We start from the raw sequence: 72,089 nt of genomic DNA on the forward strand, positions 1-72,089 counted from the left end.
GGGCTTCTACTTTAATCGCGAGTTGCGTTGATTGAGCCACTTTGAAAATGCTACCAAAGTTAGGCCATGTTTGGCATGACTTAAAATAAGTATTCTTAGCGCTTATTATGTTTTAGAAGTTAAAAGCACCTCAAAAAAATTGCTTGGTGAAAAAGCAGTAAATGGGCTTTTTTTTCACCAACAAAAGCCCATTTAAAAAAGCAGTTGATGGGCGGCTTAATGCTTCTTGGGCTCTCAAGAAGCACTTCTTTATTTTTCATGTCCTGGTTTGGACCATTTAAACTTTTCCAAATACCCAGGTTGTCCTTTCAAATCTAAAACCCTCGCCGGCTTGCCCCCATCTTCTCTTCCTCACTTTTCGTCTTCATTCCCACTTCTCATCACTTGCAACGGTGGTGGGCTACAACCAAGTCCCATTTCAAGCCTTTTTATTTTTTATTTTTTTTTTCATAAAAAGATTGATTCTAACCACTCCTCATCCATTCTTCATTTCTTTTCTTTTATTCTTGTTTGTTTTGAATCAAACACCTTCATGGACTTGCAATTTATTTGTAACAAAGAAAATGGTGTTTAATGGGCATAGAATGCTGTTTATACATTTTTTTTTATACTAGTAAAAGTGTATCCGCATGACAATATCAAATGATGATAAAGATAATAGTCAACAATCAAATGATCTTACTAGTTGAACCATTAACCTATTTAACCAGGAAAATGGACTATGATTAAGACATTAATTCATTTTTTTCTTTGTATTTTATCAATTTCTATCTTTATTAACAATAATTCTTATTTTTCAAACATATTTTTGTTTAATATGAAGAATATATAATATTAATGTATGTTCAAATCCTTCTATAAAATTTATAAAAAATTCTATATTTTTATTTTTTATTATTTAATTTATGAGATAATAAAAATTACTTATTTACCAAGAGGAAGTGCAATTCCAATATATTGTTTGAACATTGGTTTTTAATATTGTGGTCAAATCAATTATTGATATTATAGTATATATATTATTTATATATAATATATGTTATTTATTATTTATTTATAAATATATTATTTATATTGCATTTTTGTAAACTTTTATATGATGAAAATATTTGAAAAAATACTTATATTTTTTGTTATTTATTTCAACTATTATATTTTTCTTTTTCTTTTAATAATTTATTACTTTTTTAAAAAATTAAATAGGATCGTATCATATTCGAATATCTGACATCTTGATCGGATTCAGATTCGAATAAATATTTATGAGATCTGGTCGAATCTTTGGATCATATCAGATTTCAATATACCCCAATTCAAACCTGATCGAATCTGTTTGCATCCTTAACAAACCACTTGCCTACGATGACCTATTTAATTAAATTATTGAACCATTTGACATGGTTAGTCGGGTCATGTGTTAGACATTAATGCCCTTTATTTTTTATCCTAATTTTTATCCCATTTCTATCATTAATGAAAATAATTCTCATTAATTACACTTTTTTATATGATGAATATATAATATTATAGAATGTACCCAAAATTATCGACAAATTTCTACATTTTCTAAAATTTTATTTATTTTATTATTTAATAATAACATCCATTTGATATGGATAGTTTAACCACTAACCCATCACTTGGATGGAAAAACCATTTTGCTTTTTCGGTTGATTTTAAATCATGTTTTCTATTTTCATCATCGATAAAAATAATTCTTATTTTCACATTTATTTTTGTTTAATATTGTGAATATATAAAAATAGAATTGTATCAAAATACTTTATACAAAGCTTATAACTTTTTTTTGAGTTTATATGTATGTATGTATGTATGTATGTATGTATGTATGTATGTATGTATGTATGTATGTATGTATGTATGTATTTAATTTCGTTACTTAATTATGACATCATAGATTGACCCATTTGACCTAGAATGTTAAATCATTGACCTACCTACCATCTAGATATGAAAATTGTTTTATTTTCAAACTGGTTTTAAATGTTGCATTTCATTTATATCATTGATAAAATAATTATTATTTATCATACTTATTTTTGTTTATATTATTAGCATATAACATTATCGTTTCATATTTTTTGTACTATTCTATTTTAAAAATTTATTTTTAATTATACATCGTGGGTTAACCTATTTGACCTGAAAGGTTGAACCACTAACCCACCCCCTAGACAGGAAGATGGTTTAATTTCCCATTGGTTTTAAGTTGTATATTTGATATCCATCATTAATAAAATTATGTCTCTTTTATCATTGTTACTTTTTAATATGAAAAATATATAATAATAGAAATGTGTCCAATTTTCTTTTCAAAATTTCTTTTTTTTTTCTATATTTTTTTGTATTTCTTATATTTCTAAATTTGTGTTATTTATTTATGACATCATGAAATTATCCATTTTGACCCAAATGGTTGAAGTTAGGGCTGTTCATAAGAATGCCCAACCCGACCAAACCGACCAACCTGGACTGACCCAACCCGAGTCGGCCGGGTTTTCATCAGTATCGGTCGGTTTCGGGTTGGGCAAATATATAAACCGATATATTGGGTCAGTTTCAGTTTTCTTGTGTGAAAACCTAAACCAACCCAACCCGACCCGAACTAGTCTTCTACTAGTTCGGTAGTTCCTAGTTTGAGTAGTTTCCTACTTAACTATAAACCAATATATTGGGTCGGTTTTGGTTTCCACCTCAGGTAACCCGACCAGGTCGGGTCGGTTGGGAAAACCCCAATAAACCGACCCAACCCGACCCGTGAACACCGCTAGTTGAAGTACTTACCCACGACCTAGATGGAAAATATGATTTCATTTCTAGGTTTATTTAAAAAATAAAATTTCATTTTATTAATAATTATTGTGTATGAATTTATTAGTAGAATTTAATGATGATAAATAAAAGTATAAATGTTGGATTGAATGAGAGAAAATGTGATTTATTTAATGACTTAAATGTTAGACTTAATGAGAGGTAATTGAAAGTACTTAATGGTATTCTTTTAATTACATTTTCTACTCTTTCAATGGAAATGAACTAAATTCAAGAAGAGGGGTATTTAAATAAAGAAAAATTCCAGAAGCGAATACCTCCTCATTTACACTTTTATAAGTAGTATAGATTTGTAAATGATGGAGGGTAATGCTGTCTTTACCAAATAGGCATAAAATGCCTGTTTAGAGGCAAAAGGTCCAGCCAAACTAGCCTTAGTTTCAATGGAAAGTTGATTTTAGGACTTAACAAAAACATAGTGGGGCTTAAAAAAGAGAATGTTGGGGCTTTTTGGGTTTTCACCAAACATAACCTTTTTGTGTGGGGCCTACCTTGCAAAACCAAAAATTGCTGCATGAAAGGTCTCCCAAATAGTCACTTACTATAAATGTTTTAAAAACTGCCCCAGAGGCCAAACCGCTTTTGTCTCTGAGTCATGGGCCATCGGTTCAATCGACTGGGTCAACGGTTTAGACTGTGCCATGTCAATGTATATATATATATATATGTGTGTGTGTGTGTGTGTGTGTGCGTGTGTGTGTATGTAAATATATATTTTAGCAATAAATAATGTATAAATATGTTTTAGATGTCTTATATGTATTATTTTATATTTAATTTATGTTTTTTAATTCAGTTTTGAACTTTTTATTTATAAAAATATTAAAAATTACAATTTGAGGCCAAAAAGGGGTTTTTCCCGAAAATAGCGGGGCAAGGTGTCTATGACCCCTTGGGACACATAAATCTTGAAAAGTTGCCTAAAATAAAAAAAAATCACCCCAACCGGACATCAGAGTGCAAAGTTATGGCCTCTGAAAGTTTGCATGCATTAAGTGTGCAACCCGTGATTTAGTCACAGGGTCGAATGGTTGTTGACCAAGTCAATGGTTTTTTACCATCTGATGGGTCTTGACTGAACCGGACCCAGAATCTTGGCCATGAGTGACGGTCAGAACAGTTTGACCCCGGGTCAATGGTAGGTTGAAAACATTGCTTACTACTATAAGCATATGGTTTTCATATTTTTATCAAGAAAGTATAGTGAATTTAAAAACATTTAGGGATGACAACAAGGCGGGCTCAAGGTTCTATAAATTCTAGATCCTCCTTGCCTCCCCAAACCTCCCAACTGTACCCTCCCAAAACTGGCACTGAGTTGTACCCAACCCTACCCACATTTGAGGGTGGATGGGTCGGATTGGCGGGTTGGGTCCATAATCCACATCTAATTTCCTGTTGTTTGTTGTTATATATAAGTGATAAACAAGCAAAACAACATAAACATACATCAAAATTACAATTATTTGATTGAGACATATAGGAAACACAAACTATCAATTACACTTCTCATAAGCTTCAGAGCATTATTGAATTCAACACATAATGCGTAAGTTCATATGCCTTACGATAACAAAGTATGGGTAGGTGAGGGTCGGGTTTAACCTAATATTATTCCTTACACGTACCCATATGGGTTATAAAATCCCAAAACCCATCCTTGCCCCAAAGTTTGCTTTTCAAACAAAATAATCTCACAACGTTTGAAAGGGTACCGGCCGATTAAGGTGAAAACTGTTCTTCCTAAAAATCTAGATCCAGCCAAGCCCCTTGCTAGGCCAGGTTAGTCAGAATGAGCTACCTATTGCAACCTCTAGTGACAAATCCAGTTTAACTCACATGCCTGACAACAAAACAATGCTTTAAAAACGATTTGGAAATCTAACCACTTTTTCCTTATAAAATAATAAAATATAAATAAATTACAGCTCAAAATCCATAAAAAAATACTAAAAATGTCTCTAATATCATATTATTAATAAGCATGATAAATGAAGAAATGACTAAAATACAAACAAGAAAGAATTAATCTCTAACATGTGACTGTTTAACTAGGTCAAATGATTGATCTTTGACCTAAGGAATCATTTGATTTCAATGATTTCTTCAAAAAAGCTTAAACTATTAGGTGAGGTCATTGAATAGGTTTTTATTCTTTAATACACATCTTAAAGTGAAAGTAGAAGCCCATTGCCCTTGAAGCATGGATAAGCATAGGCCCATCCATACCTTTGTACTGAAATTTATATCTATCTATCCATGTGTGTGTATTAAAAAAAGGGAGTCTAGAATTTTTTTCATTTTTTAAAATTTTTTATTTTATAATCCACGTTTTTTTGTATATGACGAATGGAATTCTTGTATCTGATCAATTCTTGGCCACATCGGATGACTTTCCAAGAATTATGCTTTAATCAATCACGTATCTCCCATTTCCACTCCCAGGTTTAAAGTGGACTTAGAATCTCTCACAATTCTAAGTTGTGATATAATAGTCGGAAATTACTAACAAATAGGACTCTTGCTTTACTCTATATTCCCTAACCCAATTTAATGAGAAAACTTCTTTCACTAGCCCATTTGATAGAGGTAAAAATCAGCATTGCTTGAGGTCTCACTTTTGTTTCATGTGTTTTCTACCTAAGGGGGTTGTCAACTTTGGAACCGACCGATATTGGTTTTGTTTTGTTTTTTTTTTCCAACAACCATGAGCAATTCGATTGTTTGCCTATTGTGAAGGTTATTGAGATTGGAGCAAGAGTGGAAGATGGACAGTGGTATTCTAATGGTGTTCGGTGCGGCGATGAGATCTGGTGAACATGGTGCAAATTTCTTTTCCGCCAATCATCAGTTTCATGACAATTTTTCACTCAACCCGTTGAACTCACCCAACCCATCCAGTATCTAACCTGCCCAATCCGCCCATTTACTTGGTGGGTTGTGTGATTAACCCATCACCCAATTTGCCCATTTAAATGGGTTGGGTTGGGTTGTGGATAACTGTTGGGTTAACCATTACAGACATTAGTATTAATTCCTTAGTTTTTTTTTGTTTTCTTCATTTGAATTAAATAATTTATAATTAATGCATTAATTTTCTATTAATTATTGACTAAATTTAGTTTTGTCTTCGTCAACACACTTCATCCAACATAAATCCAAATCAATTTGACCCAAGTCCGGACCAGTTCAATGCGGTTTGACCCGATCCAACATATACCGATCCGGGTCAATCCAAATCCAAAATAGACCTCGGATGGGATGGCTCGGTACTGCTTGCTTTGCCCGGTTTGGGTTGTCCGGTCCAACCATTATTCACACAGCCCGGCTTGATCTGACACAAGCTGATCTGGGCCGACCCGAATCTGAAACGGGTCACATCGGGTGGGGCCCGTACCCTAAACCGCCCCGCTTGCTTTGCTTGGTTTGGATCGTCCACTTTGGTTTACATCCATACAGCATGACCCGAATTCAGCTCGGTCTGATTTACTTCTTTTGACCCACTTCGGGCCAATCGGTTCAGCCCCAAACCCGTGCACAAACCTGATATGAGCCGACCCAAGTTAATCCACCATTTGATTGAACTGATCCAGTCCGGCCTGACCGAGGTCTAGTTTGACCGGACTGAACCGGTTTGGGCGGGGTCTAGTCTAATCGGACTGATCCGGATCTAAACGGTCCAACAACTCTTGAACTTGATGTGATTACCTCGAAGACAATCCAATTAGATAGTTTAAGTTGGTCTGACCGGTTTGAACCTATGTGGTTCGTCAAATCCAAAACCTGAACATAGTTAAATGGCTTTGCTGCTGTAAATAACAACTACTATTACCATTAAGCTATGACTAACTTATTTGTTTAAAAGTAGTTTTTTTTTTTTTTTTAAGTACATAAAAATAAGATTAATGGGTTTAGGACCCAACCCTTATAATTTTATATAACTGGGTCATTAACAGGTTGGCGGGTTAAATGGACTGGGTTGAAACTCAACCCAAACCAAACCAAACCCAACCCAACCCGCTCAATTGCCACCACTAGTTAAAATTAATAATGTGATTAAGAATGCATTTAAGAGAGTGATTTTTTTGGAATATTGCCAATTTGCTTCAAAATTTTTGGCTTTGGATTGAATTGGCTTTTCAGTTTTTAATGTGATGGATTGATTGGGTTGGCAACGCAGCATCCAAATTGTGGAATTTGATTTTTTGGCTGATCAGTTGTTGTCATTGCCAAACTACGTGGGTTGCCTAGCAGTACTTGGAGTTGGAATGTGGGCGGTTTCATTCACCTTCGTATAATGGAATCAGTAAATTTAAAGTGGGCACCTCCCAAGGAAGGTTATTTATCCTGGATACCCTTCAAGGGTCCTCATCCACCCAATTGATTAACTTGAAATGTTTTTTTAGTGTGTTTTGCTTTTTAGGAGTTCTCATTGACTTTGCCATCTTTGTTGGAGGTTCTTTAACCTTCGTTTCTTGGAGTTTGCTTGATTCTTTATCAATGCTTGCAGAGGTCTTGCTCGATGACACTCCTGGTGCTTAGCTTATTTAGTCTCTTTTGTTGCGTCTAATTGATTATTATCGGTTTCCTTTTTACTCGAGTGTTGTTGTTAAGTCTACTAATTGTTTCTAAGTGGTGTGACTTTTGAATGATTTAGTGTTTTTTTTTCTTGTAATCTGAGCATTATCAATGAAGTTTAGCCTTTGGCTTTCAAAAAAGAAAAAGTGAGAACAAATGGATCAATTTAGAGATTCAAAGCTCGAGAGCTTGATGTTTCTGAGTTTAACGTGAAAACAAAGGGATCATTTGAATTTAACATGAAAACAGAGGGGTCATGATCGTGAACAAAGCTTGACATCATAACAAAGGTGGACCAAACTTCTTCACACCGAACATATTGGACTTCAGTCCCTCTCAATGCTTTTGCTGTGTTTCTAGGATCGAGTTTGTTTTTGGACGTCAGTTTCAAGGATCAACTACATTGTGTCACAGGCACCAGTTTCAGAGATCAACGAAGCCATGTATTTGGCTTTACATTTGACAGAATGTTGTTGATCCCAGGACTTGATCCTTCGATGGCAATGCGAAGCGGAAGAGACGTACGTCGTGAGAGATTGAAGTCTTGCAGATGAATTTGCATGGAATTTGTTCACGCGGTATAGAGAGCGATAAAATCTGGTGAAACCAACAACTTCTCCAAAGCCGTGTTCTCTATGCCGGAAGCCACAGAAACAAGGCTGAGTGAGCTGAGCCCGTTACCAGTTTGTTCTCTGCCCGTTAATGGCTGACTTCCTTTTCTGCCCATGAATCTGAGGCAAGAACTGCTGCATTTCTCGACAAACCCCACTTATCCATCTTCCACCAAATCTGCCATTGCTTTGACCTTGAGCGAGAGGTAGGATGAACAACCACTCCAGAACAAAGAGTCACGTATTTTTTTTTCAAGAAAAGCTTTGAAAAAATTAGAAACGACGGGTTTTTCATCAGTTAGATTTTATTTTGAAAATTTAATAAATAATGAAGAGAAAATTGACAAGACAATATCTAAACAGCAAGGGTTCGTGAATAGTAAGGATAATTTAAGAGATTTATCCTAAATTTTAAAACAACTAAAAAACAAGGGTTAAGGTTTCTTCTTCCTCTTTGTCAAATAAAAAAAGGGTTTGCTCTCTGAGGAGCTGAATATTAGTAAGCAGAAAAACAACGAATAAGATTTCCGACTTCTAGAATTCCTTGAATAACTAACTGCAGAACCACTGGTTATTCCTTGATCTATCATACAACAATTTCTTTGATCCAATTCTAGCTTCCATAGCAAATCTGCCCAAACTACAACTTTTGGGCCTAGGAGGCAATAAATTGACAAGAAAGTATTCCCGACTCACTTTGAATATTACAAAATCGCTTCCTTCATTTTGGCCTTTCACAGAACCCCTTTACAGGAGATGAGTCGGCATTGTTCAAAACAAACAGAACATTGTTGCCACTAGACTTTGTCATGGAATGAGTTCCACTTTAATCTTTCCAGGAGGGCCTAGAATATTTGGACTTATCCCATAACAGGAGCAGGTCATGGGATTGAATTTTGTATTGGCTAAACGTGAGCTATAATCGAGCATATAGAGATATTCCATTCGGTGGGAAGGTGCAAGAGTTCAGTGCCGACTCTTTTCTTCCATTACCATTGTCTGTATGGTCAGCCACTCCCCAAGTGCTAGTAGATTAGTTGGTTCATCGTGGATAATGAACGTAATGGACTCTGTTTGTTGAGAGCAAACCCTTTTTTTATTTGACAAAGAGGAAGAAGAAACCCTTAACCCTTATTTTTTATCTGTGTATAAATTTTAATATATTAAAAATGGGATAGGAGTGGAGGACATTTGAAACATATGTTAATCCCACTTGCACATGTGAGATTCACGCATGAGAGGGTGCTGATTGTTTTGATGTATAGGAAGATATGCAAGGACAAAAAATGTACAGGAGATCCAGACTCCACTAGTTGGATATTGATTCTCTCTCTTGTATTTTAGTCATTTTCATAATTTCTAAAAATAATTATTATTTGTTACACTTATTTTATTTAATATGATGAATATATGACATCAAAGATATGTACAAGTTTTTCCCACATGTTTTCTTTTCTTCAAATTTTGTAGATTTTTATTTTTTAATTACAATCCATTTGACCCTGATGATTAAACCACTAATCATGTGTGTGTGTGTGTGTGCGTGCACATGTGCATGTGTGTGTTCTCGATTTTTTTTAAACACCCTTATCACTAAACCCCACCGAGACTAAAAAAATAGTTCCATTTCTAAATCAGTTTTTAAAACATTGCTTCTTATTAAAAGAAAAAAAAAAAATTCAATCTAGAGTCAAACTATAATGTATTAATTAATGTTTATTTGATGCATATTAATTGAAGATTTCAACCAATAACATTAGAGTCACATTATCTATTTACTTTTCATTAGTCAATTTCACAACGTAGGTTGTTGCATGATGCAATGATACATGATATATTTTTTGCCTTCAATCTGTCCAACTAAACTTGTATTAGTCAACAATCACGATAGCTGGCATTGTCCCTAACCTATACCCCCGGCCCACCCCTCTCTCTCCCCGTTTGGTGACAAATCTAAATCAAGTTTATCATGCGTATGCATGCCATGTGCCTTCGTTCTAAATAGTTTAGCTAATGGGAACTTAGGGTGTTCAATTTTCTTATGCAGAAGTGGCTTTCAATAGGAGAAGCAATGTTGTTGACTTTAAAAGGATCAACCAATAGAAATTCGGGTGCATTTTCTAATCCAAACCCATTTATGTTCAGATTCGGACTAGAGTCAAACATTTTATAATATGTAATGGAACCCAACTTTAAAATATGATTATGGGCTATATACACCTACAATTGGGGCCAAACAACTTCTCACCAATCCACCAATCCTCTTCCCAACACAACCCAAACCCAATAGGTTTCCTTTTGAAGAAACAATATAGAATTGGTCATGGAATTGGCTGAGTTCAGATTGATTAATTAAATTACATGATCCCATTCTGACACAAACATAGGCCTTTCTTAGGTCCACCAAACCCTAAAAATAAAGGGCTCAGCAGGCAAGTTAAATTGCCCTACCCAATAATAGCCTAGTTCATTTGACCATACAGGTGTGGTCCTTACATGCTTCCTAAGCAAATGAAAAAGAATTCAAACACATTTTTCTTGTGTTGCTTACAAATGGTGAAAATCAAGGCTTTCAATCCATTGTTGACTGGTCGGACCATACAATCCATCACCCACACAAGAATCTGGATCCATTTCGCCCTTGTCCCGCTTGCTAAAAATCATCAGTGATCCATCCGGTTTGGCCCTTGATGCATCCAGTTTGTTCTTTTAGGCTCAATTTGTAAAAAAATACAAATACAAATATATAAAGTACTCTAAATGCATACAATTTTTTCATAGAATGCACTATTTCATGTCACGAATGAAATATTTTAATAAAAATAACTTCTATGAGGCTGGAACCGTTGACCTTATGGTAAAAATATAACATCTAACAAATATATCTTTGGTGTGATTCTAATAAATATATGTTCAGTTAAATTGAATTGGACTTGATTGGAGTGGTTCCATTATTCCATATTACATGCAAAAATAAACAAATCAAACTGGGATTACCTCATATTTGATTGGGTTTCAATTCCAATCAAGACAGAGAGACAAACAGGTATCTAGCTTCCAGCCTTATTTTGGGTCACCTAATGACGTTTCTGTTGGAGTTCTGTTATTTATTACTTACAGTTTTTGTTGTTTATTATTTTGGGTCACCTAATGTTATTTATTACTTACAGTTTTTGTTACTGCAATGGTAATGTTGTAGACTAGTTGGGGACAGTACACGAATTTGGCCCGAATCTCCCGCAAACAAAAACTCTGTGCACAAAGCATCCAATTGCATATCAGGAATATCTCCCATCCATGTATGTTAAATTCTCGGAGAGATATTCCTAATGTGTGGCTAGATGACTATGTTTTCTAGAGTGTGTGCAAAGTTTTTGCTTGTAGGAGATCCTATCATGATCTGAAGGGCCTATCAAAAGAGAAAACTTTCTAACAACATGTTCTTGTAGAAGTATTTTACAAAAAGAAAACCATTCTTGAATAGATACATTAAGCATTTTCACTTCTCCAGTTTGAATAGATACAAACGAAAGTTCAAGAATCAAGAAAATCAAGAAAGAAACGTGTGGTAAATATGCTACATGGTGACCACAAGTACAGGTGTCCCACTGACCCTAGTAATTGAATAACAGACTTAAATAGACTGTTATACATGGTGACCACAAGTACAGTTGTCCCACTGACCCTAGTAATCGAATAACAGACTTAAATACACTGTTACACTACAAATTGTAATATGTCTCCTCAAGTTGGAGCATGTCTACAAATAATGCCCAACTTGGATAGTGCTACAATGAATTGATCCTTGACAAGGGCCTTAGTGAAGATGTCAGCTGGTTGACACTTTGTAGGAAAGTGGGAAGCGACAATAAGTCCCAATTGAAGATGATGCATGATGAAGTGACAATCAACTTCAATGTGCTTGGTACGCTCATAGAATACTAGTTTCGCTGCTATGTGGAGTGTTGCCTTAATATCGCAATAGAGTTCCATGGGTTGAGAATGTTGTAGGCTTAAATCTCTAAATAGCCGACATAGCCACAAAGGTCCACTGATAGCAACCACCATGGAATGTCATTTTGCTTCAGCTGAGGAGCGGGATACTATAGATTGCTTCTTGGATTTCCATGACAAGGGAGAATGGCCAAGAGTGATGAAATAACCTGTGGTAGATCACCGGGTAAATGGACACCTGGCCCAATTAGAATCACAATAGACCTACAAAACCAAACCATTGTTGGTAGAAAGCCGAATTCCTTGATTTGGACATGACTTCAAATAACGAAGAGCCTAAGAGTTGCATCTATATGTTGTTGACATGGTTTGCTCATGAACTAGCTTAAAATGTGTAGTGTATGTTATTTTTGGCTAAGTATTAGTCAAATAGATTAGCCTACCAATCAATCGACTATAACATTCTGGATTATCAATAGGTGAGCCTACATCTGGCTTAAGATGATGCTGCTGCTCCATCAGAAAGGGACATAGCTTGCAGGCTAATATACCAACATCTTGGAGTATGTCAAGTGTATATTTCTTCTGGCACAAGAAAAAGCCACCATCTGTTCTTGAAACTTTAATGCCCAAAAAATATTTCATTGGGCCAAGATCTTTAATTGGAAAACAATTTTGGAGATATTGCTTAAAGGCTATAATTTGAATAGGATCACTATCTACGATAAGTAAGTCATCAACATAAGCCAAAATAGCAAGAGCTGAGTTGTGACTAAAGGATGTAAAGAGAGTAGTATCAGTTGTAGACTGGGGGAATGCTTGCTATTTGAGGGCCCGTGTTAATGTATGGAACCAATTTCGAGAGGCTTGTTTGAGACCATAGATGGACTTATTAAGGCAATGCACACACGGATCAGTGGGGTTGAGAAAGCCTAGAGGTTTTGACATGTAAATCTCTTCATGAAGTTCACCATGCAAAAACACATTATTCATGTCCATTTGATGGGCTTCCCATTTTCAAGTTGCAACCAATGCAAGTAAACAATGGACTGTTACTAGCTTTGCAACTGGAGCATAAGTTTTGTTGTAGTCAAATCCTTCAGCTTGAATGTCCCCTTTGGCCACTAGACAGGCTTTCAATCACTCAATTGAACCATCGGGTTTTAATTTGGTTTTGCAAACCCATTTGCACCCAATAGCCCTCTTATCATGGGGTGATATTGTAAGGGTCCAAGTGTTGGTAGCTTTAGGAGCATTAAGTTAAGCTTGCATGGCCTCTCTCCAACAAGAATGTTTTTGGGCTTCAGAGTCATTAGTGGGATCAAAAGGGATGTTTGGACTTTTGGAGGAATAATTTGATATGGGATATCAAATGGAAGGACACACAAAATTGGATAGATGAGATAGTGTTCACCTTGTCCTAGCTAGTTGTGTGTTAATGGTAGTGGTGGTAGTATGAGTAATGTTGTGATCTGGTTTAGATTTAGTAGGAATTGTGACTGAGGTGGGCTGCAATGCATTATCAGTTTCAGATATGGTTGAAGTGGATTGTGGGGTGCAGTTGTGCTCTAGTGGTTCAAGGTGTACATCTATAATAGGCAGCGGTATGATTGGGTCCAAATCTGGTCCATTTTCATCTTTCATTGTAAGGAAACTGATCTTCAAAAAAGACATCACGTGACACAAAGAATTTGTGTGTCTCAAGATTGTAGAGTCTGTAACCCTTTTGGCCATGTGGATATCCAACAAACATGCATTTAATGGATCTTGAATCAAATTTGTCACATCCTCAGCAAAGAGTCTGGGAATAACACAAGCACCAAAAAACCTTTAAATGATCATAGTTGGGTGGCCTTTGGAAGAGTATTTCATAGGGAGTCTTGCTCGAGAGCATAGGTGTGGGAAAATTCTTAATAATGTGTGCCACAATGAGTATACATTCTCCCCAAAAATGTAATTGGTAGATGAGCTTGAAATCTGAGAGCCCTTGTTGTCTCCAATAAGTGCTTATGTTTTCTTTCAACGACCTCATTCTGTTGTGGGGTTTCAACACAAGATCATTGATTCTCTATTCCATGTTCATGCAGGTAAGGAAGAATCGATGCAGATAAGAATTCTAAACCATTATCTTAATGTACGCACTTAATGATAGTGCAAAACTGGTTTTGCACAAGAGTTGAAAACATGACAAAGTAAGAATAGGCTTTAGACTTGTGCTTAAGTAAGTACATCCAGGTGCAAGTAATGAGTGCCACTATGAGAGGGGATATGATAACCACCCCAAATATCACAATGGATTATTTCAAACAAAGAAGATGTGTTACTGCTGCTAATAGGAAAACTTAGCCCCGTTTATAGTGTAACAACATTTATTAAATGGTGGTACAATCCTCAAACTAGGTATCTTTGGCAGCCATGAATAGGATGTGTGTGTCAATCTTGAATGCCATATTTGAGAATTCACAGTGGTGAAAGAATGGAAGGTCACAGTTGTTGTAGTTAAGGGTGTAGTATAGAAGTGATAGAGGCCATCATGCATAATACCCACCCCAATCAGTTTTTTGGTTGCCTGGTCCTACAAAATGTAGGTGGGAAAGAAGTCTATGACATAGTTTAATTTTGATGTAATCTTACTAACTGGGATTAAATTACACTTGAAATCTGGTATGTGTAACACATCTCTTAAGGTTAGATCAGAATTCAAGGCTGCTAGTAGTTTAGAAACAACAGGTAAAAGAGTACCATTAGGCAATAGAATTGGATTGTGATGATTATCTGGTCCAACGATGTTTTCAACATGTTAAGTCATGTGATTCGAGACTCCACTATCAATGAGTTGGGATCTTGAATCAACATGATTAACTGTACTAGAAATCTTACCCGCAAAGTTTGCAGATGTCATAGTGGTGGTCTAATTTTCACCATCAAGGAAGTTAATCAGTTGGCAATATTGCTCAATGGTTAAACCAGGGATTGGGGATTCTGATGGAGTATTTGTGGTTACTTGATTGGAGGCAGACAATTGTTTCTTGGAAGTGCTTTGTTGTTGGTTTTATTCCTAGTTTCCTAGTTTGGTGGATAGCCAAAAAGCTCATAGCATTTTGCCTTGACGTACTTATCTTTTTATAATGATCACATTGAGGGAAAGATCGATCTTTTTGTTGTTGTTGATTCTTGCATCCAGATCCACTCGAATGGAAGGCTGCACTTTCTATAGTTAGTGATCTGCTACCACTTAAAGAGAGGTGTTTTTCTTCTTGTGATACAAGAGCATATACCTTGTTGACATCCAATAGTGTTTCCATGGTGAGAATACTGGATCTAATGGTGTTAAATCGTTCACCAAGTCGTAAGAGGAATTAGTAGACTCATTTATTTTCTCTCTCATCCAAGATATCTTTGGTGGCACCACCACAAGAATAGTTCAGAGTGGAGGATGAGTATACAGAGATAGCATCCTATAGGATTTTGAATTTTGTGTAATACATAACAACTGATAGATTTTCTTGATGAAGCATAGAAAAGTATCACTTTAGTTCAAAGACTTGTAGAGAATTTCCCTATGAATATTGATCCTCCAAATTGTTCAAAATATCTCTGGTTGTCTCTGCATAGGCAATGCTTCCGTGCAGATCTCTAGCCACTACATTGAAGAGCCTAGAAATTACCATGGAGTTGGATTTAAACCACGCAAGAAACTCAACATGATTTGCTGGTTTAGGTTTTGGAATTGAGCCATGCATCAACAAATCCAACCTTGTGTTTGGCGTGGAGAGCATTCAATATTTCTTGTCTTCATGTTGCATAGTTGTATCTGGTTAGTGGATAGAAAAATAGAACAGTTTCAGGATTGTTTGAAGGATGAAGGTAATATGCAGACACCAGATCTAAAAAAGTGCCGATCATTTATCTAGTGGCGATATTGGTTGCCACTGAAGAATTGAACCAAAGGTGAAGGACACAAACGAGTTGAATGGAAATCACAAAAAAAAACAACTTGGATCTGATACCATCTAAAATGTGGAGTATATTGAGCATTTTCATTTCTCTAGTTTAAATAGATACAACTGAAGGTTCGAGAATCAAGAAAATCAAGAAACACGTGGTAATTATGCCGCGTGAAGACTACAAGTACAAGTGTCCCATTGACCCTGATAACCAAATAACAAACTCAAATAGACCGTTACAGTACAAGTTGTAATAGTAAAACCTCTAAATGATGAAGCACGGTAACGATGATGTTTTGAAGATCACCCACTGGCATTTTCATAATCAAATCAGTCCACTCCCTCTTCCCCATATCATAAGCTATCAAGTGGTAACCTTGCGAAGTATTGAGTGGAGTCGCGAGGCAATAAAAGAAACCATTGTGCCAAATGGAATGAACTTCATACCAAAACTACATGAATTCCAGTTGGGACCAACTAGTTAATCTTTCAAATGGCTTTGAAAATCACTATACTAAGCTTATCTGCGTCTATCAATGTCATTTCCTATCTCGCTTATGAATTCCTTCTGAACATGGATGTTCTCATTGCTACATACTCCATGATCTCCACATATGCTTCTACATAGTTGTAGTCACACCTAAGGGATCAGTCAAGTTATGCTACATCTTTTTCGCCACTACGATACCTTATTCTTTATGATTTTTAAAACAATAGTTGTTCTTCAAGGGAGACTCCATCAAGGACTCAAAGAATGGCCCCAAGAAGTGCTCAGATCATTAGCCAGAGCCAAACAAGTGTGAAAATTGTAGGATAGTTAACAGATTTTCAAACAACAACAACAACAATAATTTAGAAAGGGTTTAACTTCAAAGTTTTTAGATAGTTCAGTTGTTTCTAGGTTTTGTTCTAATGTGCTTTGATTTCAATCTGAAGTTTGATTTTCTTTTGTAAATTTTGATCATTCTTTTAGTAGAATAAGTGCACTTCAAACCGATCTGACAGACAGGGTTTGCAAAGAATGCACTCCTATAATGTTGGTAATGGCATCTAGTGAATAAGAAATAGGGCATTGGTCGAAGATTGGGCTTACTCAAAATTGTTCAATCGGTTTCTCCAAAGAGCATATGTTCATCGAATGACCAGGAAACCATCCATGCTGGTCTAAGAGAAAATGATGGAACAATTGATATGGGTTATATGAATGATATTGGAATAACTCTTCCCTCTTCAAGCTCTTTCCTTGTCGTTTAAAGTTTGACACCATAACCATAGAAGGTTTATCAGAATTTTAAAAAATATATCAGTCACGTGGTCACATGTGAACAAAATGTAGCATACAATTAATGGCATGGAGGTTTTAGACAATTGTCAAAAAACATAAGGGTACTTTAAGACAGTATGTAAACAGTAAGGGCAAAGTTAGTCAATTTCCTAAACCATAGGGGTACTTTAAGAAAATTTCCCTTGCTTTTATTGATGTTGGAAATAAAATATAAAATTTAAAACCAACCCAAAAATGAATTTGTTTTCTTGTAGCGGGTCAATAGTTCAACCTTTTGGATTATATGTGTTAACTCTTGCTCTCCTCATTAAATAATAAAAATTAAAAAATAAAATATACAAATACAAGAAATGAAAATATATAGAAACTCTATAGAAGACATTTGGACACATCTCTAATATTTTATATTAAATATATTAAAAATGAAACATCATAAACAATAATTATTTTTTAACTTTTTTATTACTGATGACAATAAAATACAAAATTTAAAACAAACCCTAATAAAAGTGAAATTGTTTTACTATTTGATGGTAGAACAATTCAACTTTTAAGGTCAAATTTGTGAACTCTTGATGTCATAATTAAATAATAGTAAAAATTAAAAATAGATGAAAACACACAAAGTACAAAAATACAAAAAAAAAATGTAGAAAACATTTGGACACATCTCTAATGTTATCTATTCATCATATTAAACAAAAATAAGTGTGACAAATAAGAATTATTTTTATATAAATAGCAATATAAAAAAATGCTAGATCGGTAGCCTTACCCAAGAGGGGGTGGATTGGGTTAGCTTCAAAAACTGATGTTGATAAAAGCAAATCAACCTTAGAATCACTCCCCAAAAAACTGAACCATTACCTTCTTTTAGTTTAACAAGATGTAACGAAATGAGGCTTAGCCAATATATTCAATAGTTAATCAAGATAATGATCTCACTAATTAACTTCTTTGCTAAATCAAGAGCTACATCTACAAGAAACAAAATAATGGTATGTGCTACAGGGGTTAGAAATTAATGTTACACAATAAGAACAAATAACTACTAACAAGAAGATGGTAGCTAAAATGAATATAACAATCAAATGTTGCAACTAGTTATCAAGTTAGTGGTACTATAATTAAACAAGTAAAACACTAAAAGTAAATATTTACAGAAAGTAAATGGACGACTGAAAATAAATAGGCAAAAATGTAAATGGACCAACTACAATATAACTTGAGGAGTAAATTTTATAACTACAACTTTTTTAGATATCACAACATTATTATTGAACAACTCCACTATGCTCAGATGTTTGCGAAAGCAAGAAAGTAAATTTTCCAATGAGTGCTTTTAGAGCTTTTTTGGATTTTTTTTTTTTTGCTTTTCAAACTTTAGACTTCAGATTTACCGAACACCACCTTAGTGTAGTTAGCAATGTTAGTGAGGTTAGTAACTCAATAACATCACTAAAAGATCTTATATCTTATTGATCTAAAGGAAGAAAAACAAAATAAGTGTAATGTCTACAAGATCTCAAGAACTTCAAATTATTGTAGTTGTCTGAGAATTTTAATAAAATTAGTAAACAAATAAACTACAAAACTTAGAAGAAAATAAACATACACACAAGGGTGTAAAAGAGTTTTATAGAGGTTCGACCAACCCTGCATATGTCCTCCATTTTAGACAACTACTGAGGATTTCCATTAACCAACTAGACTTCTTAGGCACCAACAAAGCCTTTATAAACCACAAGACCTCATAGGTGCCTACAATACTTGAACCAGTTGGACTTCACATGTGCTACATAAAACCTAAACCAATAGGCCTTTGAGGTGCCTTCAAAACATTGTAGTTGGGCTTAATAGAGGTGCCAAGAAGACCCTAATGGTGTTCAAAACTTAAACACCCATATTCTCATAAGTATTTTTTTAGCACAATAGTAGGTATACACCAAGAGATCTCTTATCATGTAGATATAGTAATACGCAACTCAAACTAACTCAATTGCTAGAGTTTCTGTACAGATGCTTGGCTCAATGAAGAGATTTGTAATTGATGGGTAAGACTATACAAGCTCAAAGGCTTCTCAGCTTTTTCAACTCTAAAATTATTAAAGCTTAAGGATCTCTTCAACAAAATGCCTCTAGCTAACTTTCTCTCTCTAAAAACAAATGTACACTATGTACAAGGAAAACATAGGTTGTTTTTCTCTTGATTCCTCTTGTTGCTTTTTGAACTAAGAAAAACTCCTTTATTTATAGAGGATTTGAGAGCAAGTGATTGTTTTATATCCATTGGGAGGCTTTTGCAATTCTTGGTAATGGTTCAAAATTGTTCCAACTTGATAAAAAGCTTTCCTAAGATGGCAATAGTTGTTAGACTTCAAAGAATTAATTTTTCTTTGAAGTAATCAACAATCAAAATTGTTAGTCGGCCACTTGACGAAGGGAGAGTTTTTTTCACTTCTAGTTGACTAATTCTTCCTATCAGTCAACTGAAACCAATTGTAAACTTTGTATGTTTGGAATAGTCAACTATGTAATTTTGGCTAGTCATCCATGTCTCACAGATAGGGCATTTTATGCATCGATTGTCATAGGTAGTCGACTATGCCTTTTGGGATAGTCAACAATGTCTCATAGTCCTAACAATTCATGCCTTGCTAAGCATAGTTAGTCGACTATGCTTTTGTTGGTAGTCAACTATACTATAGAGCTTGGACAATCTTGCATGTTAAATATTCCAACACTTAAAGAGTCTTTAAAAATTTCAACCCAAAGGCTTGGGATCACTTACATTGGCTTTCAAAATGATATTTTTAATATTGTAAAATGCCTTTTTAAGTAAAAAAAGGCCTAGGAATCAAACGTATTTTAGCCATTTGTTCTCTAATGTTGCATAACCCGATTTCAATCTTATTAAGCATTAGGAGAGTGCATCTAAACAAGCGATTACATTAAATTCCTAAAGAGATTGACACATTTTTGCACAACTTGATGTAGTCCTGTCCTTGATGAGTAATAGATAATCAATTAGAGCCAATACTTTGATTTGTTCATTAGCCTTAACATGGTTGATTTGCTGGAACTTCCTCAATGGGAGAGATTTGATGATGGTGATGAAATCATTATGCTCAAGCAATGGATTCAACAAAGCATCCACTTCATCATCTTTGCTAGCTTTCTAGATTTAATTTAGTTTAGGCTCAGAGAAGCTTTTCCTAAGATAGTTGCATACTTAGTCACACCATTAGTATTCTTAATGAGGTTGTTATTACTAAACACATATGGTCAATAAAAAATTGTAAGAAAATATATAAACATATTATTTACTATCATCATCATCAAAAAATTTTCACATACATCCACTATTATTAGTATTGTATAATGTTTTGATCATTCTTAGTTTAATCTATTTATACTATTCTATATGTGACTACAGTCCACATTCTATTCAAATTCAACATTTATCCGATGGATAAGAGCTAATTTGAATTAGAATTAAATAAATCAAATCCGATTCGATCCATTTGTAGCAAAGAAAACCAATTTCTAATCATGATTCATGAAACATAAATAGTAAGTACTTGTAAGAAAAAAAAAACATTTTTGACTTTTATCTAAACAAATAAATGTATACTTTGGGTTTTTTCACTAGGGATATGTAGGGTGCAAGTTGGGTAGGTAGGGTTGTCAATGGGTCGGGTCTGGACCGAAGGATCTGAACCAATTGGATCAGTTCTTGTTTCAAGAATTGGAACCAATGGATCAGTCTTGGTTCCTGATATATTGTTTCAATTATTATCGGTTTGGAACTAGTTCTTCCTAGTCCTGAACAGGCTCAGACACAACTCAAACTAATTAGAGAACAAATGGCCTGAACTTTTGAGACAAACCCGATTGTCCCAAAAACCAATCAATTCGGTGTTGGGTTTAAAATTACAAACCTTATCAGGTCTGGTTTGGTTCCAAGTCCATAGTATTTCTTGTTGGGTCGTTCTGGTTCTTGTTGAAAGCCTTATATGCAGGTTGCACTGAGTTTTAACTTAACGCAGCTCCAACCCTAAAAAGTAGGCCCAAAGCCCAAGGTTGTCCCAAAATTGATGTCAATCTCGAACTATCAAACCCAAGCCCAACTTGTACTAAAATTTGATGCATTTGGGTTGGGCTTGGGCCTAAAAATTGACATAATCAGGCTGGGCACATACTACCTAAGGACTATGTCTGATCCAGACAAGACAAATTAAAGGGCCTAAACTTTTGAGCTAAGCCCCAGCCTAAGGACAGAAAGTTCAAGCCCAACTTTATCAAATTATAGGTTGGGTCGATCCGAGCTAAATCTGTTTATGGGTCATGCTTGGGCTTGGCTTTTGCCAAAGTTTGAATTGATCCAGTTCAAAGACTGAACCCGAAATAGTGCAAAACTAAGACCGAAGCCCAAAATTGGTCTACTCCATGCTTGGGAAAATCTATGATGCGGAAAAGACATGGTATGGGAAGAGTTTTGACCAATCAAAACCCACCCATGAATTTTGATAATAACACTTGATTGGCTACCACATTTATGATACCGGTTAATTGGTAAAAAAAATTTAAGATATTGGAAATTGTATAAACAACAAGGGTATTGTGGGCCTGTAAGGTGCCCAAAGTCTTTGTGACTAGACTTGTTCATGGGTTGGGTCAGGCCGGGCTTTGCCTCTTTATAAACAGAAAATTACTAGGCCTAAGCCCAAGCCTGGCCCGACCATCGAGCCTAGATCTTAAGCACGAGCCCGGTCCTATATAAAGCCCGAAGCCCGACTTTGATAGGTATTTTATAACATATTAATTAATAATATGTTATCTATTATATAATATTTTTTACATTTAATATATGTAATACTTTTTTGCTATTAATTTTATTATTATATAATATATTATGTATTATTAATATATATATATTTAATATTTTTGGGTCGGGCTCGGGCTTGAGCTAGGCTTATTTGGGAAAGCACGAGCATAGCCTGAAAAATAATCGGGCCTGATTTTTGGAGCCCGCGCCCATAAGCTTAAAATTCTGTCCAAGCCCAATTTAAGACGGGCCAGCCCATCGGGCTACCCGACCCATGAATAGATTTATTTGCGACATGGTAGATACCCCCCACCCACCTAGAAAAAAAAAACGTTTGATATAAATAAAATTGCACTCCAAACAATGGAATGCTTTGAATAAGCATTAGATGGTACTAGACTTGTTCATGGGCCAGGCCGGGCTAGGCTCGGGCCGGGCTTTCACTTGTCATTAAGGGAAATATTCTAGGCTCGAGCCCGAACCCGACCCGACCAATGGGCCTATAACTTGGGCCCGAGCCCGGCCCTGAAAAAAGCCCGAAGCCTGAGCCCGAGCCCGAAGCCCGACCTAATAAAAAAAAACAATTTTCCCTATTCAAATTAGAATTAAAAATTCAGATAGTTTTTTTTTTCCTATTTAAATGAACAATGGGCCTACAAGATGGTTTTTTTCTCCTTTCTTTTATATTTTAAAACACAGTTTCACATTCTTAAATAAAAAAATTTATTCAAATGGACAAAATCACATTACTCACTTTAAGTCTAATATTGAGTCGGGTCGGGATATTTTGACAAAACTCAAGCCCATATCGAATTTATTGCGGACCGGGCTTTTTGGCCTGAATTTAAGCCCGCGGGCCTATAACCACGTTCAACCTGTTGGGCCACCCGGCCCAAGAACAGGTCTAGATGGTATATACGTTAATTACATTGATTAATTTATCAAAAAAAATTGTCAAGTTTCTTAAGAATCATAACAATATTCAACCACATTATTATTATTTATTTGATTAACCTAATATTGTTTTTGGTTTGAAAGAAAAGGTAGTATATGATTCCCTACGTTTCCCTATATTTTCTTTCAAACCCAATACAGCCTAATGATCATTTCTTCAATTTTTTAGTTTATTTTCTCCTTTTTAGTTTTACTATTTATGCATTTTTTCTTTACCTTATTGATAGCATTATTATTAATTTATGCCTGCAACATTTTTTTTCATGAGCAACATCCCTAAACAAAATGAACCAAATATTGAAACCACTGAACCATCAAAGTTGGTCTCAACGGTTTAAGTCTAGTTTGGATCATTTGTTCAATTAACGATTTTTGGACTCAAGTTATAACCTTTTATCATAGGTGCTAAACATGGTCCATGCCCCACCCGGTCCGGGACATAATCATGCATTTGAGTACAATGCAATTTTATTTAGGGAGAATGACTGTTCAACCCACCTAAAAATTCTTAGCCGGAATGAATCCTGACCGTAGATTAATGTTACAGTTTATAGAGAGACTATTAAGAGATTATGGGGGTTGTAATTTTAGAATTATGCAATGAGGTATAAAGCACTTCTCATTTTATTTATAATCATACAAATGCATGGGAGTACATGAAAATAATACAATATTCCATTAAATTTTGTTTGGGGCTTTACTTTATTATGCTATGAGCTCCCTATATGGCAAACCCTACATGTGCCCCACAGGACATCATTCCGGTGCATTTAGAACATCTCCTGTGTTGTCATGGGGAAATGCTCCCAATGCATAGGGAGGGTAATGTGCTATGGAGGTGCGCTCTACAAGATCCCATCCTAATTTTTTTTCATCAAGTCTTATTTTACTTCAGTTTTGAATTGTGATATAGAGTGCTATAGTGTGACGGTTCAGCCACCATCAGCGTCATCAGCACGCCATTTAAGTGTCTTGGGTTGGGTCCTTGTACTCTTTTTGTAAGGGGGTATGCCAATCGCAATTATGCAAATAGTAGTATGCATGTACAGTATTCTGATGTATCCTTTTGTCACTCCCCTAAAAGCTTAACGTACTCTTTGAGGGGAGGTAGGTAGTCGAGTGAGCTCATAAGCGTGTAAAGGTTAAGCACGAGATCCCCTCGACACTGTACTGTGTGCTTGTGCTTACCACTGATTAATGCAATACAAGTTGCCTTTTGTCTAATTTGTGTGCACTCTTGTTTCCTTTTGTGTGTTGTTGCTTGCATTTGTAGGCTTTCTCGACCCCAATCGAGCGCTGCATGGGGCCCCGTCGATTAGCCCCGTGACAGTTGGTATCAGAGCCTCGTTGACACTAGCGGTTGTCAAGCCCAACGAGTCCCTTTCGTGCCCCGCAACAACACCAGCCCGATGAAGAATCGTGACATGCGAGAGGAGATCTAGGAAGGGATCTCACGGGTTTATGATGAGGACGAGCCTAGAGGTAGCTCTCCCAAAGACAAAGGCGTCAGCTCAAAGCATAGCAAGCGTGACAAGTTAGTTGACAAGCTTGCGACCATGGACAAGCGCATCATGCGCTGTGAAGCAGTGGTTGGCGAAACTCGTGACCGTGTGGACGAGCTTCAACTCAACCTTGAGACCGTAGCATCGGTCGTGGAAAGATTGGAGGACCAGTCCGGGGACAGCTCCAACAGGCCAGACAACCCACTAGAAGACCTGGTGAAGTGCCTACAGATCCAGCTCGAAGACTTGAAGGGCGAAGTGACCCTTCTGAAGAGGCTGATGGCCAGTACAGCCAGCACACCTGCTGCTCCAGCCCCACCAAAGATCAAAGTCCGCGAGCCTACCTCATATGCAGGGACCCGCGATGCCCGAGAGTTTGACAACTTCCTATGGCAAATGGAACAATATTTCATCGCCGCCGAACTCGTCGAGGAGGCGGCCAAGGTGCGTACTGTTGTTATGTATCTTACTGATATTGCTATGTTATGGTGGCGCAGGAGATGTGCTGATGCGGAGCGAGGATTATGCTCCATTAATACCTGGTCCGTGTTCAAGAGCGAGATAAAGCGCCAGCTCTATCCAGAGAACATAGAGTACCAAGCCCGTCGGAAGCTCAAGAACCTAAAACACACGGGCTCATTGCATGAGTATGTGAAGGAGTTCTCCGCACTATCGCTTGAGATCACGGACATGTCAGACAAGGACCTGCTCTTCAACTTTATGGACGGCCTACAACAATGGGCCGAGCTTGAACTCCAGAGACGAGGTGTGAAGGACCTCGCCACAGCCATGGCCGTTGCTGAACAACTGGTAGACAACAGGCGACCAAGCAAAGACGGCCCCAAACCCAACTCATATCAGGGCATAGGCAAGATAGAAGGTGATAGGAAACCTTACTACGCGCCCAAGGGAGACTCTGGGCCAAGTAAACCCAACACTTTTAAGTTCTACAGGAGACCCGAAGGAGACTCTGGATACAGGGGTGGCCAGTTTGTGAAGAGAACACCTCCAGCACCATGCTTCATCTGTGAGGGAAAGCATTGGACTAAGGATTGTCCTAGTCGAGGGAAGCTCAATGCTTTGCTTGCAAAGCTTAGTGATGATGAGCATAGCGAGGAGGAGAAGGAACCAGGGGAGACAAGAATGGGGGCTCTACGAAGACTCAATGCAATGAAGAAGAAGATGAACCCGCAAGGAGCATCGAAGTTCAAGCTGAAGGGACTGATGTATGTAGACATTCGCTTGAATGGTAAGCCCACAAGAGCCATGGTGGATACAGGTGCTACCCACAACTTTATTTCTATGGAGGAGGCATCCCGAGTAGAACTTGCACCTACCAAGGAAGTTGGATGGTTGAAGGCTGTGAACTCTAATGCCAAACCCATACAAGGTGTAGCTCATGGGGTGGTCTTGCAACTTGGTGACTGGGAAGGGATGATAGATCTCTCAGTCGTGCCCATGGATGATTTTCAGGTTGTTCTCGGCATGGACTTCTTAACTCAAGTAAAGGCGGTGCCCATGCCCTTCCTCAACAAAGTGTGCATATTCGAAGATCAGGCTCCTTGCATTGTTCCAGTTGTGCCAGATACCACGTCCACCCCCAAGATGCTCTCAGCATTGCAACTCAAGGATGGAGTGCGGAAAGGAGAGACCACTTACCTAGCCACATTGGTGGACTCTGACCCGCCTGATCCACCAACCGGGCATATCTTGCCAGCGATTACAATGGCACTAGAAGAATTCCAGGATGTCATGCCTCCCACATTGCCGAAGAAGCTTCCCCCAAGGAGAGAAGTTGATCACAAGATTGAGTTGGAGCCTGGAACCAAACCACCGGCACGCCCGCCATATAGAATGTCTCCTCCTGAGCTGGCCGAGCTACGAAAACAGTTGAATGAGTTGTTGGATGCTGGATTGATTCAGCCTTCTAAGGCCCCTTTTGGAGCACCAGTCCTATTTCAAAAGAAGCATGAGGGATCTCTTCGGCTCTGTATTGACTACCGAGCTCTCAACAAGCTCACCATCAACAACAAATATCCCATACCTTTGGTGGCCGACCTCTTTGACCAGCTCGGCAGGACCAAGTACTTCACGAAGCTAGACCTGAGGTCGGGGTACTATCAAGTGCGTATAGCTGAAGGAGATGAACACAAAACAGCTTGTGTTACCCGTTATGGGTCCTTTGAATTTCGTGTCATGCCCTTTGGGCTCACCAATGCTCCAGCCACCTTTTGTACATTGATGAACAGGAATATTTCATCCCTACCTAGACCAATTTGTTGTTGTGTATATTGATGATATTGTAATCTACAGTAGAACCTTGGAGGAACATGTTGACCACCTCCGCACTGTTTTCCAGGTCTTGCGGGACAACAACCTATTTGTTAAGAAGGAGAAATGTTCTTTCGCCACAGAAGAGGTGGCCTTCCTCGGACATATAATCCGAGCAGGCACAATCAGTATGGATCCAGCTAAAGTCAAGGCCATTCAAGATTGGGCACCGCCCACCAGGGTCACCGAACTTCGCTCCTTCCTTGCCCTCGTGAACTACCATCGAAGATTCATCTCTGGATTCTCAGCACGAGCCACTGCCCTCACCAACTTACTGAAGAAGACTAGTATGTGGACCTGGAGTGAATGTTGCCAAACAACTTTTAATGATTTGAAGAGAGCTGTCTCAACAGAACCTGTCCTCGGCTTGCCTGATCCAAGCAAGCCGTATGAGCTACACACAGATGCTTCTGATTTTGCTATTGGCGGGGTCTTGATGCAAGAAGGACATCCCATCGCCTTTGAAAGCCGCAAATTGAATGATATAGAGAGGAGGTACACTGTGCAAGAGAAGGAGATGATAGCCATCGTCCACTACCTCCCCACATGGCGACACTACCTGCTTGGCTCCAAGTTCGTGGTCAAGACTGACAACATAGCTACTAGTTACTTTCAGTCTCAGAAGAAGCTGAGCCCTAAGCAAGATCGATGGCAAGATTTCTTAGCAGAGTTTGACATGACTCTAGAGTACAAGCCAGGGCCGATGAACAGGGTTGCTGATGCACTTAGCAGGAAGGCCGAGCTTGCAGCACTATCCATAGGTGCAGGTCCCTTTCAAAGCCAGATCAGACTGGACCTCATTAAGCTCATCAAGGAAGGACTCCAAAAGGACCCCATTGCTCAGAGCTATTGACAGCGGCTCGTGAAGGGAAGACTAGGCGGTTTTGGGTTGAAGAAGGCCTTCTTTTGACAAAGGGAAGGCGGATATTTGTACCGAGAGTTGAAGACTTGAGGAAGACTCTCCTACGTGAATGTCATGACAGCTTATGGGCAAGACATCCTGGGTGGCAGTGTACCTTGGCACTTCTACAACATGCTTAGTATTGGCCTCATATGGAGCAAGATGTTCGAGAATACACAAGGACATGCCTGATTTGCCAGCAAGACAAACCCAAGCGTGCCAAGCCTCTTGGACTCCTACAACCTCTTCCAACTCCCTCACAACCTTGGGAGAGTGTTTCCATGGACTTCATCAGCGGTCTTCCTAAAGTGGGAGATTATACATCCATCATTGTTGTTGTTGATAGATTTTCCAAGTATGCCACTTTCACCCCAGCACCTAAGCACCTTTCAGTTGAAGACACGGCATACCTTTTCTTCAAGCACGTGGTGAAATATTGGGGAGTCCCACAGAACATTGTTAGTGATCGGGATCCCCGATTCACTAGTGCCTTCTGGATAGAGCTATTCAAGCTTCTTGGCTCGAACTTGAACTTCTCCAGCAACAGCCATCCCGAGTTAGATGGGCAGACAGAGAGAATGAACTCCCTCCTTGAAGAGTACCTCCGCCATTTTGTATCAGCTACACAGAAGAATTAGGTTCGATTACTGGACATTGCACAGTTCTCCGTCAACACACAGAAGAGTTCCTCCACCAATCAAAGTCCTTTTGAAGTCTTCACCGGCCAACAATCAAGATGTCCGCACAGCATCGTCAACGACCATCAAGGAAGAAGCCCTCGAGCCTTCACTTTCACTAGGGAATGGAAAGAATGCCTTGACATCACTCGAGCCTCCCTAGAGAAAGCCTCTAGAAGAATGAAGAAATGGGCCGATTTGGGTAGACGACCCGAGAACTTCCAAGTAGGTGACCTGGCCTTAGTAAAACTCCATACCCATTGCCTTAGGTTCTTTCAAAGAGTTCACCCTGGGCTTGTGAGAAAATATGAGGGACCCTGTGAAATCCTAGCCAAAGTAGGAGCTTCAGCCTACAGACTCAAACTACCTCCATGGCTAAAAGTACACCTTGTCTTTCATGTAAGCCAACTTAAACCCTACCATGCCGGCAACCAAGACACCTCCCGAAACCAAAGTCAACGCCCACACCCATCCTACCAACCACCCAAGAACCGATCCCTTGACTTCATCCTCAACCATAGGTTGTCCCAATCCTCCCAAACATCAGAATGGGAGTACCTGGTGAAGTGGAAGGGACCTGCAGAAGAAGACACCTGGGAGCTTGCAGAAGACCTCATTCCGTTCACAGTGAGGATGGACAAGTACCTGAGGAAGAATCTTCGAGGACGAAGAATGAATTGAGTGGGGGAGACTGTGACGGTTCAGCCACCATCAGCACGCCATCTAAGTGTCTTGGATTGGGTCCTTGTACTCTTTTTGTAAGGGGGTATGCCAATCGCAATTATGTAAATAGTAGTATGCATGTACAGTATTTTGATGTATCATTTTATCACTCCCCCAAAAGCTTAACATACTCTTTGAGGGGAGGTAGGTAGTCGAGTGAGCTCATAAGCGTGTAAAGGTTAAGCACGAGATCCCCTCGACACTGTACTGTGTGCTTATGCTTACCACTGATTAATGCAATACAAGTTGCCTTTTGTCTAATTTGTGTGCATTCTTGTTTCCTTTTGTGTGTTGTTGCTTGCATTTGTAGGCTTTCTTGACCCCAATCGAGCACCGCACGGGGCCCTGTCGATTAGCCCCGTGACAGTTGGTATCAGAGCCTCGTTGACACTAGTGGTTGTCAAGCCCAACGAGTCCCTTTCGTGCCCCGCAACAACACCAGCCCGATGAAGAATCGTGACATGTGAGAGGAGATCCAAGAAGGGATCTCACGGGTTTATGATGAGGACGAGCCTAGAGGTAGCTCTCCCAAAGACAAAGGCGTCAGCTCAAAGCATAGCAAGCGTGACAAGTCAGTTGACAAGCTTGCAACCATGGACAAGCGCATCATGCGCTGTGAAGCAGTGGTTGGCGAAACTCGTGACCGTGTGGACGAGCTTCAACTCAACCTTGAGACCGTAGCATCGGTCGTGGAGAGATTGGAGGACCTGTCCGGTGATAGCTCCAACAGGCCAAACAACCCACTAGAAGACCTGGTGAAGTGCCTACAGATCCAAGTCGAAGACTTAATGGGCGAAGTGACCCTTCTGAAGAGGCTGATGGCCAGTACAGCTAGTACACCTGCTGCTCCAGCCCCTCCAAAGATCAAAGTCCGCGAGCCTACCTCACATGCAGGGACCCGCGATAACTTTCTAAAGACGTCAGAACTTCTCCAAATTCAGTGAAATTGAGTGGGGGCAAATAACTTTCTAAAGACGTCAGAACTTCTCCAAAGTTTCAATGACCCCATTTCTTCCAACACACCCGATATTCAATGCAAGTATAGAATTGTCAGCCAAAACCTGACTCTGTAACCGCCTTCTCCAATGACATTATCGTCGGAGAACCCACCGGTAGTGATTTACAGCTCTTTCAAAGTATACCACCGGCCCCATCCGATATTTGAATTGTTGGCCGAAGCAGCCGACGATGAACTCTAGCTCCCACCAGATGCGTTGCTCTCTATGCTCCGACAGAGTCCCTCCCACCAAGTTGTTTTTCCTCTTTCCCCTTCATATCTATGTCGCCGATCTCAGTCGGATCGAAGACGAAGATAGATTTTGGAATCTGACTGCCCGCCCAACCCCCAACCCACCTCCCTCCTCTCTCTCTCTCTCTCTCTCTCTCTTACCCTCTTTTCTTTTGAGAATAGTGCCCTTTTATTGAGATTCTCAACATCGACAGAATGAGCAACGACTTCGATGATGTAGAGATCAGACCGATGACTTTGATCATCTCCAAGAACAACAACATCCCCGGAAGAAAGACCGGACCGATGACTTTGACGACTTTGAACATCCCCAACAGCAATGACATCCCCGGAAGAAGGAATCTGAGCGTCGCCACTTCCTCCGAGATGAAAGATTGAACTAGAGAATCTCCTCTAGTCGCACAAGTCCGAGAAAAGCACATGTCCAACTTTCGTTTTGGTCTGACAAAAGCACAGGTCTCTCTGGTTCCGGGAAGAAGGAGAAGAAGAAGAAAGAGAGTGGAAAGAGTAGAGAGAGACCACCGCCGCTATTAGAAGTCGCAGCAGCGACGATGTGGTCTCAGACTAAAACAGGGAGGTGAGATCGATGGGGAAGAAGAAGAAAGAGAGAGAGAGAGAGAGAGAGAGAGAGAGAGGAAAATAGAGAGAGAGGGAAACAGAAAACGAGAAGAAATCGGAAGAAAGGGGGTGCGGCCGCTTTGCGTCGCTCTGTGTCGAGTGGAGAAGGTGAATAGTAAAACCACCTCGCTGTGGGTTTCGTTCAATTTGCCTTACGGTCCTTACCTTCAAGCCAGAGTGAAGGAATCCCTTCGGATGCACACTCCCAGTCACCTAGAAAGTAGTGGCATAACTTCCGCTTCTCTGCTACGGCTATCGACTTTGCTCAATCAGATTTGCTGGAAAACTGATTTTCCGATAAGATGAGAATGATGATGACAACACTACCACCACCTTCTCTGCTGCCGGTGACGGTGATGCGCCAAACTCAACTCAATAGCGATCACGTCCTCTGGAGAGAGCAAACTGAGGCCGACTGACTAAATGAGATTTAGATACTTCAACCGTAGATCACCGTGCATCACTGGAAACAGGGATGAGAGGGATTGGGATGGATGATTTGGGGAGGTCGTTCCAATGCTTAAGTCATTATTCTTGTAGTGGTTGCAAGCTAAAGTTTGAGTGCTAAAGATATTGAATGTAAGTAATCGCGCGTACCTTGTGTCATTGGGGTTGGTGCTTTTATATAGGTATTGTTTGGTGTAGGGTTCACGCTCCACATCCGAGATTGTTAGGAGGTTGTGCCTTACCGGTCCGAAATCCTCGAAGGTAACTACTTTGCACGTTGACCATCCTCTAGAACATTTGGTATGCGGGCCAATTTCAAAGAAACCTGGGAGTGTCGGGGTATGCATGCCAAATTTGTCGGCGAGCACATCTCACAGGTCATCGTGTGGTCCTCAGTTAGGTTGGAAAGCCCTCGAGAGAGGTCGCGTCTCGAGTCGATGTCACTTCGGCTGGTGACGAGGTGCTATAGGTCGTCCCTAGACGAGGTGCTGCAAGCCGACCTAAGTTGTGGTTGAGGTCGCCAGGTCAGCGATAAAGGCAGGTCGCCAGGTTGGGGTGAAGACGAACTATGATCTGGGACTCCAAATCATCGCTTAGGTGGCATCCGGGTGTCGTATAACTGTTTTAGGATGCCATGTGTCATGAGGTTATTAGAGGGCCAAATCTGCCCTCATCAATTGCCCCCCACTCCCGAGCTAAGGGCAGCTCGATGAAGGGAGTAGATTGTTCCTTTGGCTCAGAGTGACTGTTTGATGAGCTCGTAGTCGTTGGCATCAATCCAATTTCCTACTCAGGTTGGAAGAATTCAAGTGTTTGCAACCTTATGCAGGACTTCACAGTCTTGATTATCGGGGCACAAGAGCAAATTCATCCACTTGAGGAGAGGTGGAACAGGTACCCCGAGGACATCTACCTTATTAGGGATGCGACCATCAAGGGGTTTTGCAATCTGATTAAGTACCTCAAGAGCAAAGCTCATCATGCCGTCCTCAAGAAGGGGTTTTGTGTGACCACTTTATCAGGTTGCTCCACCTAGGTAGACTTTGACGCATTGTCCCTCAAGCTGGCTGTCAAAAGAGTAGCCAATGAGTGATTGGGGAGCCTGAAACCGAGGTGGGGGTTTACTATGAAGAGATCAGCCAAGTTTGCATCTGTCATGATCTAGTCTTTCCTTTGTTTCTCTTTCTTGTGCTGAATTAGTCTTCATTCTTTCGCTTCTTTTTCTCTTTCTTCATCTGCACACCGATGAGGCTTGAGGCAGAACGATATGTACACCGACTTGTTTGCACACCGATGGGGCTGAACGCGAACTGCTTTTTTATTCCGCCCATGTCGAAGAGGTGATTGGGTCTTATGTTGCCCATGCCGAAGAGGTGTTTGGGTCTTAAGTTGCCCATGCCGAAGAGGCGACTGAGTCTTATTCATGTTTATCACCGAGGTCACTATTTGTTCGGCACCGTGGCCCTTGGGCTTTGGGAGCGATTCATAGTCCACTCCCCAATAATATTATTTAGCCGATGTGTGGCCTGACATCTCCGCCTAAGCAAGTGGTCCTTCTGTAGTAACTTCTCATATGGCTGCTTCTACGTCATCTTATGGGATTATCTTCTTAGGTGAGTGCTTGCGAGACCACAACATACATGTTTTGCCCCCCCCCCCCCCTTGTGAGGGCTGTTGATACATAAAGTTGTTTTCGGAGCCACGACTGCACTGCATCAGCCTCGTAGGGACGCCGACCATCCACTTCTACAAGAAGCCACTGGGATCTCGACCTGTGGGGGCACTACTGACTTTAGGTCGTTAACTCGCACGGGAGCCTTGGAAGGCTCGACCTGCAAGGGCGTCCATGCAGTCTGTTGGCCACTGGCTCCTGCGAGAGCTATGAAGAGCTCGACTTGTAGAGGCGACCTCGTGAAATGGGGCTGATGAGGCCTCGTCCTAGCTGATTGCTATTGAGGATGAGTTGAGGTCGTTTTGCTGCTATCTACATTGGGCTTCTCCCATGCTCAGATCTAGAAATTCATGCTTTCATCTCATAGAATTTCCACGCTTCAATCCTGGCGGGAACCGCTGATAGCTCTACCGTAAGGAGAGGGGCGTTCACATGCAATAGTGTTATATTTATTTGGGGCACTAGGAATGCTAGGTTCGACCTAAATTTGTCTGGTTGTCACAGGGGAGTTCTCAAGGTTCATCATAGATTGTCTTGCCCCCTAGTAATTGATATCCATTCTAGATGTTGGTGCTGCTCAAAAATGCTTTTTAGTTCATAAAAATGGAAATTAGAGAGTGAAAATTTAAATTTTTAAAAGGCGAGATCTTAGCTTTTTGGAAGATGAGGACTTAGCTTTTTAGAATGTGAGAACTTAGCTTCTTGTAGTGTTTCCCACAGACGGCGCCAATTGACATTGCACGATCTGGAAGCTCCTAGCTGGAGGGATTGCTTGGACATACTTGCGTGATGAGCTAGATCAAATTGCAAAATAGGGATCAGAGGGACCAGGGTGGATGACCCGGGGAGGTCGTTCTGATGCTTAAGTCAGTATTCTTGTAGTTGTTGCGAGCTAAAGTTTGAGTGCTAAAGATCTTGAATGTAAGTAATCACGTGTACTCTGTGTCATTGGGGTTGGTGCCTTTATATAGGCATTGTTTGGTGTAGGCTTCACACACCACATCCGAGATTTTTGGGAGGTCGTGCCTTACCGGTCCGAAATCCTCAAAGGTAACTGCTATGCACGTTGACCATCCTCCGGAACAATCGGTACACGGGCCAACTTCAGAGAAACCTGGGAGTGTCGGGGTATGCATGCCGAATTTTTCGGTGAGCACATCTTGCAGATCACCGCCTGGTCCTCAGTTTGATCGGCAAGCCCTCGAGAGAGGTTGCGCTTTGCGTCAAGATCACTTCGGCCAGTGACGATGTGCTATAGGTCATCCCTAGATGAGGTGTTGCAAGCCGACCTAAGTTGTAGTCGCGGTCGTCAAGTCAGCGATAAAGACGGGTTGCTTGGTTGTAGCGAAGATGAATTATGATTTGGGACTCCAAATCATCACTTATGTGGCATTTGGGTGTCATCCAACTATTTCGGGATAACATGTGTTATGAGGTTATCAGAGGGCCAAATCCGCCCTCATTAAATTCTGACGAAAATTAACGATTTTAACAAATAAAGTTATTCAATTATCCAAGAAGAATCTATAAAGTCAATTAGTTATAAGCAATAAGGATAATTTAAGAAATTTATATGTAGAGTGCAAAACCTTATGTATTCTTTCAAATATTGTATATATTTGCTTTTATATTCTTTTCAAATTGAGCTTTATATTAAAAACATATAATGCAAATGAAAAAAATATAAATTTTAATTTAATTTTTACTTTATTCTCTTTAAGATCTTATTTTACTTTATTTGTACCGGCAGTCAAACAAAATAAAACAAATTTAAAATAAAAATAAATCATAATTTGCATTAAAATCATTTACACTATCATAATTTTGCATCTTATTTTACTTCATTTGCATAATTAAGGTAAAATTTGAAACAAAAATAAATCTGAATTCGCACCGAAATTATTTCCACTTACCATAAATTATATCAGTGCAAATTTATTTGAATTTTAACCAAATACAGCCCATGTGGCAGAAGGACCCGTTCAATCAGCTCGTGTTCTAAGTCAAGCGCAAAGCACGAGATCACGCTCTGCGCCCACGTCAGGAAAACAAAAGAAGTAAATAAAAGGGTTTTAACTGTTCAGTCCTCGTTTGGATCTCCGAGGACCTAAAAAGCATCACCGGGATGATTTTGACCATCGGACAGTTTGAACTTTGTCAATCATAATTTTTCAATCGTACCAAGGATTAAGATATGATCCAACGGCTAAGATCATCAGGTTGTAACATTTTCTTTTCCTGATTGCAGACTGCCTAATATGGGACCTACTGTAAAGAGTAAAAACTGGGACTACCATCTATGCATTTCCAGGTTTCCAAAAAAGACGTACGATTTACTCAAACTCGGAATAGTATTGGATCATTTTATAAACCATGTCACTTTTCGTACACGTGGATATTAAAGCTTACGCGACATATCGTAATTAGTCAATATTCCCAGATTTCCATGGAGGGTCTAGAGTCGTGGATTCAGATTATGGTTTTACATCAAAAGATCCTATTTGTCGTCCTTGGGATGGCCACGTAAGTGATTCATTCGATAGACACGTGTCCTATTTGTGGTTCTCGGAGCAAACGTGACGTACGTACGTACGACCATTGCGGTGGTGCGTGGCGTATCTGGAAGGAATGTGAATGTCCCATTCATCCATATTTTGCACGTGCTCGTACAATCAAAGTAGACCTCCCATCCGATAAGGATAGGACGATTAATTTCGGCCGTTCGGTGGTAAGTGGCTAGATTGAATGACTTAAAGTCTTGTCTTTTACCGACTAAGGTTAATAAATGCTCAAGCGGAAGTTCAGTTTATCCGGGGACTGTTTGTTAACGGCGGGGCTGAACTAGTAAGTCATCCCGATTCAGTCACTGCAGCTGTTATCTGTTATCAAAATGTCATTAAGGCTGTGTTTGGTTGCAGGGCAAATAATTTGCACTAGTACGAATGCATAGAAGTGCAAATGTAAAAACGTGCAAATTTTTGTTTAATTTTGTTTTGGATTTTACTTTGCTCTGCTTCATGTCTTAATTTATTTCATTTATACTGCAACCAACCAAAATAAGTTAAAATTTGAAACAAAAATACATCAAAATTTACACTCAAATCATTTGCACTTCCATGGTTTTGCATCAGTGCAAACTTATTTGCATTGCAATCAAACACAGACAAATAAAAGCATATTACATAATTTATACATGTATATACGTAGATATACAAGTAAGAAAAAGGGAAATTTCTTGATTAGTGACATGTACTTTTGGTCTAGTGCCACTTTAGTCCTTAAACTTTAAAACGCGGCAATTTTGTACTTGAACTTTTAAAATGTGCCAATCTAGTACCGGTCTATTAATCAACCGTGAAGTGGCATTTGAAAAGACACAAATGCCCTTCGAGTGTCATCTAATTTTCTTTATCAACCATCCAAATATTGATAAAAAATGAACAATCTCAAATCTTATTTCTTCTATTCAAGAAAGTTGGGGTTATGTACGAATGGACATTCTAGTGACCCTACCTTTCTTGAATAGAAGAGATAAGGATTTGAGACTATTCTTTTTTTTTCAATGCTTGAATAGTTGATAAAGAAAATTAGATAACACTCAAAGGACATTTGTGTCTTTTCAAATGCCACTTACTGGTTGGTTAACAAGCCGGTACGGGATTAGCACGTTTTTAAAATTTGGGTATTGAATTGTCACATTTTAAAGTTTAGGGACCAAAGTGGCACTAGGTCCAAAGTATAGGATACTAATTAAGTGTGATTTTAAATTAATGATATGCATATTATAAATAATTAATGATAATTGAGTATATATTATAGTATAAATATGTAATATGTAATATATACATATACATATATATATATATATATATATTGTAAATACATAACACAATATACACATTGTGTATAAGCTTGACCTACCCCAGTCTTCAACCCAAGCGCGATCCAAATTTAGGTAGACCCAATTTCTTCATCCAAGCCTAGTCTGAAGCCCAAAATTCAAACCCACACAAAAACTTTTGGTTAGCCCAAGTCTATAGCTTGGGTTAGGACTCCCCAAGTATTGAAATTGGAGTTAGGCATATTATTGTACCCTTTAAATATTTGATATATAATTTTTTTATCTAGTAAAATATAAAGTGATAAGTCATTTAGTTCAGCAATTTTAGCTTTTATTATCAAACGGTGGTGTTTGGAGAGTTAAAATACAATTTTACTTAAATATAATAAATAAGATATGTACAAGTGGCTATATAACTTAATAAAGAGTGAAAATGAAGTAAAGGGGTTTTAATTGGTTCCTCCACCTCATAAATTTGTAATTTTTGATGGGTTTGTACATAATAGACAAAGGTGGGAACCTACCACAATTAAAGAACGTACTATAGCATAAGTGGGGGGTTTGGGACAATACATTCAAAAAACTAATGAAAATTTATGATAGTGATCAAATCAAGAACTTTCTTAAAGGGATTTATATTGATTCCTCAGCCTCATGAATTTTTACGAGTTTGTACAGTTGGAAACAATGAAAGGTGGGAAACCTATCACCATATAAGGGGTACTGTAGCATAAGGTGAGGGTTTGATACAATACATTCAGAAAAGTAACGAGAATTTTTGACAAGGGTCAAACGATAAATTTCCCTAAACTAGTACAAGGTACTCATGTGTTTACTCTTAATTGGGTTACTAGCCCAGTGTACATGCCCAATTTGTAGCAGATCTAAAGTGAAGAGAAGGGATCATGTGTCAATTTGTGTGCTTTCTAATCAAAAAGCAAAATTTTAAAATAAGGGGGCCCTCAAATGAATGAAAACTTATTAGAAAAGAGAATGTAGGTTGGTAGCCTTTGGTCCAAATCTCCTCAAAGCAAAGTCGCACATCAAATCAAAGTCGTACAATGGGAATATCTATCATACATGTATCTTAATTTCATGAGCAAATGTTCCCAATGCGTGGTTGGATGCCTTATCTTTTATATTGTTAGTAGACTTTTTGCCTTTAGGAGATCATGTCTAGTCACGAACGGACCCAACGGTGGCAAAGGGGAGGCTGTGGCCCCCCATGCCTTGAAAATCCCCACTATACCCATTTTAACCTCGCCTATATTTTGTTCTTTCTACCCATGTTTACTAACTTTTGGCTCCTTATCCATGTGTATCCTTATCTGTACACTTTAGCTATCCCAATTAATATCTCTTTTTTACAAGTAGTTAGTGTGAGGGAAAGTATTTACACACATGCATGCGTAATGTTAAAGACATAAGTTAATAATATGTTATCAAATTTAACTTTTATGACCTATACCAAAATCCAAACAATTATCTACTTTGATGATGATGATAGCAGCCTCCTTCGCTCGGATAGATGACTCTTTGCCTACAATTGACTTAAGCATTCAAGAATTCTCCTTTTGAACAAACCTCGTGGCTTTCTGTCTTTCTTGTAGGTGCCCTTCAGAGTAGCTTGGTTCATAACCCCTCTCCTTGATTTGTTCGGTTTTCAACTCTCTCTTCTCTCTCATTTATTGATGATAATGATGATGATGATGATAATAACAGCCTCCTTTGCTCAGATAGATGACTCTTTGCCTACAGTTGACTTAAGCATTCAAGAATTCTCCTTTGGAGCACACCTCGTGGCTCTCTGTCCTTCTTGTAGGTGCCTTCAGAGTAGCTTGGTTCATAACCCTTCTCATTGATTTGTTCGGTTTTCAACTCTCTCTCTTCTCTCTCATTTATTGCTCGATTTCAAACTACAATAAATTGGCACCGTTTGTGAGAATCAAACAAAAATGTTTGATCATGCTTCCGAAGACCTATACCAACACCAACAACGATTCACAAAAACTATTAGCCTCCCAATAGGTCTCCCTAGGTATGAAAAACCAACCACATCCAAACTCCACACAATAAAACAACCAGCTTGTCCCCACATAGGAATAGGTCCAGAACCTCCAAAATCATGTCCAGGACCTCTTTGTTTTATTAATCGCGATTGTGGAATGCCCTAATAGCAATTGGGACCTAGAGCCCTTGACTAAACAAAACGATCACCTCAGAGACTGAGCAAAAAGGCAAGCCCCAAAACAATCATTAACCTCCATGGCAACATCAATAGTCACAAGACAATGCTCGAGACTCACCAAAAGGGAAAGACCAATTATCAAAAACGCTCTCTGATGTGTTTCAACACCAAGGTCAACTTGATGGTGGAGGAGCACATCCTACATCCTCTCTTCAAGCAACCTCCTAAGAATTTCCACTAAACAGCTAAGTTTTTGGGTGGCAGCAAGACTTTACAAACAGAAGGACTTCTAGGTACCTAGAAGACCTGAATAATTGAACTTCTAAGTGTTAACCAAACCTAAATAGTTGGGCTCATGGGTGCCAACAAGACTAATAATAGTGTTCACATTTAAAGACATAGATTACAGCAAGATAATTTCAATATAAAGCTCAAAATGCAGCAAATACCTCTTAGTAGGATGATTGAAACTGATAAAAACAAAACTACATCAAATACATATGTATATACAAGACTATAGGCTCAAACACATGAAGAGATTGAAGAAATCTCAGTGAGAAACAAATAAAATCCAAGGCTACTCAGTTTTTCTCACTATATGAACTCATTAAGCTCATAAATCTCTTCTTTAAAAACACTTATTCACAATGCTCTCTTTATACTTAGTAGATATTTATTGATTGAGTTCTTTATGTTTTCTAATCCAAAAGCACTAGTTTATAGTGGTAGAGAGCAAGTGACAATTATAGATCCATTGAGAATAGATTAACCCATAATATGAAATGTTTAGAACAAGTTCTCGACAAGATTAAAGGCTTACCAGAAGAGGAATCTCTTTCTTTGCTAGTTCTAATAGTTAGATTTTTCACCTAGTCATCTAACACAAGCTAGAAGTAACTATTATGCATAGTGAGGAATCTCTTTCTTTGCTAGTTGACTACTTCCTCCTAATAGTTGACTAGTAACAATTTCCCCGCTTTGGTTATGAGACATAGTCGACTACCGAGCAATGTCTAGGTGATACCATCCTCAACTGTCATAGGTAGTCAACTATAGGTTCATGGGGAGTGGACTAATGAGTGACTCAAATCTTTATTATCAAGGTTAAGTCCATTTTTAAGTCCAAAGGTCCAGAAAACAATTCTTTGAGATATTAATTTGTTAAATTTCAACATTTAAGTCCATTTAAGAGTCTAGGAACACCTAAGAACCAGACTTAATTCTATCCATTAGTCTCTAAGGTTAGGTTAACTAAATTTGGTTATACAAATGATTTACATCAAGTCCAAAAACAAGACACGTAATTCAAAGCACTTAAACTTGATGCTTCTTTACTTTTAGCTCTTGGTACAAAAAATTTACTTTGGAGAGTCACTTGATGATTGACAACTTTCCAATGGATTTCATTCTATGCTTGATTCTTCATTGTAGCTTGTCAAACATTTTAGCTCAATTAGAGTTACTTGGAATGGCTGGACACTTAATACATTTATTAGTATTCTGAATGAGTTTGTTAGCATCAAAACACATAGGGCCAACACAGGTTGGGTTAGGGTTAAAGTCATGGCCAACACAACTCAAGGAAAACCCTTGATGCCAAAAAGATATGATACCGGAAGAGCATTGACCAATCACCCCCTGCATGAATTTTGATGAAATCCACTTGATTGGCTACCGCTTTGGGATGGGCTTAAGCATTGGTTGAGTTTCTTTGCCTAAACTGATTTGGAGAAGCAGTAAAATCAGCTTTAGCGGAAAGTCATGTGTTTGGTTTTTGAACAATCATTTTGGGCTTGTTGAAATATCTACCAAACATGGCTTATAGGTTGTCTAGGTGGGACCCACCTTGCAAGGCTAGAAGTTGCTACATGCCTTCCAAAATAGATTGGATGTCTGGACAAATAATTTATTGTAATAAGGGGAGAAACTTTCAAGAAAGAATTGAGAATAGGTAATTTGGACTGCCAAACTAATCTAAAGGAGGTGGGAATAGTTCTCGAATCTTTCATTGGGCAAGTTAAGACTCTTTATGTTCTCCTAAATCTGAAAGAGGTCTTGGTCTCAAAAAAGATGTTGAAATTAACAAAACCTTCCAGTGGAAAGTTGCTTGAATGTAGGGGTGAGCAAAAAAAACCGAAAAAATTGAACCGATTGAAATCAAACCAAAAAATCAGTTAACCGAATCGTTTGGTCCAAACCGAAAGGCTGATATACATATATTTCTATATATTTATATATATTATATATATTATATATTATTTATTATTTAAAATATAATATTATATATATTTATAATATATATTGTAAAAATTAAATAACCAAAAAACTAACGAATCGAACCGAAGGTTAACCGAACTAGTCAATCGTTTAATCGATTGGCTTCAATTCGGTTTTGGTTACCGGTTTTCCAAAACCGATAGTAGTAGTTCGATTCCAAAGAATGCCCCATAGTTTTCAAAATGTGTCAATCCAGTACCTACCATTAACCAGCCATTAAGTGACATTTAAAAATACACAAATTCCCTTCAAGTGTCATTTAATTCTCTTTATTAACCATCCAAACGTTGAAAAAAAAATGAATAGTCCGAAATCCTTGCCTCTTCTATTCAAGAAAGTTGGAGCCACGTCTCAGTGAACATTCTGGTAACATCAACTTTCTTGAAAAGAAGAGATAAAGATTTGAATGTTTGAGTATTGAATTATCGCATTTTAAAATTTAGGAACCAAAATGGCACTAGGCCCAAGGTTCTAATAGAGAATTTTCCCTAAAACTTAATAGCCTCAGTCGTTGAGCCTTGGAACTAAAAATACTTGACAAAAAGAATATAAAACCAATGCAAATTAACCCAGTAACGTAAGATGAACATGTTTCTTTTTCAATGAAAGTTGACCTCAACCCTACCTACCCCAGCCCAACTTGTACCCCTACCGAAGATGTGACTTTGTATAGTTTTTTATATTTATTTTTATCTTTTTACATAACCTTTGTATAGGTTAAATTCATTTCTCTCTCTCTCTTGAAGTGCATGTGTATACTTCTCTAAATCCTTTGTGCACTCTCTACTTCATGGGTGATTTACAACCCAAATACCTTTCATGTGGCACAACTATACAACACTTAAGCATTTATTAATAAAAGGGATATAGAGTTTAATGGCTAGTAAGACTTAAAGGACGAACAAAATAAATGAATGTGGGTGGAGAATACTGCAACTAGTGCAAATTGCATCCATTCATGCATCTCCACTGAATTTTTGCATTGATCCATGTGGGCCCACATGACTCATTTATTGTTCTAGTTGATGACACTAATAAAAAAATGCATTAGATACTTAGTTGGAGGTAACATGCATTAATTAACACTTTGCCTTGCCATTATCCAAATGAAGAGTTTTTATAGGGTTGACGTGAAGTAAGAGTGGAGATATGTATGGTTGAAGTAGAGCAAGCCAATCAGTATTCAGTACTTTAACTTGGCAAAATAGAAGACATGTAGACAAATCTAGGGTCTAGACCCATCAGAAATTATGTGTACCCCAATTTTTAAAATACAGGGACTGACCAAGCAATTGGGCAGGTCATAAAACTCAACATGATTAGATGTCTCTTAGGGGCTGTTTGGTAATAGCCAAAGTGGCTGAATGGAAAGACTTACTGCTTTTTCGTTTTAGTAATTAAGTAGGCTGTGAGAGCTTCTTAATTGCTGAATTATATGTTGGTTTATTTTCTATATCCCTAAACATTTTATCCACTTATAAAAACCAAATTGAGCAATATGTCATTCAGTTCAGCCCCTTCAGCTGCTATCAAATGGCTCTTGAAAAAAGTCATCCTTTCAATCCTATTAGGCTCTGCTTATGTTATGCCTTAATAAAAGTATAATTAAGTCCTATTTCTCATTGTGTACTTGAAAATTGTGAAGGCACACGATTGGGAATTGGGATCATCTTTTTAAGCTAACATTTTTGGTCGTAGAACTCATTTGACAATCACTCTTGCGTGGTTTCATTCGACAATGACAAATGTTCTGTGCAGAGAAATTGTTTTGGGTGCGTTTGGAATTTAATTTGGCTATGTTTGCTTAGAAATTGGATACAAAATTTGCATTCATTAGGTATGATTTGCACTCTTAACTGATACAAATTTTATGCTTTTTATGATCACATTTGCACTCACTGCCAACACAAATTTTATATCCCAAAAACTGACGTAAAATTTACACCACCTTCCTCGTATAGTCAGTTCTCTCTCCTATAAAGTGGGAATGGCACCATATTGCTTTCTACTTTATTCCTAAAACAAATAACATTTCTCCTAGCTTCATTATCTTCCACACAAAAATAGGGACTTCACTTTACTTCTCACATATAAATAAGACGGTGAAATATGAAGTAAAAGTAAAATAAAGTTTACGTTCAGCCTGTATATATATACACACATCAATGCAAATGAAATTCACACTGCAAACAAACTAAGCCAAATTTCTAGGAGAGTAGAACAAAAGGTTGTACTGATGGGTCATCTAGATCCGTGTTCATCTTGTCTATTTTTAGCCAGGTGTGCAAATTGTGTAGAGTTCTACTCAACCAAGTTGAACGCCATAGAATACAAGTGCTGGATTTCCAACACCAACCGTTCTTTATTGGCAAGCCATGTGACAATAGAAGGCTATCTTAAGCAAACAAATAGTTTATCATCATCGCCATCATCATCATCACCATTATCATTATCATCATCTTCTTATTCTTTTTTGTCAAATTTATTGACTAGAAAAGTCAAAATACCTACAGTGGAGAGGAAACATTAGGTGAACACGCTACAAAGACATATGCCTGATCTATACGGTTGTCATGGATGCATGGTTTTGATCGGCTATCCCATTTCTACAAATTTGGGCTGGGATACAGTTTACTGTGTTGGATACTTAGGTGATTCACCATACCTTTCCAAAGACTATGCATTAGGTTTGCTATAGAGAAGTGACTTTGCTATTGATATCAACTGGCCATCTGTAGAAAAGTAAATTTATAGAAAAACATTGATAAGTAAACTTAAGTAAATGAAGAAAAGAAATTATGACTGTTTTTGGTAACTTAATTATAAATCTATTAATGAACCAAACACCACCTTAATTTTTTGATGATGCAATTATGAATTGGAGCCAATCTCATCTTTAATTTTCATAGTTATTAATAAATTAACTAGCATTTATCTTCATTGCAAGTAGTATATATTATCAAAATGAACTAATTAGTATGATTACTATATTAGTGAATTCTTTGACTTAAAGAAAATTATAAGGACTGCCAAAAAAAAAAAAAGATTAAGGGCCCATTTGGGAGGGCTGAAGCATTGGTTGTGATACTTTTGCTGAATTGCTTTAAAGAAGCCACTAAAAAGAAGCTTCATTGGAAAGTCATGTTTGTGGCTCTCAAAAAGTCATTTTAGTCTCTCCAAGGTATTCACCAAAGATGACTTATAAGTTGTCTGTATGAGGCGTACCTTGCAAAACCAGAAGTCATGTCATTAAGTGCCCATTTGGGAAGGCTTTTAGAGGTGGGCCACATCTGGATAGCTGATACGTTATGTTTGGCGAAAACCCAAAAGCCCAAAATAGCTGTCTTTTGGCCAAAAATAGGGTTTTTCATTGAACCTTCTCCAATGCAGCTCAATCAAAGCTTGAGCTCTCTCAAATAGGTAGTAAACCCCACAAAAGAAAGAAAGAAAGAAAAACTTTCAAATTTCAATATCTTTGGGTAGATTACTTTATACTTCGGTTTTAGGTTTTATTGGAATACTTATACCACCCCTGGTTTTACCTAATAACTCATACCTTCCTTGACTACTATAGTGGGCTTGTTAGCAGAGGAGACAATCAAGATAGACATGGTAATTTTACTAAAGTTAAGTTTTAACAAAAATGAAAAAAAAAAAAGATTAGTTTTCCCACTAAAAAATATGTTTGTATTTCAAAATTTGCAAAAGGCACCCTATTTATATATAAATCTCAAACTTTTATTTATTATATTTTTCTTAAACCCATGGGAGAGTTCCAAGAAGTATGGACTACTCTTGTCTAAAGAATATGTAAGGTGTCAAAAAGGATAAAATGGATGCTTAAACAAAAATTAAATGAGTATATCAATACACCAAATGACATGTTAGTGGAGGGGATGGAATAATGAAGGGTTAGTAATTAGTAGGGGTACAACTTGGATGGGCTTGGGTTGAGGATTGTAATGGGCCTGACCTGAGGGCTCGAGTGCAGACCATGTAAATTATTCAAATCTTTTTTGGTAGAAAACAGTGGTGTAATCGAGCCAAAACGAGTCGAGTTTTGGGTGGATTGAGCTCAAGCTTAATTTTGATTATAAATTTATTTATTTATTTATATTAATTTTATATTTATTGTATTATCAAAATATATTAAAAATAATATTTTATTAGAAGCTCATTTAAGCTTACTTGCTACTCGAGTCGGGTATTATATAAGCTTGAATTTAACTCGAATCAAGCTTGACTTGACTAGATTATCTTTGAGTTGAGTTTCAGTATTTAGCAAGCGAGCCTGGATAGCTCACAAGTTATTTCGGTTCACTTACAACCCTAGTAAATTTATAAAAAAAAGTAATAAATAAATAAAATGGGCTATATAGGATTGGGGCAGCCACACCTAAGGGGTTAGTAATTAGTATTGGCCTAAAAGGTTAAAACAAAAGATATTAGAAGTTTTAGTTGGATAAGATTTTTCTTTTCAGCCAACAAGTGTTTTGAACATTTGGTAAACGTTGCTTTTATAAACATCTATACTATATGGTGAGATAGGTTTTTGGGTTTGGGTGTAGGTTATAAAAATTAAATTTGATCATATAATGTTAACTTATATATTTATCCTATAGTCTTCATTTGGAAAAGTGCAAATATAAATACGCACCGTTAATGAAAAATAAGTTAATGACAACATATAGGTATTTGCACTGATCATATTTGTATTTGTACACTTCTCAAGTGGAGTCTTACTTGCACATGTGCATAACATTGTACCCTTACACTAGTTATAATATTATAATTTGAAGCCAAACAAACTTTTGAACCCCAAAATAAAAAGCCTAAAATTAGGGCTTTATGCATTAAAAGAGATCAAATCATAAAACTTATCCAAACACTACTTTTTGCTATTGCTATTACTACTACTTCTTTCTTTTATTTGACCAAGCAAATTGGGCTATAAAATAGGAGTCTAGATATGCTGATCGCAACACATTGCTGGCCCCATTCATCCACTATATAAAAGCCTTGGTAAAGGAAATAATCAATCCTCCGTCTTAGTTGTAGCTAGTTAAAGAACTTACACGCTGAATTAACTACCAGCTTTTGAAAGCCCACTAGGGAGGGTTTTTGTGTAATAGATTTTGGCATTATGGGAATAGAGAAAATCGGAAATACATGAAGCCATATTTAAAAAAAAATGAAAAGCCAAAAAATCAACTTTGTAGCGTATGTTTGGTTTTATGGGTGTTTTGTATAAGCATTTTGATAAATGTCACTATGTCATCGTCAAATCAGCATTTTTCTCATCATGTTCTTCGTATGTATAGAATTCACAAAAGTTGATTTTAATTTATATGTGTATCAATTGTTAGGAAAATCTTTATTTTAACATTTCTTAGTTGAACATTTATTCAATGTTTCGCCGATGTTAATTTTCTCGATTTTGAAAACAAATCAAATACAAACGTTTGTTTAATAATCATAATCTATACCAAACACATACGCAATGAAGCTATATTGGATAACTTCTCTAAAGCGACTCAATTAACTTAAAAACCCTTTGAAACGGGGCCTAAAACAAGTTACTCAAGAAAATCTATCTTTTGGATGAATTAAGAACAATAAAATAAAACAAGTATTTCTGGGATTTTCACGAAACATATTTTATAAGCTATCATTATGGGACCCACTCACAAAACGATGGACACTAATACTAATTTCAATTCCCATTCCCATATTTAAACCAAATAGATTATGCAAATGAACCATTCCGATTTTAATTCAGATTCCTACAAACCAAATGAATGTATTCCAATTCAAGTCTTATCTGATCTATTTTCATCCCTAATTCCCCTATTAGTGCTTCAACTTGTAAAATGCCTTATTTGTGATTTGACATTTTATACTCAATGAATTGGTGCTCTGAATTGATCAATTGGAGGTACTTGTCAAACCATGGATCACGTACTCCCAGCATAAACCAACGGAATATTGAACCCGGCCATACAGACAATCTATCAAACGGGGGATTTCCAATCTCTTCTTTCATTCCCGTAACCGTATGAGTAGCGCATCCTCAATCAAATCAATTCAGTTGGCCCCTAGGAATTGAAAATCCGTAACATATTCCATCTTACACCACCCATCTTGAACTTTTTCCAGGGGCCCTCTCTGTCTGATGTGTGGTGTATGATGTGTGCCTGTTGCAAGGAGAACAAAGGAAACAGGGAAAGGCGTGAAACACGTGGGGTCCCATCAGATCGCCACGTCAGATTCCGTGTATAACATTCGTGGGTCACGCAGAGGAGCCTGCCGGACCTGATTAACTGTCCCCTTCAATTTATTATAATTACTAATAAACTTGCGCCAGCATCATTGTGATTTGACCCGACTCTGTTACCAAACACTCCTTTGTGGCGCGTGGTAAGTAAGTTCTGACCGGCAACCGGCTGCTAACCGCCTATCACCGATCACCCATCAAAATCCAGATCGTAAATCGCAATCCCGTAGCTGAAGCTCTACGTACGAGACAATGAAGACATCGTTACTCGGGAGCTCGTCGGAATACCAAAACTGCCCCTGTAACTAGAAGAATCTTCCCTCCTGGTTCGATTCGATCCACAGTGCCATACTGCTCCTGAACAACGAGCGCGTCCATTTAAGTCCAGATGCGTGCCTGACAAGCCAGTCTCTCTTCCTCCTCCTCCTCCCTCTCATCTCCTCCTGAAAACCCTAGATCTTCCACGAGCTCCCATTTCTACACTCGAATTGTCGATATCTGCATAAATTCAATCTCGCAATCGCCATTGCGGTCGGTTCAGATCTGGTGAATTCACCTCCGAACCGACGGTTTATTGGCGCTGCATTCTCGTCTTTCAATGAGGAAATCTCCGGATTCCTGCTTGTTTCTTACTGGATCTTCGGCTGAGTCTCGTCTCTGAAACTTTTAATGCAGATCAGTTAATGAAACAGCCGGATTTTTCGGATTATCTTGAGTTTGGTTTTAATTATTGTAGCTTTAGTTTAATTTGAGTAATTTATTGCGGTGATCGGTAATTATAATTGTTTAAGGAGGCTTAGATTGTACTGTACTGTAGGTCGGAGGTGCTGTTTCTTGGTTTCCTTGAAGGTTAAGTTGTGTTGTTACGGTATAATTCGCAGACGGCTGTGTTTGTAAATAGTTTGATCTTTGTTGGTTTATGTACGGATTCTGTTATATTGTTGATCTGGTGATCATCGAATACTGTGCTGGTTTTTAGCTGATTGTGTATAGGAGTGGATAGATCTAAAATTTGAACTGTTTGAGTATGTTTTGATGGGATCAAGATAGTAGAATTTCATGGCAATGCCATCGGGAAATGTGGTGATCTCAGATAAAATGCAGTTTCCGAGCGGCGGTGGTGGTGCTGGCAGCGGTGAGGTGCACCACCGACAGTGGTTCCCGGACGAGCGCGATGGGTTTATCTCGTGGTTAAGAGGGGAATTTGCAGCTGCGAATGCCATTATTGATTCTCTATGCCATCATCTGAGGTCTATCGGCGAGCCGAGAGAGTATGATGTTGTTATTAGTTGCATCCAGCAGCGGCGGTGTAACTGGAATCCAGTGCTTCATATGCAACAGTACTTCTCGATCGCTGAAGTCATGTACGCATTACAACAGGTGGCATGGAGGAAACAACAGCGACATTTCGATCAAATGAAAATCACGGAGAAGGATTTTAAGAAAAATGGTCCACAGGGTATTGGATCCAGACAGGGGCATAGGGCTGAGAATGTAAAGGAAAATCATAAATCGAATTCGGAGACCCATTATCTTGATGCTAACACTTCTCCTCAACCAGTCAATATGGAGTCAGAGAAAACCGAAGAAGAACCAGAAAAAGGTGAAGCAGTGAAGCAGGGGGCGAAGGTTGAAAGATCAGATGATAAAGGATCTGCTCTTGGTGAGGAGAGAGAAGGTAAAAGTTATTTGCATAAATCTGTTGTCCATCTCGGTAGGATGTTTATCCCAAATATAAACGGATCCACCTTTGAACTCTTGTATGCGGTACTTAAGTTTGCAGGGAAGCCGTTCAATTATGAAAAGATTGATTCTTTAATGCCATGGTCCAGCAAATTAACTTCTTGCATATATTCGTTAATTGTCTTTAGCTTTTCTGCATGTTCGAATCCTGCATCATGACCATAAAATTACTATAAAGAGCTGATTGGTGGGATTGGAAGATAACAGGGATGCTTAGCTTGCTGTGGTGTTTTTTTAGATTAAGGGGCTTACCTGTTATTAATTTTGGAAATTTTGTCATAGTGACAATAAATTTTATGTTGAATAAGGGTTTAGAGCTTGTCATATACAGTAAAATCATGTGAAATCTATGTAAAATGATGGATATTTTCTTATAATTATTAGTTGATGGATGTTTCACTTTAACTAATAGGAGTGAAAAAGGAAAGAAAATATTGGAACAGCTTATAATTTTACTCAACAGAGCTGTAACTTCAGTTAATTATTAGTTGCTAATAATCCAGTAGAATTTCTACATCTATGTTATGTTCTATAAAATTGACACTAAGCAAAAGAATGCTGCTTGTACATTTTTTATTGGCAATAGGATCAAACAAGTTCATTACATATGATACAAAAGTAGTTTATACACCTTATCTTATCAAAGCTGTGGAGACAGGTCCCAAACATGCCACTTTTACAGTACACCATGCCTACGAGGGTTTTAGCATCTAGATTTTTTTAAGCTCCTCTGTCTTGCACTATTTGTCTGACTATGACCAAGGCCTAAATTTATGTTTGCATCTTTATCACACATGAGATCCCCCTTATAAATCGTTAGTTTCTATCCTGTAAAATCCTTATGCAAGCATGATTAACTTTGATTCAATTCACATTCAATCAGACAACTAAAAATGATTAAGCAGACTAACAGTGTGTGATATTTCTATAAATGGGGATGACATGTTGTCAAGAAAATGTATATGCATCAACACTCTGAGCAAAAAGTTTAGACTTAATCACTGATTGGTTTTCCTTGGGTGCAGGAGGGGATAGTGTTGAAAAATCTCATTCTGGTAGCGGCTTAAAGAATTCAGAAAATCCAGAAAGAAGTGAACATGAGAACTTGGAAATTGAGGTAGTGGATGATGGATGTATCTCGAAAGGTATGCTTGCCAACATTTACAAAGGTTTTCTGAACCAGGACAAGGATCACTTTACTGATAAAGAGAGTATTTCATGACTTCATATTATTTCCCATATTGGAGAAATTACTTTCTAGTTTGGGCATTAGACTGTGAAAATATATAAAAACCTGTGCCCTTTTAGAAAGTTTACCTAAACTCTCATGAAAAACATGAAGGCATGTGGTTTTAATACCTGATTTGTTTTTCATTTACATCAGGTACTTCTAATGCCCTTCAAAAGGGTGCTACAGATACCATCCAGGTTCCCATTCCCAAAACTTTTGTGGGTACTGAGATATTTGATGGAAATGTGGTATGAATTCTTTTACTGCTACTAGTGAAGTCTTGTAGTTTCAAATCTGGTGATAATTGTTTTGAAAGAAATCATGAATGTTTTATTTGATTTTATTTAATTTATTTTTTCTTTTGTGTAATCTACTCTCAGAATGCATGAAAATTTCCTGTATAGGTTAATGTTGTTGAGGGGCTAAAATTGTATGAAGACCTTTTTGATGGATCAGAGATTTCAAAGCTTTTGTTATTAGTCAATGAGTTGAGGACTGCCGGGCGAAAAGGACAGTTTCAAGGCAAGTCCATTTGGTTACTTCCCTTTTATTTCTAAGTTATTCTTCTTTCGATGCCATATAATAAAATTAACAGAGGCTCCCCTCCACTGGGAGTAAATTTAGGGGATAAAAAAAAGTATTCTTCTTTTGTGTCACAAATAACTTCTATTCTGTTGCATAATTTTATGTTCCAAGAAAATTCCTGCTTATCCATTTTTTTTATGAGTAACAGCACTGAAAATTCCTGCTTATCCTTGGGAAGTATAAGACTTTTATCTCTTCACCATTATACTACTATAGGCCTTAAGCTAGAGCATCCCTAGGGTGAAACACACAAATGAGACAAATGACAACTAATACAATGATACGGATGGTCTATGTTCACAACCAAGGATCCAACAACAGCAGAACTTTTAGTGCTTTAATATGAGAAATATGAGTTGAGGAAGATCAATTCAGTCTTTGTCATATTTGATTACTTACATTAGAATTGATTGCCATTTTAAAGATGCCACCAACTAATAATTGACATACAAATAAATGCTCTATGATTGAGACTGGACGGATAGGCACCTCAACAGTCATATATCAAGTAGCATATGGAAAGAAATTGTTAATTGTACCTCTCATTTTAGACTTGAAACAGAGGGCATGTATTGTACATATGAAGTTATTTAACCTTTTTACTATATTCCTCCTAGATTTCTCATTATCTAGCTTCCTAGGAGGGAATGAGGCTGGATGTGGTTTAGCATGTTCAACCCTATTTTTTTTTTCTTTTGTCTGTATTCTAAAATATTCTATTCTGCATTTGTCTCTTAAGGCATAAAGTATAAACCCATTATATGCATTTTTTGGCTCCTGTTTTTTTTTTTATCAATAATTTTTTGGCTCCTGTTCTTTGCGTTTGATTTACTATTCTTTGGTTTGATTTCTAAAGGAAATATGAGTTATGTAACTTTCTCTTGGTTGTGTATCTATTGCTAAGGCTCTGTTTGTTTCAAGTGTAAACTTCATATATACCAGGTAAAATTTTTAGGAGGTAAAATGAAGAGGAGTAAAATCTTCATTTTTTTTTTATCAACGAAGATAAGTAAAATCTTTGTTCACATCGCTTCAGATTTCACTTTGTTTGTTTGGAGAGAAGTAAAATGGAAATAAAATGATGTGCCCCTGATTTTTCCAAATCATCAGCTAACTGGTTAGCTGTGACCTTGGAATCCACCTGAATTGAACTACTATCTCTAATAATGTCATTGCAATTCCCTCTTCATATGATTATATTTCAATGAGCCCACTTTGTTGATCTTACTTAGCCCATGCCACTGTGACCTTTGTAACATTTCCATCATTGATAAAGGAAAATATCTAGAATATGGGATTTAAAAAACAAAGAAAAAAGATAATTCAATGGAAAGACATACGGAGCTAAGGTGATTAACACTTAGATACTGCCTATTTTCCCTGGAAACAAGGTTCCTCTTTTACCTGGTACAACATGAATGCAACTGGGTTGGTACATTTCTACCTTAAGTGAAGTGCTGGTCATAGATGTTTAATGTTTTGTGGTCACGCAAACAGAGACAGTTCATGACATATTTTCATAATTCATTCCTTATTTGATGAAGGAAAACTCATATGGGAATGGAGTTAGATCTGCTGACCACAACACAACCGATGTTCCATGTGTGTGGCTGGGTGAGCGTGGCCAGCAATGTGTTGTGGTCAGCAGATCTGAACACATGGGATGGCCCATTCAAAATAAAAGGATCTTACTGAATAGTGTTGATTAACATTTCACTGGTCAATGTCAAACCGTATTACCTCAGTTGAGTTCGTAGCAATTAGCATTGCAGGCAACCTTTTTAAATCACTTGCAGAATGAAGATCTCCATGGAAAGAAATTTAGTTGACTATGAAGATCTCTTTCTTTGTACATACTTCCTTTTCATAGACTTTTTACATATTATTAGACTTAAATTTCAAGTAAATGGATCAGTCTTTATGATTTTGTATAAATAAATCTCATACAAGATGATAGTTCTAAAAGAGATAGGTGCAAACCAAAAAGGAAATCTATTGAGGTGGTGAGAATAATTTGAAGGCTCACAGGTTAATAGAGGATATGTCCATTGATACAGTGGAATGGTGAAGTGGATTTGTATAACTGCTCAAGAAGTTATTCCAAGTTCACAGATGGTCATGAAAATGTTGCTGAAATAACCCTAATTGTTCTCTTGTCCAGATGTTGTATAATTAACATAGTGCCAAGAGGACACCTCTTTCTGCATAGGCTAGCAAAATCTGACTGTTTTTGTCGTGATCACTAAAGGTACAAACATTATTTCCAGTTTAGATGCTTGCCCTTGATAAAGTGGAATGGTGAAATTGGATTTGTGTGGTTGTATGGCCAAGCCCATGTAGTTGGGAATTTGGGATAAGAGTCTGTTGAGTCGAGTATACTTGGCAATTTTTCCTGATAATAAATTGAGATGAGTAGGGAAACATGATGCATTGGATATAAAAAATACTATTAAAACATTAAATTATTAATTACTTTGATAGAATCTAGAAAATATTTCTGTCAATTAGATTCCCAAAGTAATTTTCTATCAGCAATGGAAACATGCATTTCATCAAGTAAAATGAAGGTGCAACAGTACACAGACGTGCACAGCCTTATTCTTGACCCTAATAAAACCAAGAGGGAAGAAACAGGAAAATCCTAGCATGTTATGCATAGATAATAGGTTGGCAAAACAAAATGGCCAGGTAATCTCTTTAGGATGTTTATTTTTTGCTCTCTTTCTTCCTCTTGGAAGCTTTGTTTCAGTGTGTTAGATAAAAATATAGTCATTTCATAAAAACTTGGCTAGCTTTGTACCTTCTTCTGAAATATATTTAAGCTAGGAGCAACATTGGGGGGCCCATTTGTGATTGTTGGCAAGTCAGTGAACACATGAACCAGGAGGCATTGGTGGGGCAGGCTTCCAAGCTAGCCAACAGGAATTTAAATCTGGGAACTCATAATACCATGTAATTCTTAAACTTTTGCTGATCCATGGGCTTAGTCTCCTTGAACTCGTAGTTAATCCTTATCTGTGTGGCCTTTGTTGGTTGAAGTCTGAGTTTGAAACATAGGAAAGTGAATTTAAAGCTTGGAGAATTACAGTGGCTGCAGTGAAAAATTCTCTCTCCATGATGATTCTCAGGATAAACTTTCTTGAGAGATGGTGATAACCAATGAGGATTCTGGGAAATTTTGCTTTAGTATTTGACATGTATCCTTGTGGTATTTGGAACTGTTACTTGCTTCCAACAACTTGGATATTTGGATAAGGAAATTGACTTCAGTTTAATAACCCAGACTGTTGAAAAATACATAGACCTTTGTCTTTCAATTTTTGTGGACCACAAGGACTTTGGGGATAAATATAAGTTGCATATAAAATATGAAAAAGCTTTTCAAGTTAATTCTAGTTAGCAAAGAAATTTTCAGCCACAAGGAGCAACTTTCTGCAAATGCTTTTAGCCTTTTACAGAAAGTAAGGAAGATGAGTGGTGTTTATTCAGTTTGGTGAAGTTTTGGAGTTGCTGAGCCTTTTACAGAGGCAGGAAATTGATATCAGTAAGGAAGATGAGTGGTGTTGGAAGTGGAGTGGTGATGGGTGTTTACAAGTGAGGTCCTTTCAAAGCTAAGCAGATCTGGTCTTTCGGATTTCCCTAGCAAGAAGATTTGGAATCCCATATCTCCTTCAAAAATGAATTTTCTGGTTTGGACTATGGGCTATGGCTTTAGATAAGTGTCTCACTAGAACAAGTTTGGAGAGAACAGGCCTGCAGCTCTTGGATCTGTCTTGTGGCCTCTGTGGCTTAGTGCCTGAAGCTACAGATCATCTGAGTATCCACTGTTCTATCACTTCCAAGGTGTGGGATCACTTCTTTAAAGATGTTGGGATCAGTTGGGTAATGCCGAGCTCAGTCAAAGACTTACTGTGCTGCTGGAAAATCCAAGGGCTGAAGAAAAGAGGAAAGCTAGTCTAGAGATCTGTTCCTGCAGCTGTTCTTTGGTCAATCTGGACTGAAAGAAACAATAGAATCTTCTGTAACAAAGAGAAGTGCCCAGAGGACTTAATACATTGTGCAGTTAGTAAATTGATATCCTGGGTCTCTGTAAAATCTGAGTTCAAAAACCTGAATGTGCCTGAGTTGTTAAGATCCCAATCCTTTTGGAGTTTGTAACTTGATCTGCTTTCCTAGCCAATCTCAGTGTGGCTAGGGAGCTGTTGTACTATTTGCTTGCTGTTTCTAATAAAATTTTATCTTACCTTTCCAAAAATAAAACTTTTTGCAAATGCTTAGAATCTGTTGTTGGCTTTAGTTTTGTTGACTTGGTGTTCAGCCTTTGGCTGTTTAATTGTACTGATTCCCTTTCTGTTTGTTATGTGGGGACTTAATATTCATAATAGAAAGAATGGGGGGGGGGGGTTCTTTTATGTATCATGTAGAATTTAATAAATATCTCTTTTTTGTGCCAAAGGGAAGGTGGCTTAGGCCCAATATGGTGTTTTGCTCATTAAGAACTATATGCACAAGGTGCTTTATCCCAGTCAACCCCTCTCAAGACCCCAGATTTCTGGGATCAACATTGGCAATGGCTTTATCTGATTGTGTTATTGGTTTGTTTCTTTCAATTCAGCTTTTATGTTAAAGTTATTCTTATTGTTACTGTAATGTTTGACATTTTTTGACATGGGTGTGTATCTTATTTTTTTTCTGTACTCTCCCATTAGCATTATATTGGAACATCCTTGACATTGTTTTTTGTAGATATCTTGTACTTCAAATAAAATTTTCTTTTTGGTAATTTACAAATAAGTATTGAGTAATCTTAATGATATGAAAAGCAGGACAGACATTTGTGGTCTTGAAGAGACCAATGAAAGGGCATGGAAGAGAAATGATTCAATTGGGTCTCCCCATTGCTGATGCACCTCCAGAAGATGAAAGTACGGCTGGGTCCTCCAAAGGCATGTTATGCTTCAATTAGCTGTTTCTGTAATTATTTTTAATCTACAAATTCTTGACGATTTCCCCTTTTAAATACCAATGTTTTGGGCCATAAATAAATTTGTGCAGATAAGAAGATGGAACCCATCCCTGGGTTGCTTCAAGATGTTATAGATAACCTGGTTCACTTGCAAGTTATGACTACAAAAGCAGATTCTTGCATTATTGATTTCTTTAACGAGGTTAGATCCTGTTTCTACCACAATAAGGTAGTAGAGGGGAAAATCTATTTACCATGGCAAGCCTAATTTTGTGGCATTTTTTTGTGTAGGGGGATCACTCGCAACCTCACACATTTCCACCTTGGTTTGGAAGGCCTGTTTCTGTTCTGTTCTTAACAGAATGCAACATGACTTTCGGCAGAGTAATTGGAGTGGACCACCCTGGGGATTACAGAGGCTCTCTCAACCTTTCCCTTGCAGCAGGGTAAGTACTTCTAAGCTTTCTTTATTTATTAGCTGCTTTGCATTGGTTATAGGTTATGGTTGCTTGATCAACTTGGAAGAGGCAATGGTACTTACTAGATTTGCCATTTACCTGCATCATGCTTGATCAATAGGATTTTAATTGTGATGCCATTGCTGCTTGAGATTTAACCACATATAAAATTGAACCTAAGCATGGTTTCTCTGCTTCTAATCTTTGTTTAAAAATTTGAGAGCTTGGTATCCTTTACCATTCATGCCTTATAATATCTACATAGCCACATTAAATACGGGGATTTGAATGCACTTTTCATTGGAGCATGATGCACGATGTGTTGAATTAATTCACACGCTTTCATTTTGGAGAGTAGGAGTTCCAGCATCCAACAATTATTGCTGGGGAGCATTAAGAATAGCTAATTTAGGATTATTAGAACTTTCAGTGTCCTATAGAAAGTATAATAAGATTTGTATACCAAATATATTTCTCCCTGCCTCAACATCTCCAGGTGCTTGTTCAAATGTGTGGATAAAATAGGTATACTTAAAACTCACTGCATCTTGAGCCTTTTGACTTTTGACCATAGTTATCAGCTGCATGATTTCAGGCTTTTGTATTTGCTGAAAAGAGTCAAACAACCTAGGAGTATCGGGTTATACATTCAAATGAATCTGTGTGCTATGTTAGTTCAATCCTGTAATTCATTGGAAAGGATATTGCGAATGGATGTACTTTTTTTTTCTCCTTGATGGAAATATACCTGGTAAGCAAAACCAGTAAGGCCACTTTGAAGCCTATTTGGTTCAAAATGTCTCTGCAGAAGCTGGTCCAAATACTAGAACTTTTTCTTTTTCTTATGAATGTAGAGTGGCTTTCAAACAGGGTTTAATGTTGCATATGAGAATGATTTGGCAAGTCGGTGATTTATTAACTCGAGTTTCTTTTCTTTAAGCTGTATGACTAATTTTATTTTGGGCTGAATGAATGTGGTGCATGTAATCCAGATATATGTTCGATGGTCTTCTGCTACTTATCTGATATGATATTTTCTCATTGCACATACACAGATCTGTGCTAACGATGCAAGGTAAAAGTGCGGATTTTGCCAAGCATGCAATCCCTTCCATCCGAAAGCAGCGCATACTTGTAACCTTCACAAAGTCACAACCAAAGAAAAGCACGTCCAATGAAAGCTTGCGTGCACCGTCAACCGCAGGACCACCCTCTCCCTGGGGCCCACCACCTAGTAGGCCATTGGGTCATCATGTTCGGCATCCTGCGGGTCCTAAGCATTATGGAGCAGTCCCCACAACCGGAGTATTGCCAGCACCACCCATCCGTGCTCAACACCTACCCCCTCCCAATGGTATGCAGCCACTGTTTGTGACTGCTCCAGTGGCAGCACCGGTGCCTTATCCAACAGCACCAGTTCCACTCCCACCAGCATCAGCGGGATGGCCAGCCGTTCCTCCACCGAGGCATCCTCCACCTCGACTCCCTGTTCCTGGCACTGGAGTTTTCCTTCCTCCCCCAGGTTCTGGCCCTTCTCCACCCCCACAAGCACAACAGCCAGCAACTGCAACTGAATCCAGCATTGCAGTGGAGACACCAACCCAGGTAGAGAATGAAAACGGGTTGGAGAAGTCCAATGGCAACAGCAATGCCTCACCCAAAAGCAAATTAGATGGAAAAGGCCCAAGGCAGGAATGTAATGGTAACATTAGTAGTAATAGTGGTGCAAGGGTGGTGGGAAAGGAAGAGCATCAACAGAGCGCTAACATTAAGAAGAAAGTGGCAAGCAAGCCGACAGGAACAGTAAAGTAGAGAGAGAGAGAGAGAGAGAGAGAGAGAGGGGCTCTGTATTCTTTAAAAAGAAAAGGCACTTGCAGAGAGAAAGGAGTGGGCTGCAAACTGCAAGATGAGTTTGGGGCCAAAATGTAAAGAGCGGCGAAAAAGGGGATTGACTTTTGATTGAAGACATTTTACTTGGAGTAAAGGGTAAGAGGGCAGTTCTCTGGATTCCCACTTTTTCTGTTTTCTAATTTTCTTCTTTTTTGTTACCTTTTCTTTTTATTGAATTGATAGCACTTGTCTACTTGTTACATGAACTCTTACTCTTATCCGAGGTGACTGGTGAGCAGTCTCTTTTCCCCTCTCTTTCTCTCTCTCTCTCCTTTCAAACTTCAAAGTATATCATATAGCAATTAGTGAGTAGGTACATAAATTAATGAAAAGGAAACAATACAAGTAGTGACAAAGTAGTTTAACTTATGTGATTGTGTCAGGGGTGCCCACCCACTCACTCTTTGATGAGTAGAGAGTAGTATTATATGGATGGACATAGACTACACTAGAAGCCACATATTATTATGGACGATGGTCCCCAATTGTTTACTGTGACTGTGTTGGGAGTCGATTGAAAGGAGCAGAATTGCCGCATATTCAAAGATATGATGCTGACTCTATGGGGGGAAAAGTAGTACAGAGGATTCTCGATTTGCCATTCAGCCTATTCTTTTAGGCATTTGGTATGTTGACTCATTTCTTCCCCTTTTCTGAGAATGTTTCCTTTATCTGATTGAACCAAAAAATTGGGGTCCTGGGGCCTGGTGGTGGTGGATTGCTTTGCAAAAAAGAAGATAGGAATTCCACGTCCTTCCATCTACCCCATTATCAAATGGGAGGGGGGAGTTTAGTTTGGGAGTGGGGACTGTCTGGGGGTCTGGGGCCACACAACCTATAAATGTGGTCCGGGCTCTCTGAGCTACCTGTGGGCTGTGCCTGTGCTGTGACTGTGAGTGAGTCCTACGACTTGTCATGTCTTGGATATCTGTCATGGATTAGGGACCACCATTGAAAGGGCCCCACAGCGAAATCATCATGATTACTATATAATTTTCAATCATCTGATTATTTTGATACTCAGACCAAAGTCACCAAACATTGATGGCGAAAGCACACGACACGCTTGGGACTGGGATTATTCTTTGGGTTTGGGATGAATTTTTGTGGTGGCCGTGGGACCTATCTTCTAAATGTGGGACCTGTGGCAAATCATGGGTCCCACGACCAATACCATCGCATTGATCTTCTGTATTGTGGACTGGTCAGTGGTCAACGACTCCTTTGGTTTCCTGGTGTTTCACAAAGGGATTCCACCAGGACCACCAACCATCCACAAGTCAAGTAGCATGAAAATCAAATTGGAGGCTGATGAGCAGTGCAACAGGAGGTAGGAGTTAGAAGGCCCAGAACTGATGAGTGCCACCGTTCAGTTGCCTTTGTTGCTTTAGCTGATATCTCCGCTGCTTTGGAGATGCTACTAATATAGCCACATGGGTAGCTAAAAAATAATCAGTTGGGCTCTTGGAATTTTTTAACAAGCATTGTTTATTAAGATTTTTGGCTTAGGTTTCATCTTGTAAAGCCAAAAGCAGCAACCTGAAAGCCAGGGGACAGGGGTGCAAGTCAGTTAGGTCGAGTTGAACCTTGAATCCTAACTCCATTTTGGGTTGGATTGGGCTTTAATTAGGGTTCAAGTTAGCGGGGTTTCTTCCATTTAATTTTTGCTGCCTATAATGTTTTTTATTTATTGGACTTAAGATTAACTGATTAACGTTCAATGGTTGACATTATTATATGTGTAAGGAGAAAGTAATGGTACTTATCAGATTCATTAAAATTTAAAGTTGTTGACGCATTCATATTTATATAATATTTATATATACAAATAAAAAGACATGTCAGGTTCGGATTGGGTCAGATTGTCCAAAACCTCAACCCTAACCCAATCCAAAGTTAAGTTGGGTTCATATTTTTCAACCTTAACTCCATCTTCAAACTGACCTTACTCAACCCAAGTTGCACACTAATTGAAGACCTAAATCGGCACTTATGGCTGCATATACAGGCACGACCCGAGGACACAAACTTCCATTCCTTAGTACGCATTTAAGAACAAAACTTGGAAAATCTATTAATGATGTAAAATTGTCAACCTGAATTAGTGTCCGATCACTTTGTGAAGCATAGTGATGAACTTAGGAAGAGCTAGGGAGCAGAGGCCTGGAGCAGGATACACAGACGGACAAAAGAGCAGAAGAAAATGTCCATCTGATGAAACAGTCCCAAGGAATTTCTTGCCACTTTGATTTGTTTCAGTCATATTCTCTTATTAAAGTAGCTAAGGCTCAGTTTGGATGGAGTACAAATACAAATATGTACAGTGCAATTACATACAAAATAATACAAAATGCAAGGTTTTGCACTCTACATATTTATATCTGTACTCCTAAATGGAGCTTAACAAGTAGTAAATTTATTAAATACAAGAGGGGCAGTTTTAGTAACAAAAGTATAAGCAGCTATGAGATTAACCCAAGAGCCAAACTCAAGAACGTGGGCATGAGTTGGGCTCTTTTTGATGCCACAGCTCACACAGTCAGCTCGATTCAACATAAGCCCAGTGCTGTACTGTAACACACAAGCCTAACATGAGTTGGGCTCAAGAATGTGGGCCTGAGCCAAACTCAATAATCACATTGTTTTCCTTACATTTGTTGTTTTAAGTTTGAACAACATTCCTAATATTAGCTATTGTCTATGGCTTGCCATAGTCATTGAGATGCTCAGAATTCAATTTGCGTTACTAAAGCTGCTTTTAGGCTAAACAATTGAAACCTGAACAAATTAAACCAACATGGAGCTGTGATAACTGCGAAGGTTAAAAATTGCAATATGGGTTGGGCTGAACCTGAAGTTTATTATTCGACTTGTAGTGTGGGGATTGGATTTTCTGTAGCCCAGACCTGACCTACCCAAGTTGCACTTTCTACCAAAAAATTGCTTATTCAGTAAGAAGATTCTTTCTCTCTCTCTCTCTGAGCAGAGGTGCAACTTGGGCGGGAAGATTTGTTAAAATTTGAATGGATCTGGATCCGGCCCAAGGGCCTTATGTTGTGTAAGCTCTTCAAATCGGGTGTCCCGTAAACTTAAGTTTGGGATTTTGGTTAAAAAAAAAATTGCTAGGATATGGTTGAAGTCCCAACATCAATTACGATTTGAATATACATGCCTTGCATTATCAATATGGTTGCTTCCTCTCTAGATGGATGTGGGTCACTTGAAAGACCTCAGTTTTGAGAGGAATTCCTTCAAGGTCAATCACTTATTTTTAGCTGATCATATGCCTTTTTTTTTTGTTTGAATTCCTTCAAGCTCAATCAGTTTTGAGAGGAATTCCCCCTCAAAGTTCTCATATGCCAAGGAGACTCTTGATCTCCATTGTCTCTGGTCCAAACAAGAAGTATATTATGGCAAGTCCTCCATCCTTTTTAATAAAAATGTCCATTGAATAGCCCTAATCCTAATACTTTAGAATAGTTTTTGGTGGGTTTTAGACTTAGGTATTATTTTCTTTTACAAACCTTTTCCCTTTTTCTTTCTTTATCTCTTTCATCCAAAGTCTAACGTCCATTCAACTTTTACTCCCATAGCGAAGACTCCAAGAGTTGCACGAAAGAGTTCTTCTTTGTCTAAGCAAAAACCAGTAAACCACTAATGAAATTGTGAATGTGAGATGCTGGACTATGATTTTTCTTCATCGTTCTCCTTCTTCTAATGTCTAGTGGCTGCTATTAGTCTTCACCAACCCAGAAACCACCGGTCCATCGACCATCGTGGTGGTTTTCTTCATGTGTGATTTTGCACTTTTCACTATGATGACTTTGGGATTCTCTTATTGCTAGTTGTTGACTTGTTGCCACCCAAGCCCAAATGCACAACAGCCACTCAAGATTCAAGAATAAGTTTGGTTCTCTCTCTCTCTCTTAGTCCATAATGCATTTATGCAAGGTTTTTTCAAACTTTACATTATTGTGGGATATATTTGACGAATCTCCAGTCCTTGGTAGATCAATAGAACATGCATTGGTCATTGTTTTAGCTGGCCATCACAATTCCTTCCAAGATAGATATTGATTCGTTATTTCTTCTTATTTTTTTGATTTATTGCTCAAAGATATAACATTGGATTGTTTCTCATCATGACTATTAGTCATTATATCCATGGTTTTCAAAATCGGACCGGATCGGACGGTCGGACCAGAAAAACTGTGACCGGTTCCATTTTACTTCAAAATCGTTATTTGGCCAAAAACAATTGATTTGGTCAGCGGTCGAAAACCGTCCAATGGTTTGGCCATTTTTTATTTTTTTGTCAAAACAAGTCATTTATTCGGTTTGAATGGTCGAACCATTCGACCCGGGAAGCAGACCCTCGATCGATTCGTTGTCCAATTCAGTTTTAAAAACCTTGATTATATTGGCTACCTCTATTGAATAGTAGAAGCCATTTCACTAATGAACATACTCAAGAGTTGTAAGGATAAGGAATTAAACAAAATATAGAGCAAAAATAAACGGTAATTATTAGAAATAAATAGTAGCTTAAATAAATGAAATAATGAAATAAATGAGCTACTTTAAATATGTTAGTAGTTAAATAGATATGAAACAATATGTGGAAGTAATTGCTTGAATGTAAATAGTAGCTAAAAGTAAATATAATAAGAAAGTAAATGTCTTTCTATGAATGTTATTGGATTTGCAATTAATATAAAGAATGAATTATAAATGAATGTAACTATAAAATGTAAAGCCAGATGAAAGTAAATAACCAAAAAGTAAATATGGCAACTACACAATGTGTTTCCTAATTTGGTAGTTGGAAATGAAGGAGGCAATAGGTAAGAAAATGACCAGCTATTGAAACAATAAACTTGAGATTCAAGTAGTACGAGAATTGCTACTGGAACCCCTAAGGACAAATTAATTGCTGAAAAGTAAATAATAAAACTGAATAATAAATAAAACAATAAATGTAAACAACTATAGAAATGTAAATATAAAGTAGCTAATGTGTAAGTACAATTAGTAAGTTTGTGGAGCGAATAGCTCAATAATAACTGCACCAAAATTATCTGTATCATGTAGTTCCAAAGAAAATAAACAAAATAAAGTGCAATGACTATAAGATGATCAAATGTTCAAGTTTCAAGAATTAGAGAAAAGATAATAGATGTTAGTAGCACAATAATTACAGAAACTTGAAAAAAAAAAGATAAAAACAATAAAAGCATAGAGACAAGCCACACAAAATTTCATAAAAGTTCGACAAAAACCCTTACCTACATCCCCCACCTTAAACCACCTCTAAGAATTTCCAGTAGCTAGCTAGGCTTTTAGATGCCAACAAAAGCCTTATAACTAGCAAGATTTTTGGGTGCCTGCAATACCTAATTAGTCGAACTTATGGGTGCCAACAAGACATAAACTAGTAGAACTTACAAGTGTCTACTAAACCTATGGTTGGGTTTTCGGGTGTTAATCGAACCTTGATGGCATTCAAACTAGAACACCCACATGCACTTAAGATATTACAAATGAAGCACAATGGCAAGTTATGGAAAAAGACCTTTAGATATGCAAATATAACAATATACAACTCAAATATACTCAATTGCTAGACTTTTCTCTCAAGATGGGTGAGGCTATAGAAACTCAAAAGCTTCTTAACTTTTCTTTGAAACTATTAAAGCTAAAAAATCTTTTCAACAAAAAAGGCTCTTGCTAACTTGCTCTCATAAAAACAAATATACACTATATACAGTGATAGCACAAGTTATTTTTCACTTGTTTTAAATCAAGCTAAACACCTCCACTTATAAAAATTTCGAGAGCAAGTGACCATAGTCATTGGAGGGATATTACCATCTTTGGCAATGTTTCAAAATGGCTTCAACATGTTAGAAGGCTTACCAAACATAGTAGTGAATGGATGGGAGATACATCATATGGATGGCCGAATCATGCATGGTGGTTGGGCGAAATTTCAAAAATTTTATTTCTCCCATTCGGGAATCATATTCCCTATAATTTAAAAAACTGCATTTTCAAGGTTTGTTCTTGAATCAAAACTAGACCGGATCTGAAACCAAAAGGGAAGGAAGGGATATACCTGATACGAAGTAACAATAACTCTCAACATATGTGTTCATGCCCAAAGAGAAGACCAAAACCCACCTCCACTGAAGTTGACACAATGTATGGTGAGGCAAGATCAACAGGATGGTTTTTCAGCAAGAACCTGAATTCTTCAGTAAGAATCGAATAAGGGCTGGTGAGCATGACTTCAGATTGTTTCTTCTAGCAAGAAACAATATTAAGAACCTTTCTTGACCAACTCCACAGGTTGAATTCGAACTGGGTAGGGGCGGTAAGAACTGGGGAGAATTCTATAGGTTGTTGAGTGAGTGTAAACTGAGGAATTCACCCCCTATTTATAGCCTTCTTTGGATCAGCCTCCTAATCCAATTAAGAGAGTTTCTTGATCCAAATCTGATATTTGGATCTAAACTCTTAAATTGATAAGACTTATCTTATCCTTCAGCTAATCCTGATCAGGTTATAAATCAAACTTCGCCCCCTTTTAATTAACTGACTTAAGCCCAGTTCGAAATGGGCTTTAGGCCCATTAAGTCACATAGCTCACTTACCTTTTAATATGCTGGCTAACTTGACCGAATTCACATCAGCCACATGGGTTCTGCCTAGCCTTTGTTACAAGGCCTGGCCGAATTCACCGTAGGATACAATGAACCCTTGAATCCATCACTATGGGCTCTTAATGGACCCAAACATTTACACTAAATGGTCATTGGGTCCAGCCATCTTATGAAGGCCCAAGGACTGTGGGCAGATGCAAGATTAGCCCATCAAGTATAACCCTCAATGGCCTTACACTTAACTTCTCAGCCCATAATGATCAAACACTGTTCAACAAAAGAGGACCTCTCCCTCGGCTACAAGGTACAGTGTTGCACTCTCTACTCACATGGATCCCGAGAATTTAACCTTTTACAAACAATTTGAAACCATAATATATATATATATATATTGCAAAACAAATTTCAACACGTTTGTAATCAACTTTCGAGTGCATTCCCCGATCATTCACTTTGTCTGACAAAGGGGCTGATCCTATCACTATGATCACCCACTCAGGTGAATTCTTAGGTTGTCCAAACATACCTAGGTTTTGACCCCCTCTAAGGATCTCACTAATTGGCATATCAAAGACAACCCAATTCGACACTTAGTGCAGTACCATAATCGAGTGTAGGGGTCAGGTGTAACATTTCAGTTTAAGGGCATTGCACAGAAAATAGACCAAATCACATGAATCAATTATGCACTTTTATTCATTTACAATAAATGTCATCAAGTACATCAATCTAATTGGAGCTAAGGGCATACACTGTCTAACAAGTAGTAATCAATTAAGCCTTCAAATAGTTAAATTCATCAAATTAGTCAACAACTAAACTATAGTAATTCTCTACTAAACAAATGGAGGATTCTTTTTTGTCCTTTGATTGATTGAGTCATCTAAACCAATCGACTAAAATGTATTCTAACTTGGCCTATGAGAGTTAGTCAACTACCCTTCACAGTGTGAGCAAAGAGTATGGCTCAATTATCACAAGTAGTCAAGTATACATTTTAGGGTAGTTGGTTGTCTCACAGCTCTTTGTAGCCTTTCTTGTTAAGGTTAGTTGATTATATAATTTTGGTTAATTGATTAATGATAGTCCAATACTTAAAAACCTTGGAAATATTTCTCTAAAGGTTTGGGGACTCTTCTCTAGCTTTCAATATGAATATTTAAGATTATAAAACATGTTTAAGCTCAAGAAAACCTAAAAACCAAACATATTCTAATCATTGGTCCTTAAAGTTGACTTACATCGAGTTATGTCTTATTGAGCACCAAGAAAAATGCATCCATACAAGTGATTACATCAAACACTTAAAACAAAGAGCATAAGTCATCTTTGAACAACTCCAAAGCTTTCAACATTCTTTTGCATTCTTAGGTTTCCTTGGATTATACTCATTGGAGAGATAGATTCTATAGAGATTATGAAGTTTAGGTAACTAAATCAAGCAATGCTTCATTCTTATTTGTTAGTATTAGTAATGCTTAATCTTATATAAGCTTACTTAGACTAGTTGCATACTTAGCACATTACGAATACTCTTAATAAGTTTGTTACCATTAAAATACATAGGATCAATAGTATCTTATGAGAAATGGATAGGACATTCGCATCTTTGAGGACTCTTGGATTGACTAGCCTATATCATAGGGAGTTCACAGTAATGTAAGACATGTAACAAAACTAATAGATCATGGTTTAGGTAAGTGGAATGTTGGCAAGCTGAATGATTTCTTTAATTTGGATATAGTTAAAGCAATATAGTGGGATACCCTCCCCATGAACCCATCCAACTCAATTGACCATTTGATTTGGTTGTACTCTTCCAATGGTGAGCTTATTATTATAATGTTGTCCTATAGATTTCTTTATCAAAGTGATTCTAGCTCCTCTTCTTGTTTATGGGCCTTTAACAATGTTACATGGAAAATGTTTTTGAAGCTTAAAGGAAATCCCCCCTCATGTTAAAGTCTTCTTGTAGAAGTGCATGTTGAATGCCCTGCCAAGTACTACACTCACATTAATAAAACTTATTGTATCTACATGGAGAGTGATGAGGCTAATCAAAGCCTATGTGCTTAAGGAGGGCATTAAATTCGTTCATGATATGGGCTTATCCTCTATTTGTCTAAAAGGATATGCATAAAAGATAATTAACTCCTTGTTCGACCCTAGTTCAGTAGTTACTTCGTGAGTTATCATATTGTCACCAGTTACAATGATCTTTTGCATAGGTTTGATGAAGTTGTGATATCTTTCGTTCATCATATTAGTAACTATGTAGATCATATTATTACTAGACACGTGTGCTTATTATCTTGACTTGGACTTAATTCATAACACTTTTTGTTACATACATATTCACGAATGATTTGGTGAAATGAATTGCTTACAAACTTCTTTAAAAAAATTAAGGGGATACACCATTTTTTTTATTTGAAACTCAAAACTTCATCTCTTAAATCAAAATAGTGGATTTGTCAAATGAAAATGTCACATGAAACACCAATATTTGTCCAACTTGTCAGTATAGTTCATACAAGAGATAACACAACAAATTTGTGGTGTGTCAAATGTGTTGACTACACCAAGAAGAGGTTGTTTATATTAAAAGATGTAAAAGGACACTTTTTGTCCGTATAATAAAATAAGTAATTATAAGGTAAAAAGAATAGAAAATGAATGATACAACAAGAAAGCAAAATTACAATTCAACCCTCACTATCTCTGTCTCTACACTCCCCCTCAAACTGATGTAGTGGCAGTACCATCAATTTATCCATTAGAAAGAAATCAGCCCTAGTTATAGCCGTTGTGAAAATATCTACTAGTTGAAGAGTAAAGGATACATGAGGCAATGAAATATTGTTGGTAGGAAAGAAATCTCTTTGGCAACCCACTTTAATGTGCTTCATCCTTTCATGGAAAACAGGATTAAAAGCAATTTTGATTGCACTTAGATTGTCAACCAATAAAAGAACAGGAGAGGACTAAGCAACATTAAGATCATATAGGAGTGATTAGAGCCAAATAATCTCACTACACATTGAGGACATGGTTCTATATTCTGCTTTAGTGGATGACCTGGAAACAATCTATTGCTTCTTACAATTCCATGATATAAGAAAATCACCAAGAAATATGGACCACGCAATGGTAAATCTTCTAGGTGGACAACCAACCCAGTTAACATCTATATAAGCAAAGAACTAAAGTGATGAGATGGATGGGAAGAACACACTGTAGAAAGTTGTCCCCTAGGTATATCTAATGATACGGTGTACAATTGTTATGTGAAGTTGATGCAGAGCAGAGACAAATTAACTTACAATCTGGACTGCTTATGAGATGTTTAGGTGTGTCATTGTGAGATATACAAGGTTGCATGTAAGCTAACAATACAAGGTGGCATCTTCTAAAAGATGGCCATCATCCTTGCTTAACTTCAAATTGACTTCTAGGGGTATCAACAACCTTTGTATCAATAAGATGAACAAGGCTAACATGGTCAATGACATATTTTTGCTGATTAAGGAAGTAGTCACTAGAATTGTGGTGAACTTCCGAGCCCAAGAAATATGTAATTGGTCCCAAATCTCTCATCTTTCCAGTTAAGAGAATATCATCAATGTATAAGAGTAACAATGTACTACCTTGAGAACATTGTGTTGTAAAGAAAGAATAACCTGAAGACATCTAAATGAATCTAACATCAGTGATCACAGATCTAAATTTCTCAAACCAAGCACAAGGACTTGTTTAAAGCCATAAAGAGATTTCTTGAGTCTACAAACTAGGTGGGGTAGTAACTAGAAGGAGGTTTCATGTACACAACCTCCTTCAAATTCCCATACAAAAAAGCATTCTTTACATCTAGTTAGTGAACAACCCAATTCTTGGCTATCATAAGAAGAACTATTGTCATCTTAGCTATCAAGGCAAATGTCTCATCATAGTCTATCCCAACAAGTCTAGCCTTATATCTATCCAAAACTACCATCAGGCTTCAACTTCACAGAGTACACCCACTTGCTCCCTATAATCGAAGCATTGGGAGAAGGGTGAACAAATTTCCAAGTGTCATTCTTGAGAAGAGCAATTATGTCAACATCCATGGTATCCCTCTAATGAATGTGAGCTATAACTTGTTGATAAGACCTAGGGATAACTATAGTGGAGAGGACAACAAAAAAAAGCTATGGCTTAAAGGAAAACTATAGCTTTTAGGTGGTCTAAAAACTCTAGTACAACGACGCAAGGTAGGAATATTAGTGTGAACAAGAGTAGATGGTGTACTTACATGGGTAGAAGTAAATGTGGTATCATGCTTTGGAGGAGGAGAGGTTGGGAGTGTAGGGGTTAGAGCTATTAATCGCTTCCTAAAATAGAGTTGGTGCAATAAGCGAGAAAAATGTGATGTTTCTAAAGTACCTACAAGCTCAAAGTGTTGAAAAAATAAAAGATTTTCAAGAAATCACGTTCTAAGATATTCTAGTACAATGAGACTAAGGATCATAACATATGAATCTATTATGGACAAAACTATACTCAAGAAAGCACATAAAACAAACTGCATAGACAATTTAGTGAACTCATGTGGAGGAAGATGAACAAAACAGGTGCAACTAAACACATGAAGCATGGATAAGTTAGGAGTCTTAAATAGAGACTGTTGTGGGGATATGTTATCGAGAAAAATATGATGGAAAAAGGTTAATAAAATGTACAATAGTACTGGTTGCTTCCACTCAAAAGGTTATAGGAGCATAAGAGTCAAGAAGGAGGTAAGAACACTTAGAATATTGCCATTTTTGCATTCAACTTCATTTTATTGAGAAGTGTTAGGACAAGACTTCTGAGACTATATATCATGGTGTTGTAGGTAAGCTTGAAACTCCCCATCAATGTACTCTCCCCTTGAGTCTAAATGGAGAGTACTAATGATGGCATTAAATTGTGTGGTCACTGGCATGGAATAGTTTAAATATAGTAAATGCAACTTATTTCTTTCAAAGAAAGTATATCTATGTATAATGGGTATGGTTATCAATAAATGCTATAAAATATTTAAAAGCCATCTTGAAAATTACTATAGACAATCAAACATCATTGTGCACTAAGCAAAATGGTGCAGTAGAATGAGTAGAAGAAACAAGAAATAGTAAAAATACGGCTTTTAATTAAACAATAAGACATGCGAATTCTATACATATTCTTGAAAATATAAGAATATAATGATAAATATCCAAATGAATAGGTAAATCAAGTTTCTTTACAAAAGGATGGCCTAAGCGATGATGCCAAATATTTCAATCACTGTTACAAAATAAAGAAGTAATAAAAACTAAACAAGAAGAACTGGTTGTCGAAGAAGTAGGTCTCTTCTCAAATTCCAGAGTGAATATCCATCCCAGTCTACATCCCATACTTTTCACCTCTCCAATGCTCTAGTCTTGTATCAAATAACCATTAAGTGAGAAGGTGACAATATGACCATGTTCAACAAATTAACCAATTAATATTAAATTTATTACAAGTATAGGAACAAAAAACGTTTGTTATAACTTAAAAGGGAAAAACTAAGAGGTAGATAATGTGAGATCATTACAATCTATAATATCAAGTTTTTTATCATTGGTTGTAACAATGTGTTTGCTAGAAGGAAGAGGATAGGATGATTGACTGCATGTAGCTCTTGTCATATGCTTGGAAGCATTAGAATCTATTGTTCAAAGATGACTAGGAGAAGCACAATAATAGACACACTTATTAGACAAGTCAAAAGCAAAAAATGCAGAGGAGATTTTTAAGGACATCAACTACCAAATTTTTTTTTCAGTCATAGCATTTGTAGTGTCATTCTTGGTTTGAGATGTATAGGATGAGTATCATCTGATCCTTCAAGTGAAGTATGATATGCCTTGTGATAACTCTTTTTTCTACCATGTTGGTTTCCTTTAGGTGGTTTTGTGGGGCATTCAGTAATAATGTGACCAAATTTTTTGCATTAAGTATAGGTATTTTTCTTCCTATAATGGGATATTAAATGATCAAATTCTTTACACTCATAACATTGCACCCTGGATAATTCTTTCTATGGTTTAGGCCTATATGTTGCTAGAAATACAACCTCTATTGTATTATTCTTGGCATTCACAACTGATTGGGTGACTATCTTGGTTTTCTCTTTGATTAATTCACCCAAAATAGTATCAAATGATGGTTAGGGGTGTCAACGATATTCGAAAATTCGATATTCGACATAATTGAATCGGATTTGGATAATTCGAATATCTAATCAATTGAATTTAGATATCCTATTCATACCAATTAGTTAATCGTATTTGAATTCAGATATGACCTGACTCAATTCAATAAATATCTGAATTCGATCGATTATTTAATTCTTATAAATAATATATACAATATTTTATATAATTTATATATAATTAAGTTATATAAATAATTTATATACTTTATATCAATAAAATATTTATTTTATATATTTATTAATTATCTAAAATAATTAATTAATCGAATTTGAATCGAGTATTCAAATATCTAATCAGATTCAAATTCAGGTATTAATTTTCAATACCCGTCGGATATCAAATCGAATTCAGATATCAGATTTTCTAATCAGATTTGAAATTGGATATTGCTTGACCGATTTGAATTCAATCCACTTACATCCCTAAAGATGCATGGTACAATGTCTCTACATAAAATGTTTGATCTTATTACCTCTTACTCGGGTTGAAGATGTATCAAAAAGTGCATTAATTTCTTTTCGTCAAAATGTTCCTTTAAAGTTTTGATACAGTAAATTGAGGACATTTCACCCACGTGA

The 72,089-nt window shown here is 37.5% G+C and overlaps 2 protein-coding genes across 3 annotated transcripts; both read left to right on the top strand.

Annotated features, from left to right (window-relative positions):
- Window positions 1-24,566: 24,566 nt before the first annotated feature.
- LOC148792203 (uncharacterized) lies at window positions 24,567-27,696 on the top strand. Its single transcript, XM_088903746.1, has 2 exons — window positions 24,567-26,689; window positions 26,826-27,696. The coding sequence occupies exons 1-2, from the start codon at window positions 24,567-24,569 to the stop codon at window positions 27,694-27,696; spliced, it is 2,994 nt and encodes a 997-aa protein (XP_088759872.1).
- A 20,256-nt stretch (window positions 27,697-47,952) lies between these two features.
- On the top strand, window positions 47,953-58,836 carry LOC104607267 (hydroxyproline-rich glycoprotein family protein). 2 transcript variants are annotated; one of them, XM_010272871.3, is made up of 8 exons: window positions 47,953-49,388; window positions 50,479-50,598; window positions 50,838-50,932; window positions 51,089-51,206; window positions 56,096-56,215; window positions 56,325-56,437; window positions 56,527-56,681; window positions 57,749-58,836. In XM_010272871.3, the coding sequence occupies exons 1-8, from the start codon at window positions 48,770-48,772 to the stop codon at window positions 58,503-58,505; spliced, it is 2,097 nt and encodes a 698-aa protein (XP_010271173.1). In that variant the 5' UTR covers window positions 47,953-48,769; the 3' UTR covers window positions 58,506-58,836. The 2 variants fall into 2 exon arrangements, with proteins under 2 accessions (XP_010271173.1, XP_088759639.1); XM_088903513.1 differs by having other exon boundaries at window positions 48,057-49,388; window positions 56,093-56,215.
- The last annotated feature ends 13,253 nt before the right edge of the window (window positions 58,837-72,089 follow it).

This window comes from Nelumbo nucifera, chromosome 4, assembly GCF_055504915.1.
Source record: "Nelumbo nucifera cultivar China Antique chromosome 4, China Antique-T2T, whole genome shotgun sequence".
Classification (NCBI taxonomy): domain Eukaryota; kingdom Viridiplantae; phylum Streptophyta; class Magnoliopsida; order Proteales; family Nelumbonaceae; genus Nelumbo; species Nelumbo nucifera.

Bases quoted from the DNA above. Each gene is read 5' to 3' on its own strand.
- LOC148792203 (XM_088903746.1), top strand. From the start codon at position 24,567: ATGGACAAGCGCATCATGCGCTGTGAAGCAGTGGTTGGCGAAACTCGT. The intron at 26,690-26,825 runs GTCCTTTGAATT...TGTAATCTACAG, and splicing joins GCTTGTGTTACCCGTTATGG to TAGAACCTTGGAGGAACATG.
- LOC104607267 (XM_088903513.1), top strand. From the start codon at position 48,770: ATGGCAATGCCATCGGGAAATGTGGTGATCTCAGATAAAATGCAGTTT. The intron at 50,599-50,837 runs GTATGCTTGCCA...CATTTACATCAG, and splicing joins TGATGGATGTATCTCGAAAG to GTACTTCTAATGCCCTTCAA. The intron at 56,682-57,748 runs GTAAGTACTTCT...GCACATACACAG, and splicing joins AACCTTTCCCTTGCAGCAGG to ATCTGTGCTAACGATGCAAG.